Raw genomic sequence first — 72,089 nt, 5'->3', positions numbered from 1 at the left:
GGTGTAACCTGTGTGCCAGGTTTATCTCAGTTGGCAGTTGAGTGACGTAATTTTTTGAGGGCGTTCACAGGAACATTTCAGGAGGTCATGGTCTATCATACCAAATCGGGATAGAAGAAATCCAAAGGGTCTGGTCCTCTGTGAAAACAAAAGAAGACTCTCTCCAAAGCATCATATCCTTAGACCCAAATTCTGATATCATACCCTCATGATATCCGTTCTGGTTCCACTGGGCAGCCCATATAATGAAATGTCTCTCTGTCCTTAGCTCCTTCACAGTCAAAAATTTTAAAGAAAACACAATAATACAAAGAATCCAGACTCTCTGTGAATTTTTCATCTTTACGCGGCTTATTTTTACTCTATCACTTTACTTTATTCTGTCTCTTTAAAGACTTTACCTTTTTTTTTTAAACCATTAACTTTATTCTCTATATTCTTTTTCTTCTCTCTCCCAAGCCTACGTATATTTATCCAACAGTCTGACTCGTTTAGTGGTCTGAATCTGTCCTATTGTGAATCTGCAATTTTTTACTATCCAGGAGCACTTTTGATTTGCGCCTTTAAATCACTAGGCGCTTAAGAATCTAAGCTGTGACATTCCTACGTTAACTTTTTGCTTTTTGAGCGCACATCTGTAAACCAGGCTGTCTTTGAACTCTCAGAGATCCGCCTGTCTCTGCCTCCCAGGCATTGGGATTAAAGGTGTTTGCTACTACACCTTGAACTCACAGAGATCTGTTTGTCTCTGCCTTCTAGGCACTGGGATTAAAGGCGTGTGCTACCACACCTTGAAGTCACAGAGGTCTATCTCCCTCTGCCTCCCAAGTGTTGGGATTAAAGGTGTGTACACACAACAACTCTCTTCCTTTTTTTTTTGTTTTTTGCTTTAAGAACTTCAACTTTCAGCTTGCATATATTTTAACACACTTTAAACCATTCAGAAATTTTCTCTGTCTTTGAATCTCTCTTTAACTGTATATCTCTCTTTTTCTGACCACGTGAGTCTTTAATTTGCCAAGCAATCTCAGTAGGACTAAAGGCATGGCTTTGCCAGCTAGATCCAGTCCATTCCTTAGCTTTCCAGCCTCATGGCAGATATACAGGCTGCAGCCATGTTTATAGCCACACCTCTATGGCGGTTCAAGGTCCCTGCCAGCCAGCAAGCTACAACAGACAACACTCAAATCCTCTCTCGGTAGCTGGCCCTCCTGCCTCAAACAGTCAGAGTTTGCCCTGGCAGGATGGCCCAGAAAGCCGGCATTTTTAAATAGCGCAGCTTTTTTCCTGCTACGGCTGAAAACCGAAAAACATGCGTTCAGCTTTTCGTCAACACTGTTTAAGTGTTTCGTGGCAGGACCTCTTAATGAGCTGCAGGCTTTGCAGCTGAAGCTGAGTCAGGAAGCCTCTCTTAGATGAGGCGCTTGCTTGCCTCTAGCAAGTAGAGCAGACCCAAGAAATTGCCGTAAGAAACATGCTTTACTCTATTCTTTTCTAAGCTTTCTCAGGCTTTCTGTGGACTCAGTTAGCCACACGTCTGGGCGTCATTTGTAGTAATATGGACGGCGTCAGGGTTGCGTCCCCAAATCCCCAGCCGCCTGGCCCGGCTAGCTCAGTCGGTAGAGCATGGGACTCTTAATCCCAGGGTCGTGGGTTCGAGCCCCACGTTGGGCGCCATTTGTAGTAATATGGACGGCGGCAGGGTTGCGTCCCCAAATCCCCAGCCGCCTGGCTCGGCTAGCTTATGCCCCAAATAATTACACGGACACTGTATTCTTTTAAACACTGCTCTGGCCCATTTCTAATCATCTGTGTAGCGCCCCTAGGTGCGCTTACCGGGAAGATTCTAGCCTAAGTCCATCCTGGGTTGGAGCTTCATAGCGTGCGTCTTCCCTGGAGCAGGTAGCATGGCGTCTCTCCTGCGTCTGCTCCGGAGAGCAGAGCTGCGGAGTCTGCCCTCACTTCCTCTTCCTCCTGGCATTCTGTTCTGTCTACTCCCCCCACCTATATTCTAACCAATGAAATGGGCCGAGGCAGTTCCTTTATTGCTTAGCCAATGAAATCAACAGATTGATATACGACACTCCCACATCACCTTACAAAAGCCCTCTGCAGAATCAGAAAAGGAGCCTAGTAGCTGGAAGGGAAGCTCAAGCAAGAGATCAAGCTGAAGGTAGAAGTTGCTTTTTAAAAGAGAGAGAGACCACAACTCAATGGGCTGGTATCTCAGTGGCTATTCAGGAAACATCACAGAGAAAGGATCTGCTTCATGCATGAGAGTCAACGATGATTTCCCTTTAAGAAAAAAAACCATCAAAACTCCCAATAACATCATCAGCATTCAACAACATGTCTATGATTTCTTTGCCTTGCCTTTGATTGTGCAGTAAATGATGCTGATAGTTAATCTGTGCAATTAATGCAAATTTCCTTGTAACTGACTAGACAGAATTGACAGGTTATCTTAAACACAGCAGGGAGTCACTCTACGATGGAACTGGTTCATCATCACCTGTGTGACAGTGACATAATTAAGATCTTTCCTTTGTCTATAAATCTCATTATGTTCAACACGATATGTTGTCATACAGATTTCTTAGGGTTTTGTCCCACTGGTGGTTTCCTTGGTATGCTTACATAATTTTTGCCAGATCCAATCAGTTTTGCCATGCACTCTCAGCTCCACGTCATTGTGTTCCCCTTATGTTCCAGTCCAGGCATTTTAGACCTCTTGTAACTGTTGTAAGAGTATCTCATGTTCCACCTAAATGATTTAGGGTTTTATTTAGGCTGGGTTTTATCTTCCATCACTGAGTTCATTGACTTTCCTTGGGCGTAATTCCTGGGACACTGAGCCCAACTCCTGGGGGATTCCTCCCGTTATTTCTTCTTTCTTAGATAGTTTACACTCTCACTATTACTGTGAGAGTGTTTCTGTAGCAAATATTCTTCTCAAGATGAGAAGAAACTTCAATATTACAATCCATTTGTTATTGTGATTTAAATACACACACACAAACACACACAAGTTAATGCACATACACTGATGATATCTCAATTAATGGGGCCATTCTGGGGATGTCAAGATCGATATCTCTCGAGTGGTTCTCAGAAGGCCATAGGGTGACCCTCTCTAGGTACTTAATCAGGGAGGAGAGGTTGACTGCACTGTGAAATGTCCCTAGGAACTGTGTGTGCCTTGTCCCATAGTCAGACTGATGATTGACTATCTTGAAAACCACCATGGAACTTTTGTTTGGCAAATGATGGAGATCAAGTCAGGGTCAAAATCAGAAAACTAGATGGAGCTTCCAAGCTCCAGTGGAAGAGCAGATGGATGGAGGAAAAGAGCAAGGATGTCAGGAATATAAGGGCTTGGTCCACACTATGAGACACTGTGCCTGAACTAAGGGGATTTCAACTAATCCAGTGACCTGGGAATGAAAGAACATGGGATCAAACTGGAAGCTCTGAATGTGGCTGACAATTGGGGCAGACGGAGAAGCCAAAGATAATGGCACTTGCAATTGTCTGCATATCATACACTGGCTTTTTGTGATCATATTTTTTGTGGATGCATACCTTGCTAAATCTGGATGGATGAAGGGTGGGCTTGGACTTCCCACAGCTCCAAGTACCCTGCCCTCTATTTGGACTGGTGTTTGAGTGGAGAGGTTTATTTGCGGAGCAAGAAGAATGTGGGAGGAGGAAGAGAAGTGGAAAGTTTGATAATTATTATTATGAAGTAATGGAAAAATCAATAGAAAATAACCAATGAGGACATTGGAGCTAGGAAAAAAAAACATTCATGTGAGTTGTTGACTCAGACCAAAAATTATTTTACAGAAAAAAAAAACACATAAAGGGGTTGAGTTGCTTGTTAAATATGACTCAAGTAATTGGGAAGAAGATTGGGGTTTTTATTTTGGGTCTTCATGGGGCTGTATGAGCAGCATTTGAGGACCTGTATGCTGGATATTTCTGGGGGTTAGTAGGGAAGAAACCTGGCTAGGAGGAGTTTTATGACATAAGTAGAGCCTTGATGATGTCACAAAGCTTTGGTTGGGGGTGGCAACTCTGTTCCACATGAAGCACTAGTCTTCTGTGAAGGTGGGCTTACTATCTTCACGGTGGCTGAGGAGGTCAGTTCAGCTCTTGGGCTCCACAACTGTTCAACCGAATTTCCAGAAGTTGGAATCTAGAGAGCCAAGATATTTTCTTTTGGTAAATATGTTTAGGAAGCAACTAGGACCTCTGTAGTCAAAGAAAGGATTCTTTCAAATCTGCTCTGGGTCCAAAATTTATGTCGTTAACAGCTCCTATATTTGATAGCTGGGGGACGGTTAATGTCAGGTATTCACCCCACTCTATCTTTGCTAAAAATGTCCAATTCCTCAGTCCACTTAAATGGCAAAGATCCTCTTTGTCCATATGTGTTTTAAAAGATAATTATTTCTAATAGGTGCTGTTGCACAGATTAATGTTTTTTTCTTTTGGCAGTTTGACTCACAGTACTCACTTCTCTAATGAAGATACAGAATATCATTATGTAATCAACCTGGATCTAGATCAGCAGACACAATAGAGAGAGCCAGTGGACTGGAGTGCCATGACCTTGGGCAGGTGGTTATAGATCAGCCAACTAACCAGTAGCTTGAGTGATAAGGAGAGAAGTGGCTGTTCTTTGAATTCTTTGCCATCTGTTCAGATATTTCTTTCTCACTTTAGGTATAGGCATAGCTTCCTCTCTCATTGATATAGTAAGTCAGGAAGTAGGTTTCTCAGTAGAGGTCAATTGCATTTTGTAGCAGGAATATGTCTCTGATACACATATACTGAGCTGTAGACAAGAGTTTGATAATTTTCCTATTAATTTCTTAAGAACATATTCCATTTAGGTATCCAAATCTATTCAGCCCTGCCTTTATCACCTGCTCCAAAGTTATTCCTAAAAAGAGCCTTGACTTCACATCCTCACCTTCTTATCCTCGCAGGCACTTATGGTGGAGGAAACCACTTTGTGTCTGATTTAAACTGAAGAGTTCTTCCTATGCAGAGATTGGCAGCTATGAAGCCCAAGCACAGAAACAGAGCCAAGAGACAGTGGAATAGGAGTGCTATGGCCTATCTCAGAAAGTCTCCCGCCATGATGAAGATGCCTCTTAGTATGAGTTGCATACCACATCTCCAGAAGAAGAATGGGCCATCGCTCCAGAAGCAAAAACTTAGTAAGCCTTTTGAGGCCCTGGAGAATATTGTTGGCCGCAGAATTTCTCATGGCTGGAAGGAAGCCAATGAACCAGTCACCCATTGGAAAGCCATCATTCTAGATCAACTGCCAACATATCCCTCTCTCTATTTGTTGAAATATGATGGGATTGATTGTGTCTATGGCTTGGAGCTTCATAGTGATGAAAAGATTTTACCCTGAAGATCCTGCCTAATAATGTGCCATTTCCTCAGTTGACAGACACTCATCTCTCAAACACCATAGTTGGCAGAGCAGTGAAACATACATTCATGGGCACAAATGGCTCTAAGAATGACTGGAACGGGATGGTCCTAGAAGAGGATCCAATCATGAAGACCTGGTTTTATATTACTTCAAGAAAGATCCAGTCTTGTACATTTACCACCTCCTGGATGACTACCTGGAAGGCAACCTCCACATCATGCCAGGCTCTAAGGAAGAGTGGAGTGGCGTGGTCCCAGATGAGGTCCAGACCATAACGACCTGTTTCTACATTGTCAACGAGAATGATCCGGTCCTGTACCTTTACCACCATCATGATGATTCCATTGAAGGCAACCTCCACATCACGCCTGAATGTCCTCCAGTAGAGGTGACTTTGGAATTAGTCAGGGATTCCTTGCAGGGCAAAAGAGTGCAGTACAACAAAAAAGATGGAACCCAAGAGATAGGTAAAATTATTTGCCAAGTTCCCAACAAACCTTCTGTGTATTTCATCAAGTTTGATAATGGCTTCCATATCTATGTCTATGATTTGGTGAAGATCTGTTAAAGTGTAATTCTCAAATTTTGAGGGGCCGACTTAATTCTCTCTTTGGGAATGTGTTTTTTTCAGAAATACCTCAGGTCTTCTATGAATCCTGGTATCTTTTCCAATGGATTATTCTTTCTCAAAGAATAAAAATTTGTTAACATGTTGTGTTATTTGGTCAATGATGGTTTGTGTTTGGTGGATGGGGCATCACAGAAATACATGGCTCAAAACAAAGCAGGATTTATGGTCTTTTCCCCTTGGAGAGTAAAGGACTGGGGATGCGTGGTGTGGTAAAGGACAAGATGGCTGTCAAGGAAGCAGTGGAGAGGGGACAAAAAGTTGTATGATCTCGGGGCGGTACGAAGCTTGAGGGAAAACCATGTCAAATGGAAAGATGTGACCGATATCAGCGTGAGGTATTGGGACTTAAGAGGATAAAGAGTAGATTAATCAGGAAGGGACACAAATCTATACTCAAAATCAGAGAAAATTAGGTTTCATTTGATGAATGGTTTAATTCGTACTGGCTGTAAGTCAAAGGATGTTTGATCTCCACTAGAGCATGTTGCTTAGTGAAAAGTGTCTCCGCCAGTTGCTCTTCTCCAGTAAGTTGGACATCAAGCTACCAACTTAGTTTTGCCAGAATTCTGTCTGCCACCTACTTTGTCATGCCTGGATTCGGTATGCCTTGAACTCTCATAGGTCTTATCCATGCCATCCAACCCTTGTCAGTTCATTTAAATAATTGCTCTGCCATATCTGGAAAACAGTGTTCCCTTTCATTGATCATGTTCTGTAGTACTTGGGCTATAAAACTCATGAACACACTCACCCACACACAGGATAAATATGTACATATGATGCCCACTAGTGTGTGACATGCATACATAGAATGAATGCACCGAACTCCATAATATCAGTAAAGTAGGGAATCCATGATGCTAGGTGGAGTCTGGCAAAGACCCCACACACCCATCAAACTGCCAAATACCAGTATGGTACTGATGTCTGACTCCCATCCTGTAAGGAACCTGCCATCCTGTAACTGGGCTATTTCTGGTTCCTTCATCTTCACAAACTTGGTTAAAATGTTAGAGTTGTCAAACTGGGAGTTAGGGTCCATCATGTAGATTTGCTGTCCCAGGTCAGGTGATTTGGCTACAATTTGGGTGAGAAATTGTACCAGGGAATTCTGGTACACCCACTCCTCTTCTTCTCCCTGTCCTCATCATCACTCTTGTGGGTGGGCCTGGAGCACAAAGAAGGTAAAATGGAATGAGCCTCCTCCTTAGTGGAAAACCTTGTCAATCCTTAATTTGACCTGACTCTCTGAGGGAATGCAGCACATTTTTTCCTACTAGGTCTCCTCATTCATTGGTTCACTCATTTTTCCAATGAATGATTAAATTCATCCATTCTTCCTTGTCTCTCTCTCTTCTTTCTTCCCTTCTTCCATTTCCCCTTGATTGTAGAAATTTGAGCAGCAGGGCTGCATCCCCATGGGGCCGCCTTGTAAGGTTATGCTCCGAAATAACAACACAAAACTATTCATTTCAACACTGCCTGCCCCATTATTTTCAGCCTCTTAACCCATGTCTAATAATGTATGTTGCAGCATGAGGTGCGCTTAGAAGGAAAGATTTAGCATGTCTGACCTGGTGGCTGGCTGTATCGCCATCTGCCTCAGAGTGCAGAGCTACCATTTCTGCCCATGGGAGAGGTGCATGGCATCTCTAAGCTCAATTCCTATTCCTCCCAGAATTTTCTTATGTTTATTCCACCCACCTATGTTCTAACCTTTCAGGCCAAACAGTTTCTTTATTTAATTAACCAATGACCTATACTCCATCATTACTCCTTTTTCTGTTTAAACAAGAACGGAATCTTTAACTTTAACATAGCAAAATTACATATAACAAAACAGTTATCAAGCAAGAATTACAGTTACAATATTTATATCTATTTTATCTTTTATCATAACAATGTAAAACTATAACTATCTATCTCTTCTTCAATTCCATCAGAGACTCCAGAATAATACAGTATTACTTAAGCAAACAAAAAGTAAGCCATTTTCAAACTCTAGAAATGACAGGGACATCTCGCTGCCTGGACAGTCACCCAAAGTTCCTCTGTACCGTTGGTGTTTCCATTCTCAGCCTACAGGCCCATAGTTTCCAGCAGACATTTCCATGAAGCAGGAAATTTCAAAGGCAGTCACTATCTGCTTGTCTGGAAGAATGTTTTGCTGACCCTTTCCTGAATCAGGAACAGGAAAAGATCATCTCACCTTTAGGCAAGTTCAGTAGTCCTCTCTCTGAGTGTTTTCTGTGTACAGTTTATGCATCTATCCAGGCAAGAGCAGTTTCTTCCCCAAATGGCTATCAAACTCCATAAGGATCCTCTGTGATGCCCATCTTCTTCCTGAAGTAGATATGTGCTGCCAAGAGTAGAGTTTCTCACTGTCATGAAAAACCCTAAGGTACTAAAACATTAAATAGCTTATTTTGTAGTCTAGAGAGTTATGAATAATGCCTATCTGACTGAAATTAATATATATATATGTAGCTAGAAAATCTAACTAACATGACTACAAATTTGATCATGTTCTGTAGTACTTGGGCTATAAAACTCATGAACACACTCACCCACACACAGGATAAACATGTACATATGATGCCCACTAGTGTGTGACATGCACACATATGATGAATGCACCGAACTCCATAATATCAGTAAAGTAGGGAATCCATGATGCTAGGTGGAGTCTGGCAAAGACCCCACACACCCATCAAACCGCCAAATACCAGTATGGTACTGATGTCTGACTCCCATCCTGTAAGAAACCGGCTTTGCCCTATGTACATAACACACATCCGATCCCATACGGGTCTGCCAGGTCCTCTAGCACAAGGTAATGCAGAAATTGATCAATTATTGATTGGTAGTGTGCTTCAAGCCTCTGAATTTCATAAAAATACATCATGTTAATAGCAAAGTTTTGAAGAAAGAGTTTTCTATTACATGGCAACAAGCTAAGGAGATTGTGAAGAAATGCCCTACCTGCTCTTTCTATAACCAAACGCCACTGCCAGCAGGAGTTAATCCAAAGGGCACTCATAGAAATGAAATCTGGCAGATGGATGTGTTCCACTTTGCAGAATTTGGCAAATTGAAGTATGTTCATCACACCATCGACACTTATTCAGGCTTTCAGTGGGCAACTGCTTTAAGTTCAGAAAAAGCTGATTCAGTAATCACTCATTTATTAGAAGTCATGGCTATCATGGGTATACCTACACAAATAAAGAAAAATAATGGTCCTGCTTATGTCTCTAGGAAGATGAAACGGTTTTTTGATCATTACAATATCAAGCATGTTACAGGTATACCATACAAACCTACAGGTCAAGCAGTCATAGAAAGATCAAATCGAACTATAAAGGATATGTTGAACAAACAGAAAGGAGTGGAAAACACCCCTAGAAATAGGTTACATAATGCTTTGTTAACCTTGAATTTTCTCAACGCTAATCAGAAGGGAACGACGGCTGCAGAAAGACATTGGATAATGGAAAAGTCTGCTGAACTAAATCAACCAGTTTATTTCAAGGATGTACTGACCTCACAATGGAAGCCAGGAGATGTGCTGCGTTGGGGAAGAGGTTTTGCTCTTATCTCCACAGGTGAGGAAAAATTATGGATACCGTCAAAATTAATAAAGGTTCGGTTTGAGGAAGGGAAGTCACTTGGAAAAGATAAATAACAATTCATTCACAAGGATGACTGACGTACAGATGGTAAGGATTACTAATAGGATGGGGGCAGGGTTCTTTTCTTATCTCCACAGGAAAATATTCATCTCCAAAGAATTTGAGGGACCCTGAATATTTAATTACTGATGGATGGAAAATAGTTACGACCCATTAAACATCAACAATAAAATTCTATACATATCGTAAGTATTGATTTCATATATATATATATATATATATATATATATATATATATATATATATATATATATATATATATATATATATATATATATATTTATATGTTTTATTGAACACTTCTTTATAAATGTGTAGAGCTGGTTTTGGAGTTGGACTATGGCTCAGTCCTTCTTCAATTCCAAGCCTGTTGATAAGAGGTATTTCAAATTTTCTGTCTCAGGTCAGGAGCCATGAAATGGGACAGAATAAGAATAATTTTATACTTGATAAACTTTCTTTGCCTTCCCTCACATCTGTGTCTTTCTTTATATGTCAGTATAAGTCCTTGTTGTTAATGTTTAAATTTCCCATAACAAGCAACATATTTTCCTACAGTAATTTTTGAAGTTTCCAGGATGAAGATGGGGCCCCACAACATCAACTCAATCTGGTTTTTATGACGTCATGAATTTTTTTTTTAAGCACTAATTTTAGACCTGTTTTTTGGTACCAACTGCAAGAGACAATTTCATATGATGCACATTTTTGACAACACTCTGGCCGGACCTTCTCGAAACACACAGAGACTAGTTATAATTTTCTTAAGTCAAAGGTTAATTTGGGAATTTTACCATCGTTTGCTTTCACAGGGGCCCCTAAGAAGAACGTCGCCCCCATGTCAGCTAGAAGCAATCTAAGAGGACGACGTCCCCTCTCCCAACAGAGTTTGCCCACAGGGTTAGGGACATCTTTTAGTGGTTGGTTTAGGAGTGAGGGGATGGGGAGATATTGTATGTAATTAGGGATAAAAAAAAAGGGGGATTAACTGGGTTGATGGGATGATTGGTATTTGTGACTTACTGTTTTTAGAAAATTATGTTGGTACTGTTTCTTGTATATTGATATATTGAATATTGAATGTGAGTGTTCCTACCTCTATTTTGGTATAAGAGTATGCTTATATTGTATGGATACATCTATCATATCACAATGTACATTTCTACCTCTGGTACTATTTATGTAATAACATTGTTTACATTTGATAAGTAATGACATTGTTTACAGGTGAAGATCATTGTCTTCATACATTGCACAATTGTTTATTCCCTTAGTTTTCAAATTAGATAGGTATTGAGAATTACATGTTTGTCATATTATTTTTAGGTTAATCAGGTCTTTTAGATACATAGAGATTATTTTCAGTATAGATAGTATAATCTTCAGCCTCTTTGAAGAGCTGTAGAAAATGGCCTTTAATCTAACCTAGAATTCTGTGCCATCGAGACACAATTTACTCCTGGCAACACCACTCTACTCCCGAGAGAACGTTGAGCACCAAAGACACTCCACTGGGAGCTTGTCTTCCTGGCAGAACTGGCCTTTGGGTTAAGAAAAACCCATACCTCAACTACTGACTAAGATATAAACAGGATTGTCTTATCTTGCCAAGACAGGGTAGGATAATCCTAAGAAAGTTCCTTGCATTTGAGAATGGTATGTCAGTTATGTTAGGCCTTAGCCAAAGTTGGTTGACTCAACATTGCAAACGAGATTTTGGGTGATTGCCCAGGCAGTCAGTTGTCTCTGTCATTTGTTGCACATTTTGGATATCTCTTTTTTGTTAAGTAATATTTACTCCCTTCTCAGATCTTTGATGGAGTTGAAGATTATTTAATTGTAGTTACTCTTTAGCAAAACTTTTGCTCTCAATATTGTTTGTTATATTTATCATTTGTTATTATTGTTATAGTTATATTTGGTTTAGTTGTGTCTTATTTAGACAAAAGGGGGAGATGAAGGGGTTAAATCAGCTCCCTTTAGAGGGCGGGGTTTGCCTCAGGCGAATCCCTGCCAATAAAGGGTGCGCGGAGAGGCGGCTCGCCCCTTTTTTGTTCCTCGCTACCTGTGCTACGCTGGAACTTTGGTTCAGTAAGTTTAACAATAAACTGGTAAATATTCTTTGATATCTGCATTGCCTTTATTTTGTCAGTTCCTTTTCTGCTTCAGCTGTTAATTCTCTGGGACTGTTTAAATCTTTATCACCATCCAAGGTCTTGTTCAAATGAATTATTAGATCAGGTGTTATCCCAATAGTTGGTCGTAAACTGGAAATGTCTCCTAACAGTCTTTGAAAGTCATTAAGAGTCCGTAAGCGATCTCTCCAAATTTGTGCCTTCTGTGTCTTAATTTTTTGCAAACCTATTCTATAACCTAAATAATTAACAGAATCTCCCTTCTGAATCTTTTCAGGAGCAATTTGCAATCCCCATTTAGGTAACAGTATCTGTATTTCTTCAAACAGTCTGTTCAAGGTATCTATGTTTGAATCAGATAACAATATGTCGTCCATGTAATGGTATACAATAGATTTGGGAAATTTCTTGCGTATTATTTGCAATGGTTGGTTCACAAAATATTGGCACAGGGAGGGGCTATTTAACATACCCTGGGGGAGGACGGTCCAGTGGTACCTCCTCGAAGGTTGAGAATTATTATAAGTAGGCACTGTGAAGGCAAATTTTTCTCTATCTTCTTTTTGCAAAGGTATAGTGAAAAAACAATCCTTTAAATCAATAACTATGAGAGGCCATCCTTTTGGTAATAAAGAGGGCAATGGAATTCCAGATTGCAGAGGGCCCATAGCTTGAATAACCTTGTTGATGGCCCTGAGATCTGTCACCATTCTCCATTTACCTGATTTTTTCTTAACCACAAATACAGGAGAATTCCAAGGGCTGGTAGATTCTTCTATATGTCCAGCATCTAGTTGCTCTTGTACCAGCTGTTCTAAAGCCTGTAGCTTTTCCTCAGCTAAAGGCCATTGCTTTGTCCATATTGGTTTCTCAGTCAACCATTTTAGAGGCAAGGCTGTTGGTATTTCTGAAGGGACATCAATTGCTTGTTCCTGCACAGCCCTAATGGCCGGTTTTGTCCTTTTGTAATAACTTTTAATATTCCTTTCAGAAATATGGGCTCTAGAAGTAGCAGGAATGTTAATTTGAGTATTCCATTGTTGTAATAGGTCACGACCCCATAAATTCATTGCAATATTGGCTACATAAGGCCTTAATTTTCCTATTTGTCCCTCAGGCCCTATACATTCAACCCATCTCGTGCTCTGCCTTACTCGACATAGGGTTCCAATTCCCAGGAGCTGAACATTTACATTCTGAAGAGGCCAATATGGATGCCAAGATTCTGGGGGTAATGATACTTACATCAGCACCTGTGTCCAGTAGGCCAGTAATAAAAATGCCATTTACACACACTCTCAGCTTAGGTCTTTGATCATTTATAGAAGTTTGCCAAAACACACGTAACTCATCTTTCTGATTACTATTGCTTGTAACAGCAGGCATGTGGCTTTCTAATTGTCCTGACGAGGCATGTTCTCTGCAGAAACTGGGAATGTCTGAACCATGTTTGCCATGGGGGCCTGAGAGGCCCCCCCTCTCACGTTTCCCATCTGTATCAGGTTGCCTTGTCTATCTCTTGTAGACCTGCATTCATTCGTCCAGTGTCTGCCCTTCCCACATCTTCTACATAAACCTGAAGGCTGATTCCTTCTATTCCTGTTATTTCTAGAAGACACATTATTATTATTTCTGAAAACCCGTTGTTTACAATTCCTTTTCATATGACCCATTTTGCCACAATTAAAACATTTGGTATTCTGGTGTCTCCTTTTACCATTGGAAATTGCTTCTTCTACCCATGCTTCAGTGCCATAGTCAAATGTGTCAACATCTAGTGTATGCAAGACCCATTCTTCCAAGGACGCTGATCTGAACATTAAAGGCCTCAAGATCCTTTTGCATTCCACATTAGCATTTTCGTAAGCCAAAGACTCAATTATTATACGTCTTGCTTCTGGGTCAGGTATCCCCATTTGTACAGCCTTAGTTAATCTTTGTAAAAAGTCACTAAAGGGTTCTCTCTGACCCTGTTTAACTGTGACAAATGATTCCATTCTCTGTCCTGGGTCTTGTACTCTGTCCCAAGCCCTTAAGGCTGCTGTAGTACACATGGAGAGTATGTTTTCATCCAAATTAGCTTGTTCCTGAGGGTCTGAAAAGAGCCCTTCACCTAGAATTTTATCTAGGGAAACGTCAATTCCCTTCGCCTTTTCCTGCTGTTCTAAAAGTCTAGCCTCTTGCCTGAATAAGCATTTCCATTTTAATTGCGGTCCACTCTCAAGGACCGCGGAGCTCAGCTGGAGCCAGTCCAAGGGGGTTGCTTTGCTTGTTGTGGCCCAAGATTTTAGCATCTCTTTAACAAAAGGGGAGTGCATCCCAAAAGACATGATGGCCTGTTTAATTTCTTTGAGATCATTCATACGGACAGGCTCCCATGTATCTTCCTTGATGACCCTAGGGTTTCTGGAACCAACCACCTTTTCTGTTGTTATTACAGGAAAGGCATGTAGAGCTGTAGGTAGAGCTTTGTGAAAATTTTCCCGGAGGGATTTATCCACAGATGTAGTTAAAATTTGCCTTTCTACCCTTTGCTCTTCTTCATCAGAATTTAGAAATTCCTCAATCTTTTCAATTCTATTCACCATTGCTTTTTGTAATGTCTGAATCTCCTGCCCAGAATTATGTTCTAAAGCCTTCATTGAGGATTCTAGAGTATGAAATTTGTCCAGTAGAGATAACTTGTCATCTTTGGACATAATTTTTATGGCATAAACCGTGCCTTCTTGTATTGACAATCTTTCCGCCAATCTGTCATAAGCTTTAGACAAAATTCGATTGTCACATTCAGCAGTTTTGATTCTCTCAGTTAACGTTTCAGTTCCTACAGAAAGGGACTGCTGAAACTTACGATCTAATTCAGCTGTTCCTTCTTCCATAGTAATGAATTTCTCCTTAACATCAGAAAGGGACTGCTGAAACTTACGATCTAATTCAGCTGTTCCTTCTTCCATAGTAATGAATTTCTCCTTAACATCAGAAAGGGACTGCTGAAACTTACGATCTAATTCAGCTGTTCCTTCTTCCATAGTAATGAATTTCTCCTTAACATCAACCTGTACTTTTTCTAGATTTTGCTCAGTTAACCAAGTCATGTTAAACAAAGATTTGTTTTCTTCCTGGAGAACTTCAAACTGATTCTTGAGAAGATTGTTGTCGCTCTCAATAGTTTTCAAACGTTCAACCTCTGCCTTAAGAGATTTGATCATTTTCCTATTATCAAACCAAATAGTGCTAAGGAAAATTAAGAATCCCAGGAATATCCATATATGTGGTGTGGTAGACACCTCTTGTAAGATCTCCCAAATGGTGCACTCAAAAGAACTATTGAAATAGGCTGCGGTCACGTTCTCAGACATTATTTAGAAAAGAAAAAGTTCTCTTACCTGTAATAACTGGTTCCTGCCAGTGGTGGCAAAAGAGTCCAGTTGAATCCACGTGTCCTAAATCTGAAATAAAACGACTCAAAAACAAAATTGAAACAGACACCAGGCTGATAAGAATTTTTTGCCGGGGCTCTCAGGCCGCTGTCACGTGACCTGAGCGCTGGCGGCGGTCGGAGGGGGAGCAGCAGACAAAGGCAGCACGCGCGCCGGCGGGCGGGCACGGGAAATCTGGCCGGGGCGGCTCGGAACAGAGGCTTAGGCGCTGTTAAAAAGGCTCTGTCGATATCAAACTCACTGCTTGATACTCTAACAAACAGCAGGGAAAATCGAGTTGCGCAGAATCTCAGCTGTTTCAGCGTGCGCCCAGAGAGACTGCTCAGAATCTCAACTTCTTCCGCGAGCGCCCAGAGAGACGGCCGCTGCGACCAGGGGTGCAAGAGACTCCGATTCGGGGCCGGTTCTCGGCAAAGCCACACGGGGCAGGCGCCAGATGTTCCCGCACAAAATAAAGGCAATGCAGATATCAAAGAATATTTACCAGTTTATTGTTAAACTTACTGAACCAAAGTTCCAGCGTAGCACAGGTAGCGAGGAACAAAAAAGGGGCGAGCCGCCTCTCCGCGCACCCTTTATTGGCAGGGATTCGCCTGAGGCAAACCCCGCCCTCTAAAGGGAGCTGATTTAACCCCTTCACTTGGGCTATAAAACTCATGAACACACTCACCCACACACAGGATAAACATGTACATATGATGCCCACTAGTGTGTGACATGCACACATAGAATGAATGCACCGAACTCCATAATATCAGTAAAGTAGGGAATCCATGATGCTAGGTGGAGTCTGGCAAAGACCCCACACACCCATCAAACCGCCAAACACCAGTATGGTACTGATGTCTGACTCCCATCCTGTAAGGAACCTGCCATCCTGTAACTGGGCTATTTTTGGTTCCTTCATCTTCACAAACTTGGTTAAAATGTTAGAGTTGTCAAACTGGGAGTTAGGGTCCAGCATGTAGATCAGCTGTCCCAGGTCAGGTGATTTGGCTACAATTTGGGTGAGAAATTGTACCAGGGAATTCTGGTACACCAGAATTCTCCTCTTCTTCTCCCTGTCCTCATCATCACTCTTGTGGGTGGGCCTGGAGCACAAAGAAGGTAAAATGGAATAAGCCTCCTCCTTAGTGGAAAACCTTGTCAATCCTTAATTTGACCTGACTCTCTGAGGGAATGCAGCACATTTTTTCCTACTAGGTCTCCTCATTCATTGGTTCACTCATTTTTCCAATGAATGATTGAATTCATCCATTCTTCCTTGTCTCTCTCTCTTCTTTCTTCCCTTCTTCCATTTCCCCCTTGATTGTAGAAATTTGAGCAGCAGGGCTGCATCCCCATGGGGCCGCCTTGTAAGGTTATGCTCCGAAATAACAACACAAAACTATTCATTTCAACACTGCCTGCCCCATTATTTTCAGCCTCTTAACCCATGTCTAATAATGTATGTTGCAGCACGAGGTGCGCTTAGAAGGAAAGATTTAGCATGTCTGACCTGGTGGCTGGCTGTATCGCCATCTGCCTCAGAGTGCAGAGCTACCATTTCTGCCCATGGGAGAGGTGCATGGCATCTCTAAGCTCAATTCCTATTCCTCCCAGCATTCTCTTATGTTTATTCCACCCACCTATGTTCTAACCTTTCAGGCCAAACAGTTTCTTTATTTAATTAACCAATGACCTATACTCCATCATTACTCCTATTTCTGTTTAAACAAGAACGGAATCTTTAAATTTAACAAAGCAAAATTACATATAACAAAACAGTTATCAAGCAAGAATTACAGTTACAATATTTATATCTATTTTATCTTTTATCATAACAATGGAAAACTATAACTATCTATCTATTCTTCAACTCCATCAGAGACTCCAGAATAATACAGTATTACCTAAGCAAACAAAAAGTAAGCCATTTTCAAACTCTAGAAATGACAGAGACATCTCGCTGCCTGAGCAGTCACCCAAAGTTCCTCTGTACCGTTGGTGTTTCCATCCTCAGCCTACAGGCCCATAGTTTCCAGCAGACATTTCCATGAAGCAGGAAATTTCAAAGGCAGTCACTATCTGCTTGTCTGGAAGAATGTTTTGCTGACCCTTTCCTGAATCAGGAACACGAAAAGATCATCTAACCTTTAGGCAATTCAGTAGACCTCTCTCTGAGTGTTTTCTGTGTACAGTTTATGCAACAATCCAGGCAAGAGCAGTTTCTTCCCCAAATGGCTATCAAACTCCATAAGGATCCTCTTTGATGCCCATCTTCTTCCTGAAGTAGATATGTGCTGCCAAGAGTAGAGTGTCTCACTGTCATGAAAAACCCTAAGGTACTAAAACATTAAATACCCTATTTTGTAGTCTAGAGAGTTATGAATAATGCCTATCTAACTGAAATATATATATCTATGTAGCTAGAAAATCTAACTAACATGACTACAAACTTGACTATTATTAATGATTATCCATTAATAACCTATATACATTATATTTTTAAATGAACTACACAATCACAATACCTTAATTAAGATCAAAAATGCATATACATATTACAAAATTGACCTAAAATCTCTATCAGTAAAGCAAAAGCTATACTAATGCAAATATTCATATCTATATCACATCCCACTTTAAATGTAAAAGAACATTTATAAGCCATATTGGGAACGTGGGTGCAGTTTTTTCTCTCCAAAATGCTTCCTGCTGAATGGTGGCATCATTATTGATTTATCTCAGTTGGCAGTTGAGCGAAGCAATTTTTTAAAGGTGTTCACAGCAACCTTTAAGTAGGGCGTGGTCCATCCTGCCATATTAGTATAGAGGCATCCACAGACTATCACCCTCTGTGAAAACAAAATAGAAACTCCTTTCCAAAGCATCATGTCCTTAGATCCAAATTTCAAAGTCAAGGCATTTTCAAAATATCTATGTTGGATTATTTCAGCAGCTTTTATAAAGAAACATCTTTTAGCAGCAATTGCTACTGCCTCAAAATTCAAATGATTCAAAAAGAGCATAATAGCATACCATATCAAAATTCGCTGTGAATTTTCCATCTTTGTGCGCTTCAATTTAACCTCTATTTTGTTTATTTTTCCTTTTTTATTTTTTGCCTTTTGAGACAGGTTCTCTGTATCTTTGACCTGGAATAACTCTGTATACCGGTCTGTCCTTGAAGTCTCAGAGATCTGCCTCTCTCTGCCTTTCAGGCATTGGGATTAAAGGTGTATGCTACTACACATTGAACTCACAAAGATCTGTTTGTCTCTGCCTTCAAGGCACTGGGATTAAAGGCGTGTGCTACCTCACCTTGAAGGTACAGAGGTCAATCTCCCTCTGCCTCCCATGTGTTGGGTTTACAGGTGTGTACTACCACACCCAACAACTCTCTTCCGTTTTTTAACTTTAAGAACTTCAAATTTTAGCCTGCACATATTTTTAACACACTGTAAATCATTTAAAAATTTTCTTTGTTTTTGAATCTCTCTTTACTCTATTTCTCTCTGTGTTTTTCTGACCACATGAGTCTTTCATTTACCAAGCAATCTCAGTAGGACTAAAGCCATGGCTTTGCTGGCCAGATGTAGCACATTCCTTAGATTTCTACCATTCCAAGCTTGTGGCTGAGGTACCGAACAGAGCCGCATTCAGTACCACAAGTCTGCTGTGCTTCAAGGTCCTTGCCATCAAAGAGGCTGCAACAGACAACACTCAAGCCCTCTTTCTGTAGCTGGCCCTCCTTCCTCAAACAGTCAGAGTTTGCCCAGGCAGGATGGCCCAGAATCCCGGCATTTTAAAACAACACAGTTTTTTTTTTCTGCTACTGCTGAAAACATACAAGCATTCAGTTGGCTTTTATCAAAACCATTTCAATATTTTGTGGCAGGACCTCTTATGAGCTGCAGGGTTTTGCAGCTGAAGCTGAGTCTGCAAGCCTCTTTTAGATGAGAGCCCTTGCTTTCTTCTAGCAAGCAGAGCAGACCGAGAAATCGCTGCTACCAAGAAAACATGCTTCACTCTTTCCCAAGCTTTCGCAGGCTTTCAGTGGGTTCAGTTGTCCACAAGGCTGCAAGCCATTCTGTAGTTATTTGAGCAGCGAGGCTGTGTCCCCAGCACCACGGCCGCATGAAAGTTATGCCTGAAATAAATACACAAAAACTGTATTCTTTTAAACACTGCTGGCCCATTAGATTCAGCATTTTAACCCATTTCTAATAATCAGTGTAGTATAATGAGGTGCACTTACCAGGAAAAATTCAGCATGTCTGACATGCTGGCTGGCTGCATTGACATCTGCCTCAGAGAGCAGAGCTATGGCATCTGCTGGGGAGAGGGGAGCATGGCTTCTCTGAGCTCACTACCTCTTCCTCCCGGCATTCTATTTTGTTTACTCCACCTACCTATGTTCTAACCTATCAGCTGAAGCGGATTCTTTCTTTAATTAATCAATAAACTTCTTCTGTCACTTTGTCCTTTCAACAGCTTGCCCATATAAATCTCCCATGTGTCTTCTGTTGTATAATCTTTCATTTGTAAAGAACTTGCACTCTCAGGGGAGGATTTTTCTGACATCTCTGTGGATGGAGATCATATGAGGAAGATCAGATGAGCAACCATGACAACTCTAATGCTGTAGAGTTAGGTGGACCAGAGATTGATGGCTGACATTCCTGTGCTATGCATCAGATGCCCCTGAACTCTGGCCCTGTTGACAGACAGGCAGACATCAAGTTGGTCACACATACTTAACTCATTCGGGTTCGCAGATACTGTAAATGGAGTTTTAATTCTTCTCCTAAACTAATCAAAAAACCAAGATTAGGAGAGAAGAGCCTGAAGTAAGGCCTCAAAATGGGTCATTTTGCAAAGGAAAGGTTACCTGCCTCCATGTATGCTGTCTCCCTTTCTTAGTCAAATCCATCCTTCCAGTGTCTAGCTAACAGCTAACCATAGGATTGAACCCAACTGCCTTTGATTTCTGAAATAAGTGCTGTCCCCTTAAGGTCTCATAACAGCACAGGAAGGTTTGTAAGACTGTCCCAGCAACAATTTAAAGCAATTCTAGGACACCAAAGATGCAGCAAATTTGGTTAATTGGTAATATAGATCGTTCTGATGGGACAAAATAATTTAATTAAAAAAAAAATTGGTGTACTCCCGATGAATTTATTTGATATGGCACACACAGGCTTCTGGTTCTGAATACTTCATGCTCGGTGGGTTTTGGAAATAGTCGTGACCCTGAACGTAGCTGGAGACTTTGGGGCCTTGAAAGGACTAGACTTAATATTTCAGGACATCCTTGTACTTGGTTCCCACTGTTTACTGATTTCCTTACAGAGAATGAGCAGCCATCTACTCCTGCTGCCATGCCTTCCCCACATGAACAGAGAGAAGACCCGATACACACAGGTCGCTTGTATCACATGTGAAGGCATAAGTCACAAACAAACTCCCACAGCAGTTTAGAATTGTGATTAATAGAATGATTAGTTCTTGAAAGGGGAAAAACTTAGAGATCACAATCCCTTACAAAAGCCCTCTGCAGGATCAGAAAAGGAGCCTAGTAGCCGGAAGGGAAGCTCAAGAAAGAGATCAAGCTGAAGGTAGAAGTTGATTTTTAAAAGAGAGAGACCACAACTCAATGGGCTGGTATCTCAGTGGCTATTCAGGAAACATCACAGAGAAAGGATCTGCTTCATGCATGAGAGTCACCGATGATTTCGCTTTAAGAAGAAAACCCATCAAAACTCCCAATAACATCATCAGCATTCAACAACATGTCTATGATTTCTTTGCCTTGCCTTTGATTGTGCAGTAAATGATGCTGATAGTTAATCTGTGCAATTAATGCAAATTTCCTTGTAACTGACTAGACAGAATTGACAGGTTATCTTAAACACAGCAGGGAGTCACTCTACGATGGAACTGGTTCATCATCACCTGTGTGACAGTGACATAATTAAGATCTTTCCTTTGTCTATAAATCTCATTATGTTCAACATGATATGTTGTCATACAGATTTCTTAGGGTTTTGTCCCACTGGTGGTTTCCTTGGTATGTTACATAATTTTTGCCAGATCCAATCAGTTTTCCCATGCACTCTCAGCTCCATGTCATTGTGTTCCCCTCATGTTCCAGTCCAGGCATTTTAGACCTCTTGTAACTGTTGTAAGAGTATCTCATGTTCCACATAAATGATTTAGGGATTTATTTAGGCTGGGTTTTATCTTCCATCACTGAGTTCATTGACTTTCCTTGGGCGTAATTCCTGGGACACTGAGCCTAACTCCTGGGGGATTCCTCCAGTTATTTCTCCTTGCTGAAACAGTTTACACTCTCATTATTACTGTGAGAGTGTTTCTGTAGCAAATATTCTTCTCAAGATGAGAAGAAACTTCAATATTACAATCCATTTGTTATTGTGATTTAAATACACAGACAGAAAACACACAAGTTAATGCACATACACTGATGATATCTCAATTCATGGGGCCATTCTGGGGATGTCAAGATCGATATCTCTCGAGTGGTTCTCAGAAGGCCATAGGGTGACTGTCTCTAGGTACTTAAGCAGAGAGGAGAAGTTGACCGGACTGTGACATGTCCCTAGGAACTATGTGTGCCTTGTCCCATAGTCAGACTGATGACTGACTATCTTGAAAACCACCATGGAACTTTTGTTTGGCAAATGATGGAGATCAAGTCAGGGTCAAAATCAGAAAACTAGATGGAGCTTCCAAGCTCCAGTGGAAGAGCAGATGGATGGAGAAAAAGAGCAAGGATGTCAGGAATATAAGGGCTTGGTCCACACTATGAGACACTGTGCCTGAACTAAGGGGATTTCAACTAATCCAGTGACCTGGGAATGAAAGAACATGGGATCAAACTGTAAGCTCTGAATGTGGCTGACAATTGGGGCAGACGGAGAAGCCAAAGATAATGGCACTTGCAATTGTCTGCATATCATACACTGGCTTTTTGTGATCATATTATTTGTGGATGCATACCTTGCTAAATCTAGATGGATAAAGGGGGGCTTGGACTTCCCACAGCTCAAAGTACCCTGCCCTCTATTTGGACTGGTGTTTGAGTGGAGAGGTTTATTTGCAGAGCAAGAAGAATGTGGGAGGAGGAAGAGAAGTGGAAAGTTTGATAATTATTATTATGAAGTAATGGAAAAATCAATAGAAAATAACCAATGAGGACATTGGAGCTAGGAAAAAAAAACATTCATGTGAGTTGTTGACTCAAACCAAAAATTATTTTACAGAAAAAAAAAAACACATAAAGGCGTTGAGTTACTTGGAAAATATGACTCAAGTAATTGGGAAGAAGATTGGGGTTTTTATTTTGGGTCTTCATGGGGCTGTATGAGCAGCATTTTAGGACCTGTATGCTGGATATTTCTGGGGGTTAGTAGGGAAGAAACCTGGCTAGGAGGAGTTTTATGACATAAGTAGAGCCTTGATGATGTCACAAAGCTTTGGTTGGGGGTGGCAACATGTTCCACATGAAGCACTAGTCTTCTGTGAAGGTGGGCTTACTATCTTCACGGTGGCTGAGGAGGTCAGTTCAGCTCTTGGGTTCCACAACTGTTCAACCGAATTTCCAGAAGATGGAATCTAGAGAGCCAAGATATTTTCTTTTGGTAAATATGTTTAGGAAGCAACTAGGACCTCTGTAGTCATAGAAAGGTTTCTTTCAAATCTGCTCTGGGTCCAAAATTTATGTCGTTAACAGCTCCTATATTTGATAGCTGGGGGACGGTTAATGTCGGGTATTCTCCCCACTCTATCTTTGCTAAAAATGTCCAATTCCTCAGTCCACTTAAATGGCAAAGATCCTCTTTGTCCATATGTGTTTTAAAAGATAATTATTTCTAATAGGTGCTGTTGCACAGATTAAGGTTTCTTTCTTTTGGCAGTTTGACTCACAGTACTCACTTCTCTAATGAAGATACAGAATATCTTTATGTAATCAACCTGGATCTGGATCAGGAGACACAATAGAGAGAGCCAGTGGACTGGAGTGCCATGACCTTGGGCAGGTGGTTATAGATCAGCCAACTAACCAGTAGCTTGAGTGGTAAGGAGAGGAGTGGCTGTTCTTTGAATTCTTTGCCATCTGTTCAGATATTTCTTTCTCACTTTAGGTATAGGCATAGCTTCCTCTCTCATTGATATAGTAAGTCAGGAAGTAGGTTTCTCAGTAGAGGTCAATTGCATTTTGCAGCAGGAATATGTCTCTGATACACATATACTGAGCTGTAGACAAGAGTTTGATAATTTTCCTATTAATTTCTTAAGAACATATTACATTTAGGTATCCAAATCTATTCAGCCCTGCCTTTTTCACCTGCTCCAAAGTTATTCCTAAAAAGAGCCTTGACCTCACATGCTCACCTTCTTATCCTTGCAGGCACTTATGGTGGAGGAAACCACTTTGTGTCTGATTTAAGCTGAAGAGTTCTTCCTATGCAGAGATTGGCAGCTATGAAGCCCAAGCACAGAAACAGAGCCAAGAGACAGAGGAACAGGAGTGCTGTGGCCTATCTCAGAAAGTCTCCCGCCATGATGAAGATGCCTCTTAGTATGAGTTGCATGCCACCTCTCCAGAAGAAGAATGGGCCATCGCTCCAGAAGCAAAAACTTAGTAAGCCTTTTGAGGCCCTGGAGAATATTGTTGGCCGCAGAATTTCTCATGGCTGGAAGGAAGCCAATGAACCAGTCACCCATTGGAAAGCCATCATTCTAGATCAACTGCCAACATATCCCTCTCTCTATTTGTTGAAATATGATGGGATTGATTGTGTCTATGGCTTGGAGCTTCATAGTGATGAAAGGATTTTAAACCTGAAGATCCTGCCTAATAATGTGCCATTTCCTCAGGTGACAGACACTCATCTCTCAAACACCATAGTTGGCAGAGCAGTGAAACATACATTCATGGGCACAAATGGCTCTAAGAATGACTGGAACGGGATGGTCCTAGAAGAGGTGCCAATCATGAAGACCTGGTTTTATATTACCTACAAGAAAGATCCGGTCTTGTACATTTACCACCTCCTGGATGACTACCTGGAAGGCAACCTCCACATCATGCCAGGCTCTAAGGAAGAGTGGAGTGGTGTGGTCCCAGATGAGGTGCAGACCATAACGACCTGTTTCTACATTGTCAACGAGAATGATCCGGTCCTGTACCTTTACCACCATCATGATGATTCCATTGAAGGCAACCTCCACATCACGCCTGAATGTCCTCCAGGAGAGGTGACTTTGGAATTAGGCAGGGATTCCTTGGAGGGCAAAACAGTGCAGTACAACAAAAAAGATGGAAACCAAGAGATAGGTAAAATTATTTGCCAAGTTCCCAACAAACCTTCTGTGTATTTCATCAAGTTTGATAATGACTTCCATATCTATGTCTATGATTTGGTGAAGATCTGTTAAAGTGAAATTCTCAAATTTTGAGGGGCAGACTTAATTCTCTCCTTGGGAATGTGTGTTTTCAGAGATACCTCAGGTCTTCTATGAATCCTGGTATCTTTTCCAATGGATTATTCTTTCTCAAAGAATAAAAATTTGTTAACATGTTGTGTTATTTGGTCAATGATGGATTGTGTTTGGTGGATGGGGCATCACAGAAATACATGCCTTAAAACAAAGCAGGATTTATGGTCTTTTCCCCTTGGAGAGTAAAGGACTGGGGATGCGTGGTGTGGTAAAAGACAAGATGGCTGTCAAGGAAGCAGTGGAGAGGGGACAAAAAGTTTTATGATCTCGGGGCGGTATGAAGCTTGAGGGAAAACCATGTCAAATGGAAAGATGTGACCGCTATCAGCGTGAGGTATTGGGACTTAAGAGGATAAAGAGTAGATTAATCAGGAAGGGACACAAATGTATACTCAAAATCAGAGAAAATTAGGTTTCATTTGATGAATGGTTTAATTCGTACTGGCTGTAAGTCAAAGGATGTTTGATCTCCACTAGAGCATGTTGCTTAGTGAAAAGTGTCTCCGCTCAGTTGCTCTTCTCCAGTAAGTTGGACAACAAGCTACCTACTTAGTTTTGCCAGAATTCTGTCTGCCACCTACTTTGTAACGCCTGGATTAGGTATGCCTTGAACTCTCATAGGTCTTATCCATGCCATACAACCCTTGTCAGTTCATTTAAATAATTGCCCTGCCATATCTGGAAAACAGTGTTCCCTTTCATTGATCATGTTCTGTAGGACTTGGGCTATAAAACTCATGAACACACTCACCCACACACAGGATAAACATGTACATATGATGCCCACTAGTGTGTGACATGCACACATATGATGAATGCACAGAACTCCATAATATCAGTAAAGTAGGGAATCCATGATGCCAGGTGGAGTCTGGCAAAGACCCCACACACCCATCAAACCGCCAAATACCAGTATGGTACTGATGTCTGACTCCCATCCTGTAAGGAACCTGCCGTCCTGTAACTGGGCTATTTTTGGTTCCTTCATCTTCACAAACTTGGTTAAAATGTTAGGGTTGTCAAACTGGGAGTTAGGGTCCAGCATGTAGATCAGCTGTCCCAGGTCAGGTGATTTGGCTACAATTTGGGTGAGAAATTGTACCAGGGAATTCTGGTACACCCTCTCCTCTTCTTCTCCCTGTCCTCATCATCACTCTTGTGGGTGGGCCTGGAGCACAAAGAAGGTAAAATGGAATAAGCCTCCTCCTTAGTGGAAAACCTTGTCAATCCTTAATTTGACCTGTCTCTCTGAGGGAATGCGGCACATTTTTTCCTACTAGGTCTCCTCATTCATTGGTTCACTCATTTTTCCAATGAATGATTGAATTCATCCATTCTTCCTTGTCTCTCTCTCTTCTTTCTTCCCTTCTTCCATTTCCCCCTTGATTGTAGAAATTTGAGCAGCAGGGCTGCATCCCCATGGGGCCGCCTTGTAAGGTTATGATCCGAAATAACAACACAAAACTATTCATTTCAACACTGCCTGCCCCATTATTTTCAGCCTCTTAACCCATGTCTAATAATGTATGTTGCAGCACGAGGTGCGCTTAGAGGAAAGATTTAGCATGTCTGACCTGGTGGCTGGCTGTATCGCCATCTGCCTCAGAGTGCAGAGCTACCATTTCTGCCCATGGGAGAGGTGCATGGCATCTCTAAGCTCAATTCCTATTCCTCCCAGCATTCTCTTATGTTTGTTCCACCCACCTATGTTCTAACCTTTCAGGCCAAACACTTTCTTTATTTAATTAACCAATGACCTATACTCCATCATTACTCCTATTTCTGTTTAAACAAGAACGGAATCTTTAACTTTCACATAGCAAAATTACATATAACAAAACAGTTATCAAGCAAGAATTACAGTTACAATATTTATATCTATTTTATCTTTTATCATAACAATGGAAAACTATAACTATCTCTCTCTTCTTCAACTCCATCAGAGACTCCAGAATAATACAGTATTACCTAAGCAAACAAAAAGTAAGCCATTTTCAAACTCTAGAAATGACAGAGACATCTCGCTGCCTGGACAGTCACCCAAAGTTCCTCTGTACCGTTGGTGTTACCATCCTCAGCCTACAGGCCCATAGTTTCCAGCAGACATTTCCATGAAGCAGGAAATTTCAAAGGCAGTCACTATCTGCTTGTCTTGAAGAATGTTTTGCTGACCCTTTCCTGAATCAGGAATACGAAAAGATCATCTCACCTTTAGGCAAGTTCAGTAGTCCTCTCTCTGAGTGTTTTCTGTGTACAGTTTATGCAACAACCCAGGCAAGAACAGTTTCTTCCCCAAATGGCTATCAAACTCCATAAGGATCCTCTTTGATGCCCATCTTCTTCCTGAAGTAGATATGTGCTGCCAAGAGTAGAGTGTCCTACTGTCATGAAAAACCCTAAGGTGCTAAAACATTAAATACCCTATTTTGTAGTCTAGAGAGATATGAATAATGCCTATCTAACTGAAATATATATATATATATATATATATATATATATATATATATATATGTAGCTAGAAAATCTAACTAACATGACTACAAACTTGACTATTATTAATGATTATCCATTAATAACCTATATACATTATATTTTTAAATGAACTACACAATCACAATACCTTAATTAAGATCAAAAATGCATATACATATAACAAAATTGACGTAAAATCTCTATCAGTAAAGCAAAATCTATACTAATGCAAATATTCATATCTATATCACATCCCACTTTAAATATAAAAGAACATTTATAAGCCATATTTGAGAACGTGGGTGCAGTTTTTTCTCTCCAAAATGCTTCCTGCTGAATGGTGGCATCATTATTGATTTATCTCAGTTGGCAGTTGAGCGAAGCAATTTTTTAAAGGTGTTCACAGCAACCTTTAAGTAGGGCGTGGTCCATCCTACCATATTAGTATAGAGGCATCCACAGACTATCACCCTCTGTGAAAACAAAATAGAAACTCCTTTCCAAAGCATCATGTCCTTAGATCCAAATTTCAAAGTCAAGGCATTTTCAAAATATCTATGTTGGATTATTTCAGCAGCTTTTATAAAGAAACATCTTTTAGCAGCCATTGCTACTGCCTCAAAATTCACATGATTCAAAAAGAGCATAATAGCATACAATATCAAAATTCGCTGTGAATTTTCCATCTTTGTGCGCTTCAATTTAACCTCTTTTGTTTATATTCTTTTTTATTTTTTGCCTTTTGAGACAGGTTCTCTGAATCTTTGACCTGGAATAACTCTGTATACCTGTCTGTCCTTGAAGTCTCAGAGATCTGCCTCTCTCTGCCTTTCAGGCATTGTGATTAAAGGTGTATGCTACTACACATTGAACTCACAAAGATCTGTTTGTCTCTGCCTTCAAGGCACTGGGATTAAAGGCGTGTGCTACCTCACCTTGAAGGTACAGAGGTCAATCTCCCTCTGCCTCCCATGTGTTGGGTTTACAGGTGTGTACTACCACACCCAACAACTCTCTTCCTTTTTTTAACTTTAAGAACTTCAAATTTTAGCCTGCACATATTTTTAACACACTGTAAATCATTTAAAAATTTTCTTTGTCTTTGAATCTCTCTTTACTCTATATCTCTCTCTGTTTTTCTGACCACATGAGTCTTTCATTTACCAAGCAATCTCAGTAGGACTAAAGCCGTGGCTTTGCTGGCCAGATGTAACCCATTCCTTAGCTTGTGGCTGAGGTACCGAACAGAGCCTCATTCAGTGCCACAAGTCTACAGTGTTTCAAGGTCCTTGCTTCAGAGACTGCAACAGACAACACTCAAGCCCTCTTTCTGTAGCTGGCCCTCCTTCCTCAAACAGTCAGAGTTTGCCCAGGCAGGATGGCCCAGAAAGCCGGCATTTTAAAACAACACAGTTTTTTTTCCTGCTACTGTTGAAAACATACAAGCATTCAGTTGGCTTTTATCAACACCATTTAAATGTTTTGTTGCAGGACCTCTTAAGGGCTGCAGGGTTTGCAGCTGAAGCTGAGTCAGCAAGCCTCTTTTAGATGAGAGCCCTTGCTTTCTTCTAGCAAGCAGAGCAGACCGAGAAATCGCTGCTACCAAGAAAACATGCTTCACTCTTTCCCAAGCTTTCTCAGGCTTTCATTGGATTCAGTTGTCCACAAGGCTGCAAGCCATTCTGTAGTTATTTGAGCAGCGAGGCTGTGTCCCCAGCACCATGGCCGCATGAAGGTTATGCCTGAAATAAATACACAAACACTGTATTCTTTTAAACACTGCTGGCCCATTAGATTCAGCATTTTAACCCATTTCTAATAATCAGTGTAGTATAACGAGGTGCACTCACCAGGAAAAATTCAGCATGTCTGACATGGTGGCGGGCTGCATCGACATCTGCCTCAGAGAGCAGAGCTATGGCATCTGCCGGGGAGAGGGGAGCATGGCTTCTCTGAGCTCACTACCTCTTCCTCCCGGCATTCTATTTTGTTTACTCCACCTACCTATGTTCTAACCTATCAGCTGAAGCGGATTCTTTCTTTAATTAATCAATAAACTTCTTCTGTCACTTTATCCTTTCAACAGCTTGCCCATATAAATCTCCCATGTTTCTTTTGTTGTATAATCTTTCATTTGTAAAGAACTTGCACTCTCAGGGGAGGATTTTTCTGACATCTCTGTGGATGGAGATCATATGAGGAAGATCAGATGAGCAACCATGACAACTCTAATGCTGTAGAGTTAGGTGGACCAGAGATTGATGGCTGACATTCCTGTGCTATGCATCAGATGCCCCTGAACTCTGGCCCTGTTGACAGACAGGCAGACATCAAATTGGTCACACATACTTAACTCATTCGTGTTCACAGATACTGTAAATGGAGTTTTAATTCTTATCCTAAACTAATAAAAAAACCAAGATTAGGAGAAGAGAAGAGCCTGAAGTAAGGCCTCAAAATGGGTTATTTTGCAAAGGAAAGGTTACCTGCCTCCATGTATGCTGTCTCCCCTTCTTAGTCAAATCCATCCTTCCAGTGTCTAGCTAACAGCTAACCATAGGATTGAACCCAACTGCCTTTGATTTCTGAAATAAGTGCTGTCCCCTTAAGGTCTCATAACAGCACAGGAAGGTTTGTAAGACTGTCCCAGCAACAATTTAAAGCAATTCTAGGACACCAAAGATGCAGCAAATTTGGTTTATTGGTAATATAGATCGTTCCGATGGGACAAAATAATGTAGCATTAAAAAAAAAAAAACAGATTGGTGTACTCACGATGAATTTATGTGATATGGCACACACAGGCTTCTAGTTCTAAACACTTCATGCTCGGTGGGGTTTGGAGATTGTCTTGACCCTGAAACTAGCTGGAGGCTATGGGGCCTTGAAAGGACAAGACTTAATATTTCAGGACATCCTTGTACTTGGTCCCCACTGTTTACTGATTTCCTTACAGAGAATGAGCAGCCATCTACTCCTGCTGCCATGCCTTCCCCACATGAACAGAGAGAAGACCCTATACACACAGGTCGCTTGTATCACATGTGAAGGCATAAGTCACAAACAAACTCCCACAGCAGTTTAGAATTGTGATTAATAGAATGATTAGTTCTTGAAAGGGGAAAAACTTAGAGATCACAATCCCTTACTGTAGTAATATGGACGGTGGCAGGGTTGCGTCCCCAAATCCCCAGCCGCCTGGCTCGGCTAGCTTATGCCCCAAATAATTACACGGACACTGTATTCTTTTAAACACTGCTCTGGCCCATTTCTAATCATCTGTGTAGTGCCCCTAGGTGCGCTTACCGGGAAGATTCTAGCCTAAGTCCATCCTGGGTTGGAGCTTCATAGCGTGCGTCTTCCCTGGAGCAGGTAGCATGGCGTCTCTCCTGTGTCTGCTCCGGAGAGCAGAGCTGCGGAGTCTGACCTCACTTCCTCTTCCTCCTGGCATTCTGTTCTGTCTACTCCTCCCACCTATCTTCTAAACAATGAAATGGGCTGAGGCAGTTCCTTTATTGCTTAGCCAATGAAATCAACAGATTGATATATGACACTCCCACATCACTTCCACTTTTTCTGTTTAAACAAAAAAAGGAAGGCTTTAACCTTAACATAGCAAAATTACATATAACAAAACAGTTATCAAGTAAAAATTACATCAGAAACATTCATACATATAACAAAATTAACCGTAAATCTCTATCAATAAAGCAAAATCTATACTAATGCAAATTATTCATGTCTATATCATATCCCCCTTTAAATGTAAAAGAACATTTATAAACTATATTTGGGAACATGGGTGCAGTTTTTTCTCTCCAAACTGCTTCCTGCTGAATGGGGGCGCTGTTAATCAGATCATTTAGGGTGTAACCTGTGTGCCAGGTTTATCTCAGTTGGCAGTTGAGTGACGTAATTTTTTGAGGGCGTTCACAGGAACATTTCAGGAGGTCGTGGTCTATCATACCAAATCGGGATAGAAGAAATCCAAAGGGTCTGGTCCTCTGTGAAAACAAAAGAAGACTCTCTCCAAAGCATCATATCCTTAGACCCAAATTCTGATATCATACCCTCATGATATCCGTTCTGGTTCCACTGGGCAGCCCATATAATGAAATGTCTCTCTGTACTTAGCTCCTTCACAGTCAAAAATTTTAAAGAAAACACAATAATACAAAGAATCCAGACTCTCTGTGAATTTTTCATCTTTACGCGGCTTATTTTTACTCTATCACTTTACTTTATTCTGTCTCTTTAAAGACTTTATCTTTTTTTTTTAAAACCATTAACTTTATTCTCTATATTCTTTTTCTTCTCTCTCCCAAGCCTACGTAAATTCATCCAACAGTGTGACTCGTTTAGTGGTCTGAATCTGTCCTATTGTGAATCTGCAATTTTTTACTATCCAGGAGCACTTTTGATTTGCGCCTTTAAATCACTAGGCGCTTAAGAATCTAAGCTGTGACATTCCTACGTTAACTTTTTGCTTTTTGAGCGCACATCTGTAGACCAGGCTGTCTTTGAACTCTCAGAGATCCGCCTGTCTCTGCCTCCCAGGCATTGGGATTAAAGGTGTTTGCTACTACACCTTGAACTCACAGAGATCTGTTTGTCCCTGCCTTCTAGGCACTGGGATTAAAGGCGTGTGCTACCACACCTTGAAGTCACAGAGGTCTATCTCCCTCTGCCTCCCAAGTGTTGGGATTAAAGGTGTGTACACACAACAACTCTCTTCCTTTTTTTTTCTTTTTTGCTTTAAGAACTTCAACTTTCAGCTTGCATATATTTTAACACACTTTAAACCACTCAGAAATTTTCTCTGTCTTTGAATCTCTCTTTAACTGTATATCTCTTTTTTTCTGACCACGTGAGTCTTTAATTTGCCAAGCAATCTCAGTAGGACTAAAGGCATGGCTTTGCCAGCTAGATCCAGTCCATTCCTTAGCTTTCCAGCCTCATGGCAGATATACAGGCTGCAGCCATGTTTATAGCCACACCTCTATGGCGGTTCAAGGTCCCTGCCAGCCAGCAAGCTACAACAGACAACACTCAAATCCTCTCTCGGTAGCTGGCCCTCCTGCCTCAAACAGTCAGAGTTTGCCCTGGCAGGATGGCCCAGAAAGCCGGCATTTTTAAACAGCGCAGCTTTTTTCCTGCTATGGCTGAAAACCGAAAAACATGCGTTCAGCTTTTCGTCAACACTGTTTAAGTGTTTCGTGGCAGGACCTCTTAATGAGCTGCAGGCTTTGCAGCTGAAGCTGAGTCAGGAAGCCTCTCTTAGATGAGGCGCTTGCTTGCCTCTAGCAAGTAGAGCAGACCCAAGAAATTGCCGTAAGAAACATGCTTTACTCTATTCTTTTCTAAGCTTTCTCAGGCTTTCTGTGGACTCAGTTAGCCACACGTCTGGGCGTCATTTGTAGTAATATGGACGGCGGCAGGGTTGCGTCCCCAAATCCCCAGCCGCCTGGCCCGGCTAGCTCAGTCGGTAGAGCATGGGACTCTTAATCCCAGGGTCGTGGGTTCGAGCCCCACGTTGGGCGCCATTTGTAGTAATATGGACGGCGGCAGGGTTGCGTCCCCAAATTCCCAGCCGCCTGGCTCGGCTAGCTTATGCCCCAAATAATTACACGGACACGGTATTCTTTTAAACACTGCTCTGGCCCATTTCTAATCATCTGTGTAGCGCCCCTAGGTGCGCATACCGGGAAGATTCTAGCCTAAGTCCATCCTGGGTTGGAGCTTCATAGCGTGCGTCTTCCCTGGAGCAGGTAGCATGGCGTCTCTCCTGCGTCTGCTCCGGAGAGCAGAGCTGCGGAGTCTGACCTCACTTCCTCTTCCTCCTGGCATTCTGTTCTGTCTACTCCTCCCACCTATCTTCTAACCAATGAAATGGGCCGAGGCAGTTCCGTTATTGCTTAGCCAATGAAATCAACAGATTGATATATGACACTCCCACATCACCTTACATAAGCCCTCTGCAGGATCAGAAAAGGAGCCTAGTAGCAGGAAGGGAAGCTCAAGCAAGAGATCAAGCTGAAGGTAGAAGTTGCTTTTTAAAAGAGAGAGAGACCACAACTCAATGGGCTGGTATCTCAGTGGCTATTCAGGAAACATCACAGAGAAAGGATCTGCTTCATGCATGAGAGTCACCGATGAGAGTCACCCTTTAAGAAAAAAACCCATCAAAACTCCCAATAACATCATCAGCATTCAACAACATGTCTATGATTTCTTTGCCTTGCCTTTGATTGTGCAGTAAATGATGCTGATAGTTAATCTGTGCAATTAATGCAAATTTCCTTGTAACTGACTAGACAGAATTGACAGGTTATCTTAAACACAGCAGGGAGTCACTCTACGATGGAACTGGTTCATCATCACCTGTGTGACAGTGACATAATTAAGATCTTTCCTTTGTCTATAAATCTCATTATGTTCAACATGATATGTTGTCATACAGATTTCTTAGGGTTTTGTCCCACTGGTGGTTTCCTTGGTATGTTACATAATTTTTGCCAGATCCAATCAGTTTTGCCATGCACTCTCAGCTCCATGTCATTGTGTTCCCCTCATGTTCCAGTCCAGGCATTTTAGACCTCTTGTAACTGTTGTAAGAGTATCTCATGTTCCACCTAAATGATTTAGGGTTTTATTTAGGCTGGGTTTTATCTTCCATCACTGAGTTCATTGACTTTCCTTGGGCGTAATTCCTGGGACACTGAGCCTAACTCCTGGGGGATTCCTCCAGTTATTTCTCCTTTCTTAGATAGTTTACACTCTCACTATTACTGTGAGAGTGTTTCTGTAGCAAATATTCTTCTCAAGATGAGAAGAAATTTCAATGTTACAATCCATTTGTTATTGTGATTTAAATACACACACACAAACACACACAAGTTAATGCACATACACTAATGTTATCTCAATTAATGGGGCCATTCTGGGGATGTCAAGATCGATATCTCTCGAGTGGTTCTCAGAAGGCCATAGGGTGACCCTCTCTAGGTACTTAAGCAGGGAGGAGAAGTTGACCGCTCTGTGACATGTCCCTAGGAACTATGTGTGCCTTGTCCCATAGTCAGACTGATGACTGACTATCTTGAAAACCACCATGGAACTTTTGTTTGGCAAATGATGGAGATCAAGTCAGGGTCAAAATCAAAAACTAGATGGAACTTCCAAGCTCCAGTGGAAGAGCAGATGGATGGAGAAAAAGAGCAAGGATGTCAGGAATATAAGGGCTTGGTCCACACTATGAGACACTGTGCCTGAACTAAGGGGATTTCAACTAATCCAGTGACCTGGGAATGAAAGAACATGGGATCAAACTGGAAGCTCTGAATGTGGCTGACAATTGGGGCAGACGGAGAAGCCAAAGATAATGGCACTTGCAATTGTCTGCATATCATACACTGGCTTTTTGTGATCATATTTTTTGTGGATGCATACCTTGCTAAATCTAGATGGATAAAGGGGGGCTTGGACTTCCCAAAGCTCAAAGTACCCTGCCCTCTATTTGGACTGGTGTTTGAGTGGAGAGGTTTATTTGCGGAGCAAGAAGAATGTGGGAGGAGGAAGAGAAGTGGAAAGTTTGATAATTATTATTATGAAGTAATGGAAAAATCAATAGAAAATAACCAATCAGGACATTGGAGCTAGGAAAAAAAAACATTCATGTGAGTTGTTGACTCAAACCAAAAATTATTTTACAGAAAAAAAAACACATAAAGGCGTTGCGTTTTTGGAAAATATGACTCAAGTAATTGGGAAGAAGATTGGGGTTTTTATTTTGGGTCTTCATGGGGCTGTATGAGCAGCATTTTAGGACCTGTATGCTGGATATTTCTGGGGGTTAGTAGGGAAGAAACCTGGCTAGGAGGAGTTTTATGACATAAGTAGAGCCTTGATGATGTCACAAAGCTTTGGTTGGGGGTGGCAACTCTGTTCCACATGAAGCACTAGTCTTCTGTGAAGGTGGGCTTACTATCTTCACGGTGGCTGAGGAGGTCAGTTCAGCTCTTGGGCTCCACAACTGTTCAACCGAATTTCCAGAAGTTGGAATCTAGAGAGCCAAGATATTTTCTTTTGGTAAATATGTTTAGGAAGCAACTAGGACCACTGTAGTGAAAGAAAGGTTTCTTTCAAATCTGCTCTGGGTCCAAAATTTATGTCGTTAACAGCTCCTATATTTGATAGCTGGGGGACGATTAATGTCAGGTATTCTCCCCACTCTATCTTTGCTAAAAATGTCCAATTCCTCAGTCCACTTAAATGGCAAAGATCCTCTTTGTCCATATGTGTTTTAAAAGATAATTATTTCTAATAGGTGCTGTTGCACAGATTAAGGTTTCTTTCTTTTGGCAGTTTGACTCACAGTACTCACTTCTCTAATGAAGATACAGAATATCTTTATGTAATCAACCTGCATCTGGATCAGGAGACACAATAGAGAGAGCCAGTGGACTGGAGTGCCATGACCTTGGGCAGGTGGTTATAGATCAGCCAACTAACCAGTAGCTTGAGTGGTAAGGAGAGGAGTGGCTGTTCTTTGAATTCTTTGCCATCTGTTCAGATATTTCTTTCTCACTTTAGGTATAGGCATAGCTTCCTCTCTCATTGATATAGTAAGTCAGGAAGTAGGTTTCTCAGTAGAGGTCAATTGCATTTTGCAGCAGGAATATGTCTCTGATACACATATACTGAGCTGTAGACAAGAGTTTGATAATTTTCCTATTAATTTCTTAAGAACATATTACATTTAGGTATCCAAATCTATTCATCCCTGCCTTTTTCACCTGCTCCAAAGTTATTCCTAAAAAGAGCCTTGACCTCACATCCTCACCTTCTTATCCTTGCAGGCACTTATGGTGGAGGAAACCACTTTGTGTCTGATTTAAACTGAAGAGTTCTTCCTATGCAGAGATTGGCAGCTATGAAGCCCAAGCACAGAAACAGAGCCAAGAGACAGAGGAACAGGAGTGCTGTGGCCTATCTCAGAAAGTCTCCCGCCATGATGAAGATGCCTCTTAGTATAAGTGGCATGCCACATCTCCAGAAGAAGAATGGGCCATCGCTCCAGAAGCAAAAACTTAGTAAGCCTTTTGAGGCCCTGGAGAATATTGTTGGCCGCAGAATTTCTCATGGCTGGAAGGAAGCCAATGAACCAGTCACCCATTGGAAAGCCATCATTCTAGATCAACTGCCAACATATCCCTCTCTCTATTTGTTGAAATATGATGGGATTGATTGTGTCTATGGCTTGGAGCTTCATAGTGATGAAAGGATTTTAAACCTGAAGATCCTGCCTAATAATGTGCCATTTCCTCAGGTGACAGACACTCATCTCTCAAACACCATAGTTGGCAGAGCAGTGAAACATACATTCATGGGCACAAATGGCTCTAAGAATGACTGGAACGGGATGGTCCTAGAAGAGGTGCCAATCATGAAGACCTGGTTTTATATTACCTACAAGAAAGATCCGGTCTTGTACATTTACCACCTCCTGGATGACTACCTGGAAGGCAACCTCCACATCATGCCAGGCTCTAAGGAAGAGTGGAGTGGTGTGGTCCCAGATGAGGTGCAGACCATAACGACCTGTTTCTACATTGTCAACGAGAATGATCCGGTCCTGTACCTTTACCACCATCATGATGATTCCATTGAAGGCAACCTCCACATCACGCCTGAATGTCCTCCAGGAGAGGTGACTTTGGAATTAGGCAGGGATTCCTTGGAGGGCAAAAGAGTGCAGTACAACAAAAAAGATGGAACCCAAGAGATAGGTAAAATTATTTGCCACGTTCCCAACAAACCTTCTGTGTATTTCATCAAGTTTGATAATGACTTCCATATCTATGTCTATGATTTGGTGAAGATCTGTTAAAGTGAAATTCTCAAATTTTGAGGGGCAGATTTAATTCTCTCCTTGGGAATGTGTGTTTTCAGAGATACCTCAGGTCTTCTATGAATCCTGGTATCTTTTCCAATGGATTATTCTTTCTCAAAGAATAAAAATTTGTTAACATGTTGTGTTATTTGGTCAATGATGGATTGTGTTTGGTGGATGGGGCATCACAGAAATACATGCCTTAAAACAAAGCAGGATTTATGGTCTTTTCCCCTTGGAGAGTAAAGGACTGGGGATGCGTGGTGTGGTAAAAGACAAGATGGCTGTCAAGGAAGCAGTGGAGAGGGGACAAAAAGTTGTATGATCTCGGGGCGGTATGAAGCTTGAGGGAAAACCATGTCAAAAGGAAAGATGTGACTGATATCAGCGTGAGGTATTGGGACTTAAGAGGATAAAGAGTAGATTAATCAGGAAGGGACACAAATGTATACTCAAAATCAGAGAAAATTAGGTTTCATTTGATGAATGGTTTAATTCGTACTGGCTGGTAGTCAAAGGATGTTTGATCTCCACTAGAGCATGTTGCTTAGTGAAAAGTGTCTCTGCTCAGTTGCTCTTCTCCAGTAAGTTGGACAACAAGCTACCTACTTAGTTTTGCCAGAATTCTGTCTGCCACCTACTTTGTAACGCCTGGATTCGGTATGCCTTGAACTCTCATAGGTCTTATCCATGCCATACAACCCTTGTCAGTTCATTTAAATAATTGCCCTGCCATATCTGGAAAACAGTGTTCCCTTTCATTGATCATGTTCTGTAGGACTTGGGCTATAAAACTCATGAACACACTCACCCACACACAGGATAAACATGTACATATGATGCCCACTAGTGTGTGACATGCACACATATGATGAATGCACAGAACTCCATAATATCAGTAAAGTAGGGAATCCATGATGCCAGGTGGAGTCTGGCAAAGACCCCACACACCCATCAAACCGCCAAATACCAGTATGGTACTGATGTCTGACTCCCATCCTGTAAGGAACCTGCCGTCCTGTAACTGGGCTATTTTTGGTTCCTTCATCTTCACAAACTTGGTTAAAATGTTAGGGTTGTCAAACTGGGAGTTAGGGTCCAGCATGTAGATCAGCTGTCCCAGGTCAGGTGATTTGGCTACAATTTGGGTGAGAAATTGTACCAGGGAATTCTGGTACACCCTCTCCTCTTCTTCTCCCTGTCCTCATCATCACTCTTGTGGGTGGGCCTGGAGCACAAAGAAGGTAAAATGGAATAAGCCTCCTCCTTAGTGGAAAACCTTGTCAATCCTTAATTTGACCTGTCTCTCTGAGGGAATGCAGCACATTTTTTCCTACTAGGTCTCCTCATTCATTGGTTCACTCATTTTTCCAATGAATGATTGAATTCATCCATTCTTCCTTTTCTCTATCTCTTCTTTCTTCCCTTCTTCCATTTCCCCCTTGATTGTAGAAATTTGAGCAGCAGGGCTGCATCCCCATGGGGCCGCCTTGTAAGGTTATGATCCGAAATAACAACACAAAACTATTCATTTCAACACTGCCTGCCCCATTATTTTCAGCCTCTTAACCCATGTCTAATAATGTATGTTGCAGCACGAGGTGCGCTTAGAGGAATGATTTAGCATGTCTGACCTGGTGGCTGGCTGTATCGCCATCTGCCTCAGAGTGCAGAGCTACCATTTCTGCCCATGGGAGAGGTGCATGGCATCTCTAAGCTCAATTCCTATTCCTCCCAGCATTCTCTTATGTTTGTTCCACCCACCTATGTTCTAACCTTTCAGGCCAAACACTTTCTTTATTTAATTAACCAATGACCTATACTCCATCATTACTCCTATTTCTGTTTAAACAAGAACGGAATCTTTAACTTTCACATAGCAAAATTACATATAACAAAACAGTTATCAAGCAAGAATTACAGTTACAATATTTATATCTATTTTATCTTTTATCATAACAATGGAAAACTATAACTATCTCTCTCTTCTTCAACTCCATCAGAGACTCCAGAATAATACAGTATTACCTAAGCAAACAAAAAGTAAGCCATTTTCAAACTCTAGAAATGACAGAGACATCTCGCTGCCTGGACAGTCACCCAAAGTTCCTCTGTACCGTTGGTGTTACCATCCTCAGCCTACAGGCCCATAGTTTCCAGCAGACATTTCCATGAAGCAGGAAATTTCAAAGGCAGTCACTATCTGCTTGTCTTGAAGAATGTTTTGCTGACCCTTTCCTGAATCAGGAATACGAAAAGATCATCTCACCTTTAGGCAAGTTCAGTAGTCCTCTCTCTGAGTGTTTTCTGTGTACAGTTTATGCAACAACCCAGGCAAGAACAGTTTCTTCCCCAAATGGCTATCAAACTCCATAAGGATCCTCTGTGATGCCCATCTTCTTCCTGAAGTAGATATGTGCTGCCAAGAGTAGAGTGTCCTACTGTCATGAAAAACCCTAAGGTGCTAAAACATTAAATACCCTATTTTGTAGTCTAGAGAGATATGAATAATGCCTATCTAACTGAAATATATATATATATATATATATATATATATATATATATATATATATATATATATATGTAGCTAGAAAATCTAACTAACATGACTACAAACTTGACTATTATTAATGATTATCCATTAATAACCTATATACATTATATTTTTAAATGAACTACACAATCACAATACCTTAATTAAGATCAAAAATGCATATACATATAACAAAATTGACGTAAAATCTCTATCAGTAAAGCAAAATCTATACTAATGCAAATATTCATATCTATATCACATCCCACTTTAAATATAAAAGAACATTTATAAGCCATATTTGAGAACGTGGGTGCAGTTTTTTCTCTCCAAAATGCTTCCTGCTGAATGGTGGCATCATTATTGATTTATCTCAGTTGGCAGTTGAGCGAAGCAATTTTTTAAAGGTGTTCACAGCAACCTTTAAGTAGGGCGTGGTCCATCCTACCATATTAGTATAGAGGCATCCACAGACTATCACCCTCTGTGAAAACAAAATAGAAACTCCTTTCCAAAGCATCATGTCCTTAGATCCAAATTTCAAAGTCAAGGCATTTTCAAAATATCTATGTTGGATTATTTCAGCAGCTTTTATAAAGAAACATCTTTTAGCAGCCATTGCTACTGCCTCAAAATTCACATGATTCAAAAAGAGCATAATAGCATACAATATCAAAATTCGCTGTGAATTTTCCATCTTTGTGCGCTTCAATTTAACCTCTTTTGTTTATATTCTTTTTTATTTTTTGCCTTTTGAGACAGGTTCTCTGAATCTTTGACCTGGAATAACTCTGTATACCTGTCTGTCCTTGAAGTCTCAGAGATCTGCCTCTCTCTGCCTTTCAGGCATTGGGATTAAAGGTGTATGCTACTACACATTGAACTCACAAAGATCTGTTTGTCTCTGCCTTCAAGGCACTGGGATTAAAGGCGTGTGCTACCTCACCTTGAAGGTACAGAGGTCAATCTCCCTCTGCCTCCCATGTGTTGGGTTTACAGGTGTGTACTACCACACCCAACAACTCTCTTCCTTTTTTTAACTTTAAGAACTTCAAATTTTAGCCTGCACATATTTTTAACACACTGTAAATCATTTAAAAATTTTCTTTGTCTTTGAATCTCTCTTTACTCTATATCTCTCTCTGTTTTTCTGACCACATGAGTCTTTCATTTACCAAGCAATCTCAGTAGGACTAAAGCCGTGGCTTTGCTGGCCAGATGTAACCCATTCCTTAGCTTGTGGCTGAGGTACCGAACAGAGCCTCATTCAGTGCCACAAGTCTACAGTGTTTCAAGGTCCTTGCTTCAGAGACTGCAACAGACAACACTCAAGCCCTCTTTCTGTAGCTGGCCCTCCTTCCTCAAACAGTCAGAGTTTGCCCAGGCAGGATGGCCCAGAAAGCCGGCATTTTAAAACAACACAGTTTTTTTTCCTGCTACTGTTGAAAACATACAAGCATTCAGTTGGCTTTTATCAACACCATTTAAATGTTTTGTTGCAGGACCTCTTAAGGGCTGCAGGGTTTGCAGCTGAAGCTGAGTCAGCAAGCCTCTTTTAGATGAGAGCCCTTGCTTTCTTCTAGCAAGCAGAGCAGACCGAGAAATCGCTGCTACCAAGAAAACATGCTTTACTCTTTCCCAAGCTTTCTCAGGCTTTCATTGGATTCAGTTGTCCACAAGGCTGCAAGCCATTCTGTAGTTATTTGAGCAGCGAGGCTGTGTCCGCAGCACCATGGCCGCATGAAGGTTATGCCTGAAATAAATACACAAACACTGTATTCTTTTAAACACTGCTGGCCCATTAGATTCAGCATTTTAACCCATTTCTAATAATCAGTGTAGTATAACGAGGTGCACTTACCAGGAAAAATTCAGCATGTCTGACATGGTGGCGGGCTGCATCGACATCTGCCTCAGAGAGCAGAGCTATGGCATCTGCCGGGGAGAGGGGAGCATGGCTTCTCTGAGCTCACTACCTCTTCCTCCCGGCATTCTATTTTGTTTACTCCACCTACCTATGTTCTAACCTATCAGCTGAAGCGGATTCTTTCTTTAATTAATCAATAAACTTCTTCTGTCACTTTATCCTTTCAACAGCTTGCCCATATAAATCTCCCATGTTTCTTCTGTTGTATAATCTTTCATTTGTAAAGAACTTGCACTCTCAGGGGAGGATTTTTCTGACATCTCTGTGGATGGAGATCATATGAGGAAGATCAGATGAGCAACCATGACAACTCTAATGCTGTAGAGTTAGGTGGACCAGAGATTGATGGCTGACATTCCTGTGCTATGCATCAGATGCCCCTGAACTCTGGCCCTGTTGACAGACAGGCAGACATCAAATTGGTCACACATACTTAACTCATTCGGGTTCACAGATACTGTAAATGGAGTTTTAATTCTTATCCTAAACTAATAAAAAAACCAAGATTAGGAGAAGAGAAGAGCCTGAAGTAAGGCCTCAAAATGGGTTATTTTGCAAAGGAAAGGTTACCTGCCTCCATGTATGCTGTCTCCCCTTCTTAGTCAAATCCATCCTTCCAGTGTCTAGCTAACAGCTAACCATAGGATTGAACCCAACTGCCTTTGATTTCTGAAATAAGTGCTGTCCCCTTAAGGTCTCATAACAGCACAGGAAGGTTTGTAAGACTGTCCCAGCAACAATTTAAAGCAATTCTAGGACACCAAAGATGCAGCAAATTTGGTTTATTGGTAATATAGATCGTTCCGATGGGACAAAATAATGTAGCATTAAAAAAAAAAAAAAAAGATTGGTGTACTCACGATGAATTTATGTGATATGGCACACACAGGCTTCTAGTTCTAAACACTTCATGCTCGGTGGGGTTTGGAGATTGTCTTGACCCTGAAACTAGCTGGAGGCTATGGGGCCTTGAAGAGACAAGACTTAATATTTCAGGACATCCTTGTACTTGGTCCCCACTGTTTACTGATTTCCTTACAGAGAATGAGCAGCCATCTACTCCTGCTGCCATGCCTTCCCCACATGAACAGAGAGAAGACCCTATACACACAGGTCGCTTGTATCACATGTGAAGGCATAAGTCACAAACAAACTCCCACAGCAGTTTAGAATTGTGATTAATAGAATGATTAGTTCTTGAAAGGGGAAAAACTTAGAGATCACAATCCCTTACTGTAGTAATATGGACGGTGGCAGGGTTGCGTCCCCAAATCCCCAGCCGCCTGGCTCGGCTAGCTTATGCCCCAAATAATTACACGGACACTGTATTCTTTTAAACACTGCTCTGGCCCATTTCTAATCATCTGTGTAGCGCCCCTAGGTGCGCTTACCGGGAAGATTCTAGCCTAAGTCCATCCTGGGTTGGAGCTTCATAGCGTGCGTCTTCCCTGGAGCAGGTAGCATGGCGTCTCTCCTGTGTCTGCTCCGGAGAGCAGAGCTGCGGAGTCTGACCTCACTTCCTCTTCCTCCTGGCATTCTGTTCTGTCTACTCCTCCCACCTATCTTCTAAACAATGAAATGGGCTGAGGCAGTTCCTTTATTGCTTAGCCAATGAAATCAACAGATTGATATATGACACTCCCACATCACTTCCACTTTTTCTGTTTAAACAAAAAAAGGAAGGCTTTAACCTTAACATAGCAAAATTACATATAACAAAACAGTTATCAAGTAAAAATTACATCAGAAACATTCATACATATAACAAAATTAACCGTAAATCTCTATCAATAAAGCAAAATCTATACTAATGCAAATTATTCATGTCTATATCATATCCCCCTTTAAATGTAAAAGAACATTTATAAACTATATTTGGGAACATGGGTGCAGTTTTTTCTCTCCAAACTGCTTCCTGCTGAATGGGGGCGCTGTTAATCAGATCATTTAGGGTGTAACCTGTGTGCCAGGTTTATCTCAGTTGGCAGTTGAGTGACGTAATTTTTTGAGGGCGTTCACAGGAACATTTCAGGAGGTCGTGGTCTATCATACCAAATCGGGATAGAAGAAATCCAAAGGGTCTGGTCCTCTGTGAAAACAAAAGAAGACTCTCTCCAAAGCATCATATCCTTAGACCCAAATTCTGATATCATACCCTCATGATATCCGTTCTGGTTCCACTGGGCAGCCCATATAATGAAATGTCTCTCTGTACTTAGCTCCTTCACAGTCAAAAATTTTAAAGAAAACACAATAATACAAAGAATCCAGACTCTCTGTGAATTTTTCATCTTTACGCGGCTTATTTTTACTCTATCACTTTACTTTATTCTGTCTCTTTAAAGACTTTATCTTTTTTTTTTAAAAACCATTAACTTTATTCTCTATATTCTTTTTCTTCTCTCTCCCAAGCCTACATACATTCATCCAACAGTGTGACTCGTTTAGTGGTCTGAATCTGTCCTATTGTGAATCTGCAATTTTTTACTATCCAGGAGCACTTTTGATTTGCGCCTTTAAATCACTAGGCGCTTAAGAATCTAAGCTGTGACATTCCTACGTTAACTTTTTGCTTTTTGAGCGCACATCTGTAGACCAGGCTGTCTTTGAACTCTCAGAGATCCGCCTGTCTCTGCCTCCCAGGCATTGGGATTAAAGGTGTTTGCTACTACACCTTGAACTCACAGAGATCTGTTTGTCTCTGCCTTCTAGGCACTGGGATTAAAGGCGTGTGCTACCACACCTTGAAGTCACAGAGGTCTATCTCCCTCTGCCTCCCAAGTGTTGGGATTAAAGGTGTGTACACACAACAACTCTCTTCCTTTTTTTTTCTTTTTTGCTTTAAGAACTTCAACTTTCAGCTTGCATATATTTTAACACACTTTAAACCACTCAGAAATTTTCTCTGTCTTTGAATCTCTCTTTAACTGTATATCTCTTTTTTTCTGACCACGTGAGTCTTTAATTTGCCAAGCAATCTCAGTAGGACTAAAGGCATGGCTTTGCCAGCTAGATCCAGTCCATTCCTTAGCTTTCCAGCCTCATGGCAGATATACAGGCTGCAGCCATGTTTATAGCCACACCTCTATGGCGGTTCAAGGTCCCTGCCAGCCAGCAAGCTACAACAGACAACACTCAAATCCTCTCTCGGTAGCTGGCCCTCCTGCCTCAAACAGTCAGAGTTTGCCCTGGCAGGATGGCCCAGAAAGCCGGCATTTTTAAACAGCGCAGCTTTTTTCCTGCTACGGCTGAAAACCGAAAAACATGCGTTCAGCTTTTCGTCAACACTGTTTAAGTGTTTCGTGGCAGGACCTCTTAATGAGCTGCAGGCTTTGCAGCTGAAGCTGAGTCAGGAAGCCTCTCTTAGATGAGGTGCTTGCTTGCCTCTAGCAAGTAGAGCAGACCCAAGAAATTGCCGTAAGAAACATGCTTTACTCTATTCTTTTCTAAGCTTTCTCAGGCTTTCTGTGGACTCAGTTAGCCACACGTCTGGGCGTCATTTGTAGTAATATGGACGGCGTCAGGGTTGCGTCCCCAAATCCCCAGCCGCCTGGCCCGGCTAGCTCAGTCGGTAGAGCATGGGACTCTTAATCCCAGGGTCGTGGGTTCGAGCCCCACGTTGGGCGCCATTTGTAGTAATATGGACGGCGGCAGGGTTGCGTCCCCAAATTCCCAGCCGCCTGGCTCGGCTAGCTTATGCCCCAAATAATTACACGGACACGGTATTCTTTTAAACACTGCTCTGGCCCATTTCTAATCATCTGTGTAGCGCCCCTAGGTGCGCATACTGGGAAGATTCTAGCCTAAGTCCATCCTGGGTTGGAGCTTCATAGCGTGCGTCTTCCCTGGAGCAGGTAGCATGGCGTCTCTCCTGCGTCTGCTCCGGAGAGCAGAGCTGCGGAGTCTGACCTCACTTCCTCTTCCTCCTGGCATTCTGTTCTGTCTACTCCTCCCACCTATCTTCTAACCAATGAAATGGGCCGAGGCAGTTCCGTTATTGCTTAGCCAATGAAATCAACAGATTGATATATGACACTCCCACATCACCTTACATAAGCCCTCTGCAGGATCAGAAAAGGAGCCTAGTAGCAGGAAGGGAAGCTCAAGCAAGAGATCAAGCTGAAGGTAGAAGTTGCTTTTTAAAAGAGAGAGAGACCACAACTCAATGGGCTGGTATCTCAGTGGCTATTCAGGAAACATCACAGAGAAAGGATCTGCTTCATGCATGAGAGTCACCGATGAGAGTCACCCTTTAAGAAAAAAACCCATCAAAACTCCCAATAACATCATCAGCATTCAACAACATGTCTATGATTTCTTTGCCTTGCCTTTGATTGTGCAGTAAATGATGCTGATAGTTAATCTGTGCAATTAATGCAAATTTCCTTGTAACTGACTAGACAGAATTGACAGGTTATCTTAAACACAGCAGGGAGTCACTCTACGATGGAACTGGTTCATCATCACCTGTGTGACAGTGACATAATTAAGATCTTTCCTTTGTCTATAAATCTCATTATGTTCAACATGATATGTTGTCATACAGATTTCTTAGGGTTTTGTCCCACTGGTGGTTTCCTTGGTATGTTACATAATTTTTGCAAGATCCAATCAGTTTTGCCATGCACTCTCAGCTCCATGTCATTGTGTTCCCCTCATGTTCCAGTCCAGGCATTTTAGACCTCTTGTAACTGTTGTAAGAGTATCTCATGTTCCACCTAAATGATTTAGGGTTTTATTTAGGCTGGGTTTTATCTTCCATCACTGAGTTCATTGACTTTCCTTGGGCGTAATTCCTGGGACACTGAGCCTAACTCCTGGGGGATTCCTCCAGTTATTTCTCCTTTCTTAGATAGTTTACACTCTCACTATTACTGTGAGAGTGTTTCTGTAGCAAATATTCTTCTCAAGATGAGAAGAAATTTCAATGTTACAATCCATTTGTTATTGTGATTTAAATACACACACACAAACACACACAAGTTAATGCACATACACTAATGTTATCTCAATTAATGGGGCCATTCTGGGGATGTCAAGATCGATATCTCTCGAGTGGTTCTCAGAAGGCCATAGGGTGACCCTCTCTAGGTACTTAAGCAGGGAGGAGAAGTTGACCGCTCTGTGACATGTCCCTAGGAACTATGTGTGCCTTGTCCCATAGTCAGACTGATGACTGACTATCTTGAAAACCACCATGGAACTTTTGTTTGGCAAATGATGGAGATCAAGTCAGGGTCAAAATCAGAAAACTAGATGGAGCTTCCAAGCTCCAGTGGAAGAGCAGATGGATGGAGAAAAAGAGCAAGGATGTCAGGAATATAAGGGCTTGGTCCACACTATGAGACACTGTGCCTGAACTAAGGGGATTTCAACTAATCCAGTGACCTGGGAATGAAAGAACATGGGATCAAACTGGAAGCTCTGAATGTGGCTGACAATTGGGGCAGACGGAGAAGCCAAAGATAATGGCACTTGCAATTGTCTGCATACCATACACTGGCTTTTTGTGATCATATTATTTGTGGATGCATACCTTGCTAAATCTAGATGGATAAAGGGGGGCTTGGACTTCCCACAGCTCAAAGTACCCTGCCCTCTATTTGGACTGGTGTTTGAGTGGAGAGGTTTATTTGCAGAGCAAGAAGAATGTGGGAGGAGGAAGAGAAGTGGAAAGTTTGATAATTATTATTATGAAGTAATGGAAAAATCAATAGAAAATAACCAATGAGGACATTGGAGCTAGGAAAAAAAAAAACATTCATGTGAGTTGTTGACTCAGACCAAAAATTATTTTACAGAAAAAAAAACACATAAAGGCGTTGAGTTACTTGGAAAATATGACTCAAGTAATTGGGAAGAAGATTGGGGTTTTTATTTTGGGTCTTCATGGGGCTGTATGAGCAGCATTTTAGGACCTGTATGCTGCATATCTGGGGGTTAGTATGGAAGAAACTTGGCTAGGAGGAGTTTTATGACATAAGTCGGGCCTTGATGATGTCACAAAGCTTTGGTTGGGGGTGGCAACTCTGTTCCACATGAAGCACTAGTCTTCTGTGAAGGTGGGCTTACTATGTTCACGGTGGTTGAGGAGGTCAGTTCAGCTCTTGGGCTCCACAACTGTTCAACCGAATTTCCAGAAGTTGGAATCTAGAGAGCCAAGATATTTTCTTTTGGTAAATATGTTTAGGAAGCAACTAGGACCACTGTAGTGAAAGAAAGGTTTCTTTCAAATCTGCTCTGGGTCCAAAATTTATGTCGTTACCAGCTCCTATATTTGATAGCTGGGGGACGGTTAATGCCGGGTCTTCTCCCCACTCTATCTTTGCTAAAAATGTCCAATTCCTCAGTCCACTTAAATGGCAAAGATCCTCTTTGTCCATATGTGTTTTAAAAGATAATTATTTTAATAGGTGCTGTTGCACAGATTAATGTTTCTTTCTTTTGGCAGTTTGACTCACAGTACTCACTTCTCTAATGAAGATACAGAATATCTTTATGTAATCAACCTGGATCTGGATCAGGAGACACAATAGAGAGAGCCAGTGGACTGGAGTGCCATGACCTTGGGCAGGTGGTTATAGATCAGCCAACTAACCAGTAGCTTGAGTGGTAAGGAGAGGAGTGGCTGTTCTTTGAATTCTTTGCCATCTGTTCAGATATTTCTTTCTCACTTTAGGTATAGGCATAGCTTCCTCTCTCATTGATATAGTAAGTCAGGAAGTAGGTTTCTCAGTAGAGGTCAATTGCATTTTGCAGCAGGAATATGTCTCTGATACACATATACTGAGCTGTAGACAAGAGTTTGATAATTTTCCTATTAATTTCTTAAGAACATATTCCATTTAGGTATCCAAATCTATTCAGCCCTGCCTTTTTCACCTGCTCCAAAGTTATTCCTAAAAAGAGCCTTGACCTCACATGCTCACCTTCTTATCCTTGCAGGCACTTATGGTGGAGGAAACCACTTTGTGTCTGATTTAAACTGAAGAGTTCTTCCTATGCAGAGATTGGCAGCTATGAAGCCCAAGCACAGAAACAGAGCCAAGAGACAGAGGAACAGGAGTGCTGTGGCCTATCTCAGAAAGTCTCCCGCCATGATGAAGATGCCTCTTAGTATGAGTTGCATGCCACATCTCCAGAAGAAGAATGGGCCATCGCTCCAGAAGCAAAAACTTAGTAAGCCTTTTGAGGCCCTGGAGAATATTGTTGGCCGCAGAATTTCTCATGGCTGGAAGGAAGCCAATGAACCAGTCACCCATTGGAAAGCCATCATTCTAGATCAACTGCCAACATATCCCTCTCTCTATTTGTTGAAATATGATGGGATTGATTGTGTCTATGGCTTGGAGCTTCATAGTGATGAAAGGATTTTAAACCTGAAGATCCTGCCTAACAATGTGCCATTTCCTCAGGTGACAGACACTCATCTCTCAAACACCATAGTTGGCAGAGCAGTGAAACATACATTCATGGGCACAAATGGCTCTAAGAATGACTGGAACGGGATGGTCCTAGAAGAGGTGCCAATCATGAAGACCTGGTTTTATATTACCTACAAGAAAGATCCGGTCTTGTACATTTACCACCTCCTGGATGACTACCTGGAAGGCAACCTCCACATCATGCCAGGCTCTAAGGAAGAGTGGAGTGGCGTGGTCCCAGATGAGGTGCAGACCATAACGACCTGTTTCTACATTGTCAACGAGAATGATCCGGTCCTGTACCTTTACCACCATCATGATGATTCCATTGAAGGCAACCTCCACATCACGCCTGAATTTTGTCCAGTAGAGGTGACTTTGGAATTAGGCAGGGATTCCTTGGAGGGCAAAAGAGTGCAGTACAACAAAAAAGATGGAAACCAAGAGATAGGTAAAATTATTTGCCAAGTTCCCAACAAACCTTCTGTGTATTTCATCAAGTTTGATAATGACTTCCATATCTATGTCTATGATTTGGTGAAGATCTGTTAAAGTGAAATTCTCAAATTTTGAGGGGCAGACTTAATTCTCTCCTTGGGAATGTGTGTTTTCAGAGATACCTCAGGTCTTCTATGAATCCTCGTATCTTTTCCAATGGATTATTCTTTCTCAAAGAATAAAAATTTGTTAACATGTTGTGTTATTTGGTCAATGATGGATTGTGTTTGGTGGATGGGGCATCACAGAAATACATGCCTTAAAACAAAGCAGGGTTTATGGTCTTTTCCCCTTGGAGAGTAAAGGACTGGGGATGCGTGGTGTGGTAAAAGACAAGATGGCTGTCAAGGAAGCAGTGGAGAGGGGACAAAAAGTTGTATGATCTCGGGGCGGTATGAAGCTTGAGGGAAAACCATGTCAAATGGAAAGATGTGACCGATATCAGCGTGAGGTATTGGGACTTAAGAGGATAAAGAGTAGATTAATCAGGAAGGGACACAAATGTATACTCAAAATCAGAGAAAATTAGGTTTCATTTGATGAATGGTTTAATTCGTACTGGCTGTAAGTCAAAGGATGTTTGATCTCCACTAGAGCATGTTGCTTAGTGAAAAGTGTCTCCGCTCAGTTGCTCTTCTCCAGTAAGTTGGACATCAAGCTACCTACTTAGTTTTGCCAGAATTCTGTCTGCCATCTCCTTTGTCATGCCTGGATTCAGTATGCCTTGAACTCTCATAGGTCTTATCCATGCCATCCAACCCATGTCAGTTCATTTAAATAATTGCCCTGCCATATCTGGAAAACAGTGTTCCCTTTCATTGATCATGTTCTGTAGGACTTGGGCTATAAAACTCATGAACACACTCACCCACACACAGGATAAACATGTACATATGATGCCCACTAGTGTGTGACATGCACACATATGATGAATGCACCGAACTCCATAATATCAGTAAAGTAGGGAATCCATGATGCTAGGTGGAGTCTGGCAAAGACCCCACACACCCATCAAACCGCCAAATACCAGTATGGTACTGATGTCTGACTCCCATCCTGTAAGGAACCTGCCGTCCTGTAACTGGGCTATTTTTGGTTCCTTCATCTTCACAAACTTGGTTAAAATGTTAGAGTTGTCAAACTGGGAGTTAGGGTCCAGCATGTAGATCAGCTGTCCCAGGTCAGGTGATTTGTCTACAATTTGGGTGAGAAATTGTACCAGGGAATTCTGGTACACCCTCTACTCCTCCCTGTCCTCATCATCACTCTTGTGGGTGGGCCTGGAGCACAAAGAAGGTAAAATGGAATAAGCCTCCTCCTTAGTGGAAAACCTTGTCAATCCTTAATTTGACCTGACTCTCTGAGGGAATGCAGAACATTATTTCCTACTAGGTCTCCTCATTCATTGGTTCACTCATTTTTCCAATGAATGATTGAATTCATCCATTCTTCCTTGTCTCTCTCTCTTCATTCTCCCCTTCTTCCATTTCCCCCTTGATTGTAGAAATTTGAGCAGCAGGGCTGCATCCCCATGGGGCCGCCTTGTAAGGTTGTGCTTCGAAATAACAACACAAAACTATTCATTTCAACACTGCCTGCCCCATTATTTTCAGCCTCTTAACCCATGTCTAATAATGTATGTTGCAGCACGAGGTGCGCTTAGAAGGAAAGATTTAGCATGTCTGACCTGGTGGCTGGCTGTATCGCCATCTGCCTCAGAGTGCAGAGCTACCATTTCTGCCAAATGGGAGAGGTGCATGGCATCTCTAAGCTCAATTCCTATTCCTCCCAGCATTCTCTTATGTTTATTCCACCCACCTATGTTCTAACCTTTCAGGCCAAACAGTTTCTTTATTTAATTAACCAATGACCTATACTCCATCGTTACTCCTATTTCTGTTTAAACAAGAACGGAATCTTTAATTTTAACATAGCAAAATTACATATAACAAAACAGTTATCAAGCAAGAATTACAGTTACAATATTTATATCTATTTTATCTTTTATCATAACAATGGAAAACTATAACTATCTATCTATTCTTCAACTCCATCAGAGACTCCAGGATAATACAGTATTACCTAAGCAAACAGAAAGTAAGCCATTTTCAAACTCTAGAAATGACAGAGACATCTCGCTGCCTGGATAGTCACCCAAAGTTCCTCTGTACCGTTGGTGTTTCCATCCTCAGCCTACAGGCCCATAGTTTCCAGCAGACATTTCCATGAAGCAGGAAATTTCAAAGGCAGTCACTATCTGCTTGTCTTGAAGAATGTTTTGCTGACCCTTTCCTGAATCAGGAACACGAAAAGATCATCTCGCCTTTAGGCAAGTTCAGTAGTCCTCTCTCTGAGTGTTTTCTGTGTACAGTTTATGCAACAATCCAGGCAAGAGCAGTTTCTTCCCCAAATGGCTATCAAAATCCATAAGGATCCTCTTTGATGCCCATCTTCTTCCTGAAGTAGACATGTGCTGCCAAGAGTAGAGTGTCTCACTGTCATGAAAAACCCTAAGGTACTAAAACATTAAATAGCCTTTTTTGTAGTCTAGAGAGATATGAATATTGCCTATCTAACTGAAATATGTATATCTATGTAGCTAGAAAATCTAACTAACATGACTACAAACTTGATTATTATTAATGATTATCCATTAATAACCTATATACATTATATTTTTAAATGAACTACACAATCACAATACCTTAATTAAGATCAAAAATGCATATACATATAACAAAATTGACCTAAAATCTCTATCAGAAAAGCAAAATCTATACTAATGCAAATATTCATATCTATATCACATCCCACTTTAAATACAAAAGAACGTTTATAAGCCATATTTGGGAATGTGGGTGCAGTTTTTTCTCTCCAAAATGCTTCCTGCTGAATGGTGGCATCATTATTGACTTATCTCAGTTGGCAGTTGAGCGAAGCAATTTTTTAAAGGTGTTCACAGCAACCTTTAAGTAGGGCGTGGTCCATCCTACCATATTAGTATAGAGGCATCCACAGACTATCACCCTCTGTGAAAACAAAATAGAAACTCCTTTCCCAAGCATCATGTCCTTAGATCCAAATTTCAAAGTCAAGGCATTTTCAAAATATCTATGTTGGATTATTTCAGCAGCTTTTATAAAGAAACATCTTTTAGCAGCTATTGCTACTGCCTCAAAATTCAAATGATTCAAAAAGAGCATAATAGCATACAATATCAAAATTCGCTGTGAATTTTCCATCTTTGTGCGCTTCAATTTAACCTCTATTTTGATTATTTTCCTTTTTATTTTTTTGCCTTTTGAGACAGGTTCTCTGTATCTTTGACCTGGAATAACTCTGTATACCTGTCTGTCCTTGATGTCTCAGAGATCTGCCTCTCTCTGCCTCCCAGGCATTGGGATTAAAGGTGTTTGCTACTACACCTTGAACTCACAGAGATCTGTTTGTCTCTGCCTTCAAGGCACTGGGATTAAAGGCGTGTGCTACCTCACCCTGAAGGTACAGAGGTCAATCTCCCTCTGCCTCCCATGTGTTGGGTTTACAGGTGTGTACTACCACACCCAAGAACTCTCTTCCTTTTTTTTAACTTTAAGAACTTCAAATTTTAGCCTGCACATATTTTTAACACACTGTAAATCATTTAAAATTTTTCTTTGTCTTTGAATCTCTCTTTACTCTATTTCTCTCTCTGTTTTTCTGACCACATGAGTCTTTCATTTACCAAGCAATCTCAGTAGGACTAAAGCCGGGGCTTTTCTGGCCAGATGTAGCCCATTCCTTAGCTTTCTGCCATTCCAACCTTGTGGCTGAGGTACCGAACAGAGCTGCATTCATTGCCACAAGTCTACAGTGTTTCAGGTTCCTTGCCATCAAAGAGGCTGCAACAGACAACACTCAAGCCCTCTTTCTGTAGCTGGCCCTCCTTCCTCAAACAGTCAGAGTTTGCCCAGGCAGGATGGCCCAGAAATCTGGCATTTTAAAACAACACAGCTTTTTTCCCTGCTACTGCTGAAAACATACAATCATTCAGTTGGCTTTTATCAACACCATTTAAATGTTTTGTGGCAGGACCTCTTAAGGGCTGCAGGGTTTTGCAGCTGAAGCTGAGTCAGCAAGCCTCTTTTAGATGAGAGCCCTTGCTTTCTTCTAGCAAGCAGAGCAGACCGAGAAATCGCTGCTACCAAGAAAACATGCTTTACTCTTTCCCAAGCTTTCTCAGGCTTTCAGTGGATTCAGTTGTCCACAAGGCTGCAAGCCATTCTGTAGTTATTTGAGCAGCGAGGCTGTGTCCCCAGCACCATGGCCGCATGAAGGTTATGCCTGAAATAAATACACAAAAACTGTATTCTTTTAAACACTGCTGGCCCATTAGATTCAGCATTTTAACCCAATTCTAATTATCAGTGTAGTATTATGAGGTGCGCTTACCAGGAAAAATTCAGCATGTCTGACATGGTGGCTGGCTGCATCGACATCTGCCTCAGAGAGCAGAGCTATGGCATCTGCCGGAGAGAGGGGAGCATGGCTTCTCTGAGCTCACTACCTCTTCTTCCCGGCATTCTATTTTGTTTACTCCACCTACCTATGTTCTAACCTATCAGCTGAAGCGGATTCTTTCTTTAATTAATCAATAAACTTCTTCTGTCACTTTATCCTTTCAACAGCTTGCCCATATAAATCTCCGATGTGTCTTCTGTTGTATAATCTTTCATTTGTAAAGAACTTGCACTCTCAGGGGAGGATTTTTCTGACATCTCTGTGGATGGAGATCATATGAGGAAGATCAGATGAGCAACCATGACAACTCTAATGCTGTAGAGTTAGGTGGACCAGAGATTGATGGCTGACATTCCTATGCTATGCATCAGATGCCCCTGAACTCTGGCCCTGTTGACAGACAGGCAGACATCAAGTTGGTCACACATACTTAACTCATTCAGGTTCACAGATACTGTGAATGGAGTTTTAATTCTTCTCCTAAACTAATAAAACAACCAAGATTAAGAGAAGAGAAGAGCCTGAAGTAAGGCCTCAAAATGGGTCATTTTGCAAAGGAAAGGTTACCTGCCTCCATGTATGCTGTCTCCCTTTCTTAGTCAAATCCATCCTTCCAGTGTCTAGCTAACAGCTAACCATAGGATTGAAACCAACTGCCTTTGATTTCTGAAATAAGTGCTGTCCCCTTAAGGTCTCATAACAGCACAGGAAGGTTTGTAAGACTGTCCCAGCAACAATTTAAAGCAATTCTAGGACACCAAAGATGCAGCAAATTTGGTTAATTGGTAATATAGATCGTTCCGATGGGACAAAATAATTTAGAATTAAAAAAAAAAACAGATTGGTGTACTGTGAATTTATGTGATATGGCACACACAAGCTTCTGGTTCTGAATACTTCATGCTCGGTGGGTTTTGGAGATTGTCGTGACCCTGAAACTAGCTGGAGGCTTTGGGGCCTTGAAAGGACAAGGCTTAATATTTCAGGACATCCTTGTACTTGGTCCCCACTGTTTACTGATTTCCTTACAGAGAATGAGCAGCCATCTACTCCTGCTGCCATGCCTTCCCCACATGAACAGAGAGAAGACCCTATACACACAGGTCGCTTGTATCACATGTGAAGGCATAAGTCACAAACAAACTCCCACAGCAGTTTAGAATTGTGATTAATAGAATGATTAGTTCTTGAAAGGGGAAAAACTTAGAGATCACAATCCCTTACTGTAGTAATATGGACGGTGGCAGGGTTGCGTCCCCAAATCCCCAGCCGCCTGGCTCGGCTAGCTTATGCCCCAAATAATTACACGGACACTGTATTCTTTTAAACACTGCTCTGGCCCATTTCTAATCATCTGTGTAGCGCCCCTAGGTGCGCTTACTGGGAAGATTCTAGCCTAAGTCCATCCTGGGTTGGAGCTTCATAGCGTGCGTCTTCCCTGGAGCAGGTAGCATGGCGTCTCTCCTGTGTCTGCTCCGGAGAGCAGAGCTGCGGAGTCTGACCTCACTTCCTCTTCCTCCTGGCATTCTGTTCTGTCTACTCCTCCCACCTATCTTCTAACCAATGAAATGGGCCGAGGCACTTCCTTTATTGCTTAGCCAATGAAATCAACAGATTGATATATGACACTCCCACATCACTTCCACTTTTTCTGTTTAAACAAAAAAAGGAAGGCTTCAACCTTAACATAGCAAAATTACATATAACAAAATAGTTATCAAGTAAAAATTACATCAGAAACATTCATACATATAACAAAATTAACCGTAAATCTCTATCAATAAAGCAAAATCTATACTAATGCAAATTATTCATGTCTATATCATATCCCCCTTTAAATGTAAAAGAACATTTATAAACTATATTTGGGAACATGGGTGCAGTTTTTTCTCTCCAAACTGCTTCCTGCTGAATGGGGGCGCTGTTAATCAGATCATTTAGGGTGTAACCTGTGTGCCAGGTTTATCTCAGTTGGCAGTTGAGTGACGTAATTTTTTGAGGGCGTTCACAGGAACATTTCAGGAGGTCGTGGTCTATCATACCAAATCGGGATAGAAGAAATCCAAAGGGTCTGGTCCTCTGTGAAAACAAAAGAAGACTCTCTCCAAAGCATCATATCCTTAGACCCAAATTCTGATATCATACCCTCATGATATCCGTTCTGGTTCCACTGGGCAGCCCATATAATGAAATGTCTCTCTGTACTTAGCTCCTTCACAGTCAAAAATTTTAAAGAAAACACAATAATACAAAGAATCCAGACTCTCTGTGAATTTTTCATCTTTACGCGGCTTATTTTTACTCTATCACTTTACTTTATTCTGTCTCTTTAAAGACTTTACCTTTTTTTTTAAAACCATTAACTTTATTCTCTATATTCTTTTTCTTCTCTCTCCCAAGCCTACGTATATTCATCCAACAGTCTGACTCGTTTAGTGGTCTGAATCTGTCCTATTGTGAATCTGCAATTTTTTACTATCCAGGAGCACTTTTGATTTGCGCCTTTAAATCACTAGGCGCTTAAGAATCTAAGCTGTGACATTCCTACGTTAACTTTTTGCTTTTTGAGCGCACATCTGTAGACCAGGCTGTCTTTGAACTCTCAGAGATCCGCCTGTCTCTGCCTCCCAGGCATTGGGATTAAAGGTGTTTGCTACTACACCTTGAACTCACAGAGATCTGTTTGTCTCTGCCTTCTAGGCACTGGGATTAAAGGCGTGTGCTACCACACCTTGAAGTCACAGAGGTCTATCTCCCTCTGCCTCCCAAGTGTTGGGATTAAAGGTGTGTACACACAACAACTCTCTTCCTTTTTTTTTGTTTTTTGCTTTAAGAACTTCAACTTTCAGCTTGCATATATTTTAACACACTTTAAACCATTCAGAAATTTTCTCTGTCTTTGAATCTCTCTTTAACTGTATATCTCTCTTTTTCTGACCACGTGAGTCTTTAATTTGCCAAGCAATCTCAGTAGGACTAAAGGCATGGCTTTGCCAGCTAGATCCAGTCCATTCCTTAGCTTTCCAGCCTCATGGCGGATATACAGGCTGCAGCCATGTTTATAGCCACACCTCTATGGCGGTTCAAGGTCCCTGCCAGCCAGCAAGCTACAACAGACAACACTCAAATCCTCTCTCGGTAGCTGGCCCTCCTGCCTCAAACAGTCAGAGTTTGCCCTGGCAGGATGGCCCAGAAAGCCGGCATTTTTAAACAGCGCAGCTTTTTTCCTGCTACGGCTGAAAACCGAAAAACATGCGTTCAGCTTTTCGTCAACACTGTTTAAGTGTTTCGTGGCAGGACCTCTTAATGAGCTGCAGGCTTTGCAGCTGAAGCTGAGTCAGGAAGCCTCTCTTAGATGAGGCGCTAGCTTGCCTCTAGCAAGTAGAGCAGACCCAAGAAATTGCCGTAAGAAACATGCTTTACTCTATTCTTTTCTAAGCTTTCTCAGGCTTTCTGTGGACTCAGTTAGCCACACGTCTGGGCGTCATTTGTAGTAATATGGACGGCGTCAAGGTTGCGTCCCCAAATCCCCAGCCGCCTGGCCCGGCTAGCTCAGTCGGTAGAGCATGGGACTCTTAATCCCAGGGTCGTGGGTTCGAGCCCCACGTTGGGCGCCATTTGTAGTAATATGGACAGCGGCAGGGTTGCGTCCCCAAATCCCCAGCCGCCTGGCTCGGCTAGCTTATGCCCCAAATAATTACACGGACACTGTATTCTTTTAAACACTGCTCTGGCCCATTTCTAATCATCTGTGTAGCGCCCCTAGGTGCGCATACCGGGAAGATTCTAGCCTAAGTCCATCCTGGGTTGGAGCTTCATAGCGTGCGTCTTCCCTGGAGCAGGTAGCATGGCGTCTCTCCTGCATCTGCTCCGGAGAGCAGAGCTGCGGAGTCTGCCCTCACTTCCTCTTCCTCCTGGCATTCTGTTCTGTCTACTCCTCCCACCTATCTTCTAACCAATGAAATGGGCCGAGGCAGTTCCTTTATTGCTTAGCCAATGAAATCAACAGATTGATATATGACACTCCCACATCACCTTACAAAAGCCCTCTGCAGGATCAGAAAAGGAGCCTAGTAGCTGGAAGGGAAGCTCAAGCAAGAGATCAAGCTGAAGGTAGAAGTTGCTTTTTAAAAGAGAGAGAGACCACAACTCAATGGGCTGGTATCTCAGTGGCTATTCAGGAAACATCACAGAGAAAGGATCTGCTTCATGCATGAGAGTCAACAATGATTTCCCTTTAAGAAAAAAAAACCATCAAAACTCCCAATAACATCATCAGCATTCAACAACATGTCTATGATTTCTTTGCCTTGCCTTTGATTGTGCAGTAAATGATGCTGATAGTTAATCTGTGCAATTAATGCAAATTTCCTTGTAACTGACTAGACAGAATTGACAGGTTATCTTAAACACAGCAGGGAGTCACTCTACGATGAAACTGGTTCATCATCACCTGTGTGACAGTGACATAATTAAGATCTTTCCTTTGTCTATAAATCTCATTATGTTCAACATGATATGTTGTCATACAGATTTCTTAGGGTTTTGTCCCACTGGTGGTTTCCTTGGTATGCTTACATAATTTTTGCCAGATCCAATCAGTTTTGCCATGCACTCTCAGCTCCACGTCATTGTGTTCCCCTTATGTTCCAGTCCAGGCATTTTAGACCTCTTGTAACTGTTGTAAGAGGATCTCATGTTCCATCTAAATGATTTAGGGTTTTATTTAGGCTGGGTTTTATCTTCCATCACTGAGTTCATTGACTTTCCTTGGGCGTAATTCCTGGGACACTGAGCCTAACTCCTGGGGGATTCCTCCCGTTATTTCTTCTTTCTTAGATAGTTTACACTCTCACTATTACTGTGAGAGTGTTTCTGTAGCAAATATTCTTCTCAAGATGAGAAGAAACTTCAATATTACAATCCATTTGTTATTGTGATTTAAATACACACACACAAACACACACAAGTTAATGCACATACACTGATGATATCTCAATTTATGGGGCCATTCTGGGGATGTCAAGATCGATATCTCTCGAGTGGTTCTCAGAAGGCCATAGGGTGACCCTCTCTAGGTACTTAAGCAGGGAAGAGAGGTTGACCGCACTGTGAAATGTCCCTAGGAACTGTGTGTGCCTTGTCCCATAGTCAGACTGATGATTGACTATCTTGAAAACCACCATGGAACTTTTGTTTGGCAAATGATGGAGATCAAGTCAGGGTCAAAATCAGAAAACTAGATGGAGCTTCCAAGCTCCAGTGGAAGAGCAGATGGATGGAGAAAAAGAGCAAGGATGTCAGGAATATAAGGGCTTGGTCCACACTATGAGACACTGTGCCTGAACTAAGGGGATTTCAACTAATCCAGTGACCTGGGAATGAAAGAACATGGGATCAAACTGGAAGCTCTGAATGTGGCTGACAATTGGGGCAGACGGAGAAGCCAAAGATAATGGCACTTGCAATTGTCTGCATATCATACACTGGCTTTTTGTGATCATATTTTTTGTGGATGCATACCTTGCTAAATCTGGATGGATGAAGGGTGGGCTTGGACTTCCCACAGCTCAAAGTACCCTGCCCTCTATTTGGACTGGTGTTTGAGTGGAGAGGTTTATTTGCGGAGCAAGAAGAATGTGGGAGGAGGAAGAGAAGTGGAAAGTTTGATAATTATTATTATGAAGTAATGGAAAAATCAATAGAAAATAACCAATGAGGACATTGGAGCTAGGAAAAAAAAAACATTCATGTGAGTTGTTGACTCAGACCAAAAATTATTTTACAGAAAAAAAAACACATAAAGGGGTTGAGTTGCTTGTTAAATATGACTCAAGTAATTGGGAAGAAGATTGGGGTTTTTATTTTGGGTCTTCATGGGGCTGTATGAGCAGCATTTGAGGATCTGTATGCTGGATATTTCTGGGGGTTAGTAGGGAAGAAACCTGGCTAGGAGGAGTTTTATGACATAAGTAGAGCCTTGATGATGTCACAAAGCTTTGGTTGGGGGTGGCAACTCTGTTCCACATGAAGCACTAGTCTTCTGTGAAGGTGGGCTTACTATCTTCACGGTGGCTGAGGAGGTCAGTTCAGCTCTTGGGCTCCACAACTGTTCAACCGAATTTCCAGAAGTTGGAATCTAGAGAGCCAAGATATTTTCTTTTGGTAAATATGTTTAGGAAGCAACTAGGACCTCTGTAGTCAAAGAAAGGTTTCTTTCAAATCTGCTCTGGGTCCAAAGTTTATGTTGTTAACAGCTCCTATATTTGATAGCTGGGGGACGGTTAATGTCAGGTATTCTCCCCACTCTATCTTTGCTAAAAATGTCCAATTTCTCAGTCCACTTAAATGGCAAAGATCCTCTTTGTCCATATGTGTTTTAAAAGATAATTATTTCTAATAGGTGCTGTTGCACAGATTAATGTTTCTTTCTTTTGGCAGTTTGACTCACAGTACTCACTTCTCTAATGAAGATACAGAATATCTTTATGTAATCAACCTGGATCTGGATCAGGAGACACATTAGAGAGAGCCAGTGGACTGGAGTGCCATGACCTTGGGCAGGTGGTTATAGATCAGCCAACTAACCAGTAGCTTGAGTGGTAAGGAGAGGAGTGGCTGCTCTTTGAATTCTTTGCCATCTGTTCAGATATTTCTTTCTCACTTTAGGTATAGGCATAGCTTCCTCTCTCATTGATATAGTAAGTCAGGAAGTAGGTTTCTCAGTAAAGGTCAATTGCATTTTGCAGCAGGAATATGTCTCTGATACACATATACTGAGCTGTAGACAAGAGTTTGATAATTTTCCTATTAATTTCTTAAGAACATATTCCATTTAGGTATCCAAATCTATTCAGCCCTGCCTTTTTCATCTGCTCCAAAGTTATTCCTAAAAAGAGCCTTGACCTCACATGCTCACCTTCTTATCCTTGCAGGCACTTATGGTGGAGGAAACCACTTTGTGTCTGATTTAAACTGAAGAGTTCTTCCTATGCAGAGATTGGCAGCTATGAAGCCCAAGCACAGAAACAGAGCCAAGAGACAGTGGAACAAGAGTGCTGTGGCCTATCTCAGAAAGTCTCCCGCCATGATGAAGATGCCTCTTAGTATGAGTTGCATGCCACATCTCCAGAAGAAGAATGGGCCATCGCTCCAGAAGCAAAAACTTAGTAAGCCTTTTGAGGCCCTGGAGAATATTGTTGGCCGCAGAATTTCTCATGGCTGGAAGGAAGCCAATGAACCAGTCACCCATTGGAAAGCCATCATTCTAGATCAACTGCCAACATATCCCTCTCTCTATTTGTTGAAATATGATGGGATTGATTGTGTCTATGGCTTGGAGCTTCATAGTGATGAAAGGATTTTAAACCTGAAGATCCTGCCTAATAATGTGCCATTTCCTCAGGTGACAGACACTCATCTCTCAAACACCATAGTCGGCAGAGCAGTGAAACATACATTCATGGGCACAAATGGCTCTAAGAATGACTGGAACGGGATGGTCCTAGAAGAGGTGCCAATCATGAAGACCTGGTTTATATTACCTACAAGAAAGATCCAGTCTTGTACATTTACCACCTCCTGGATGACTACCTGGAAGGCAACCTCCACATCATGCCAGGCTCTAAGGAAGAGTGGAGTGGCGTGGTCCCAGATGAGGTGCAGAGCATAACGACCTGTTCCTACATTGTCAACGAGAATGATCCGGTCCTGTAACTTTACCACCATCATGATGATTCCATTGAAGGCAACCTCCACATCTCGCCTGAATGTCCTCCAGTAGAGGTGACTTTGGAATTAGGCAGGGATTCCTTGGAGGGAAAAAGAGTGCAGTACAACAAAAAAGATGGAACCCAAGAGATAGGTAAAATTATTTGCCAAGTTCCCAACAAACCTTCTGTGTATTTCATCAAGTTTGATAATGACTTCCATATCTATGTCTATGATATGGTGAAGATCTGTTAAAGTGAAATTCTCAAATTTTGAGGGGCAGACGTAATTCTCTCTTTGGGAATGTGTTTTTTCAGAAATACCTCAGGTCTTCTATGAATCCTGGTATCTTTTCCAATGGATTATTCTTTCTCAAAGAATAAAAATTTGTTAACATGTTGTGTTATTTGGTCAATGATGGATTGTGTTTGGTGGATGGGGCATCACAGAAATACATGCTTCAAAACAAAGCAGGATTTATGGTCTTTTCCCCTTGGAGAGTAAAGGACTGGGGATGCGTGGTGTGGTAAAGGACAAGATGGATGTCAAGGAAGCAGTGGAGAGGGGACAAAAAGTTGTATGATCTCGGGGAGGTATGACGCTTGAGGGAAAACCATGTCAAATGGAAAGATGTGACCGATATCAGCGTGAGGTATTGGGACTTAAGAGGATAAAGAGTAGATTAATGAGGAAGGGACACAAATGTATACTCCAAATCAGAGAAAATTAGGTTTCATATGATGAATCGTTTAATTCGTACTGGCTGTAAGTCAAAGGATGTTTGATCTCCACTAGAGCATGTTGCTTAGTGAAAAGTGTCTCCGCTCAGTTGCTCTTCTCCAGTAAGTTGGACATCAAGCTACCTACTTAGTTTTGCCAGGATTCTGTCTGCCACCTACTTTGTCATGCCTGGATTCGGTATGCCTTGAACTCTCATAGGTCTTATCCATGCCATCCAACCCTTGTCAGTTCATTTAAATAATTGCCCTGCCATATCTGGAAAACAGTGTTCCCTTTCATTGATCATGTTCTGTAGTACTTGGGCTATAAAACTCATGAACACACTCACCCACACACAGGTAAGCATGTACATATGATGCCCACTAGTGTGTGACATGCACACATATGATGAATGCACCGAACTCCATAAAATCAGTAAAGTAGGGAATCCATGATGCTAGGTGGAGTCTGGCAAAGACCCCACACACCCATCAAACCGCCAAATACCAGTATGGTACTGATGTCTGACTCCCATCCTGTAAGGAACCTGCCATCCTGTAACTGGGCTATTTTTGGTTCCTTCATCTTCACAAACTTGGTTCAAATGTTAGAGTTGTCAAACTGGGAGTTAGGGTCCAGCATGTATATCAGCTGTCCCAGGTCAGGTGATTTGGCTACAATTTGGGTGAGAAATTGTACCAGGGAATTCTGGTACACCCTCTCCTCTTCTTCTCCCTGTCCTCATCATCACTCTTGTGGGTGGGCCTGGAGCACAAAGAAGGTAAAATGGAATAAGCCTCCTCCTTAGTGGAAAACCTTGTCAATCCTTAATTTGACCTGACTCTCTGAGGGAATGCAGCACATTTTTTCCTACTAGGTCTCCTCATTCATTGGTTCACTCATTTTTCCAATGAATGATTGAATTCATCCATTCTTCCCTGTATCTCTCTCTTCTTTCTTCCCTTCTTCCATGTCCCCCTTGATTGTAGAAATTTGAGCAGCAGGGCTGCATCCCCATGGGGCCGCTTTGTAAGGTTATGCTCCGAAATAACAACACAAAACTATTCATTTAAACACTGCCTGCCCCATTATTTTCAGCCTCTTAACCCATGTCTAATAATGTATGTTGCAGCACGAGGTGCGCTTAGAAGGAAAGATTTAGAATGTCTGACTTGGTGGCTGGCTGTATCGCCATCTGCCTCAGAGTTCAGAGCTACCATTTCTGCCCATGGGAGAGGTGCATGGCATCTCTAAGCTCAATTCCTATTCCTCCCAGCATTCTCTTATGTTTATTCCACCCACCTATGTTCTAACCTTTCAGGCCAACAGTTTCTTTATTTAATTAACCAATGACCTATACTCCATCATTACTCCTATTTCTGTTTAAACAAGAACGGAATCTTTAACTTTAACATAGCAAATTTACATATAACAAAACAGTTATCAAGCAAGAATTACAGTTACAATATTTATATCTATTTTATCTTTTATCATAACAATGGAAAACTATAACTATCAACTCATCAGAGACTCCAGAATAATACAGTGTTACCTAAGCAAACAAAAAGTAAGCCATTTTCAAACTCTAGAAATGACAGAGACATCTCGCTGCCTGGACAGTCACCCAAAGTTCCTCTGTACCATTGGTGTTTCCATCCTCAGCATACTGGCCCATAGTTTCCAGCAGACATTTCCATGAAGCAGGAAATTTCAAAGGCAGTCACTATCTGCTTGTCTTGAAGAATGTTTTGCTGACCCTTTCCTGAATCAGGAACAGGAAAAGATCATCTCACCTTTAGGCAAGTTCAGTAGTCCTCTCTCTGAGTGTTTTCTGTGTACAGTTTATGCAACAATCCAGGCAACAGCAGTTTCTTCCCCAAATGGCTATCAAACTCCATAAGGATCCTCTTTGATGCCCATCTTCTTCCTGAAGTAGACACGTGCTGCCAAGAGTAGAGTGTCTCACTGTCATGAAAAACCCTAAGGTACTAAAACATTAAATAACCTATTTTGTAGTCTAGAGAGATATGAATAATGGCTATCTAACTGAAATATATATATCTATGTAGCTAGAAAATCTAACTAACATGACTACAAACTTGACTATTATTAATGATTATCCATTAATAACCTATATACATTATATTTTTAAATGAACTACACAATCACAATACCTTAATTGAGATCAAAAATGCATATACATATAACAAAATTGACCTAAAATCTCTATCAGTAAAGCAAAATCTATACTAATGCAAATATTCATATCTATATCACATCCCACTTTAAATGTAAAAGAACATTTATAAGCCATATTTGGGAATGTGGGTGCAGTTTTTTTCTCTCCAAAATGCTTCCTGCTTAATGGTGGTATCGTTATTGATTTATCTCAGTTGGCAGTTGAGCGAAACAATTTTTTAAAGGTGTTCACAGCAACCTTTAAGTAGGGCGTGGTCCATCCTACCATATTAGGATAGAGGCATCCACAGACTATCACCCTCTTTGAAAACAAAATAGAAACTCCTTTCCAAAGCATCATGTCCTTAGATCCAAATTTCAAAGTCAAGGCATTTTCAAAATATCTATGTTGGATTATTTCAGCAGCTTTTATAAAGAAACATCTTTTAGCAGCTATTGCTACTGCCTCAAAATTCAAATGATTCAAAAAGAGCATAATAGCATACAATATCAAAATTCGCTGTGAATTTTCCATCTTTGTGTGCTTCAATTTAACCTCTATTTTGTTTATTTTTCCTTTGTATTTTTTGCCTTTTGAGACAGGTTCTCTGTATCTTTGACCTGGAATAACTCTGTATACCTGTCTGTCCTTGAAGTCTCAGAGATCTGCCTCTCTCTGCCTTTCAGGCATTGGGATTAAAGGTGTATGCTACTACACATTGAACTCACAAAGATCTGTTTGTCTCTGCCTTCAAGGCACTGGGATTAAAGGCGTGTGCTACCTCACCTTGAAGGTACAGAGGTCAATCTCCCTCTGCCTCCCATGTGTTGGGTTTACAGGTGTGTACTACCACACCCAACAACTCTCTTCCTTTTTTTAACTTTAAGAACATCAAATTTTAGCCTGCACATATTTTTAACACACTGTAAATAATTTCAAATTTTTCTTTGTCTTTGAATCTCTCTTTACTCTATTTCTCTCTGTTTTTCTGACCACATGAGTCTTTCATTTACCAAGCAATCTCAGTAGGACTAAAGCCGGGGCTTTGCTGGCCAGATGTAGCCCATTCCTTAGCTTTCTGCCATTCCAACCTTGTGGCTGAGGTACCGAACAGAGCCGCATTCAGTGCCACAAGTCTACAGTGTTTCAAGGTCCTTGCCATCAAAGAGGCTGCAACAGACAACACTCAAGCCCTCTTTCTGTAGCTGGCCCTCCTTCCTCAAACAGTCAGAGTTTGCCCAGGCAGGATGGCCCAGAAACCCGGCATTTTAAAACAACACAGTTTGTTTTCATGCTACTGCTGAAAACATACAAGCATTGAGTTGGCTTTTATCAACACCATTTAACTGTTTTGTGGCAGGACCTCTTAAGGGCTGCAGGGTTTTGCAGCTGAAGCTGAGTCAGCAAGCCTCTTTTAGATGAGAGCCCTTGCTTTCTTCTAGCAAGCAGAGCAGACCGAGTAATCGCTGCTACCAAGAAAACATGCTTTACTCTTTCCCAAGCTTTCTCAGGCTTTCAGTGGATTCAGTTGTTTACAAGGTTGCAAGCCATTCTGTAGTTATTTGAGCAGCGAGGCTGTGTCCCCAGCACCACGGCCGCATGAAGGTTATGCCTGAAATAAATACACAAAGACTGTATTCTTTTAAACACTGCTGGCCTATTAGATTCAGCATTTTAACCCATTTCTAATAATCAGTGTAGTATAACGAGGTGCACTTACCAGGAAAAATTCAGCATGTCTGACATGGTGGCTGGCTGCATCGACATCTGCCTCAGAGAGCAGAGCTTTGGCATCTGGCGGGGAGAGGGGAGCATGGCTTCTCTGAGCTCACTACCTCTTCCTCCCGGCATTCTATTTTGTTTACTCCACCTACCTATGTTCTAACCTTTCAGCTGAATAGGATTCTTTCTTTAATTAATCAATAAACTTCTTCTGTCACTTTATCCTTTCAACAGCTTGCCCATATAAATCTCCCATGTGTCTTCTGCTGTATAATCTTTCATTTGTAAAGAACTTGCACTCTCAGGGGAGGATTTTTCTGACATCTCTGTGGATGGAGATCATATGAGGAAGATCAGATGAGCAACCATGACAACTCTAATGCTGTAGAGTTAGGTGGACCAGAGATTGATGGCTGACATTCCTGTGCTATGCATCAGATGCCCCTGAAATCTGGCCCTGTTGACAGACAGGCAGACATCAAGTTGGTCACACATACTTAACTCATTCGGGTTCACAGATACTGTAAATGGAGTTTTAATTCTTCTCCTAAACTAATCAAAAAACCAAGATTAGGAGAAGAGAAGAGCCTGAAGTAAGGCCTCAAAATGGGTCATTTTGCAAAGGAAAGGTTACCTGCCTCCATGTATGCTGTCTCCCTTTCTTAGTCAAATCCATCCTTCCAGTGTCTAGCTAACAGCTAACCATAGGATTGAACCCAACTGCCTTTGATTTCTGAAATAAGTGCTGTCCCCTTAAGGTCTCATAACAGCACAGGAAGGTTTGTAAGACTGTCCCAGCAACAATTTAAAGCAATTCTAGGACACCAAAGATGCAGCAAATTTGATTAATTGGTAATATCGATCGTTCTGATGGGACAAAATAGTTTAGAATTAAAAAAAAACAGATTGGTGTACTCACGATGGATTTATGTGATATGGCACACACAGGCTTCTGGTTCTGAATACTTCATGCTCGGTGGGTTTTGGAGATTGTCGTGACCCTGAACCTAGCTGGAGGCTTTGGGGCCTTGAAAGGACAAGACTTAATATTTCAGGACATCCTTGTACTTGGTCCCCACTGTTTACTGATTTCCTTAAAGAGAATGAGCAGCCATCTACTCCTGCTGCCATGCCTTCCCCACATGAACAGAGAGAAGACCCTATACACACAGGTCGCTTGTATCACATGTGAAGGCATAAGTCACAAACAAACTCCCACAGCAGTTTAGAATTGTGATTAATAGAATGATTAGTTCTTGAAAGGGGAAAAACTTAGAGATCACAATCCCTTACAAAAGCCCTCTGCAGGATCAGAAAAGGAGCCTAGTAGCCGGAAGGGAAGCTCAAGCAAGAGATCAAGCTGAAGGTAGAAGTTGATTTTTAAAAGAGAGAGAGACCACAACTCAATGGGCTGGTATCTCAGTGGCTATTCAGGAAACATCACAGAGAAAGGATCTGCTTCATGCATGAGAGTCACCAATGATTTCCCTTTAAGAAAAAAACCCATCAAAACTCCCAATAACATCATCAGCATTCAACAACATGTCTATGATTTCTTTGCCTTGCCTTTGATTGTGCAGTAAATAATGCTGATAGTTAATCTGTGCAATTAATGCAAATTTCCTTGTAACTGACTAGACTGAATTGACAGGTTATCTTAAACACAGCAGGGAGTCACTCTACGATGGAACTGGTTCATCATCACCTGTGTGACAGTGACATAATTAAGATCTTTCCTTTGTCTATAAATCTCATTATGTTCAACATGATATGTTGTCATAAAGATTTCTTAGGGTTTTGTCCCACTGGTGGTTTCCTTGGTATGCTTACATAATTTTTGCCAGATCCAATCAGTTTTGCCATGCACTCTCAGCTCCACGTCCTTGTGTTCCCCTTATGTTCCAGTCCAGGCATTTTAGACCTCTTGTAACTGTTGTAAGAGTATCTCATGTTCCACCTAAATGATTTAGGGTTTTATTTAGGCTGGGTTTTATCTTCCATCACTGAGTTCATTGACTTTCCTTGGGCGTAATTCCTGGGACACTGAGCCTAACTCCTGGGGGATTACTCCAGTTATTTCTCCTTTCTTAGATAGTTTACACTCTCACTATTACTGTGAGAGTGTTTCTGTAGCAAATATTCTTCTCAAGATGAGAAGAAACTTCAATGTTACAATCCATTTGTTATTGTGATTTAAATACACACACACAAACACACACAAGTTAATGCACATACACTGATGATATCTCAATTTATGGGGCCATTCTGGGGATGTCAAGATCGATATCTCTCGAGTGGTTCTCAGAAGGCCATAGGGTGACCCTCTCTAGGTACTTAAGCAGGGAGGAGAAGTTGACCGCACTGTGACATATCCCTAGGAACTATGTGTGCCTTGTCCCATAGTCAGACTGATGATTGACTATCTTGAAAACCACCATGGAACTTTTGTTTGGCAAATGATGGAGATCAAGTCAGGGTCAAAATCAGAAAACTAGATGGAGCTTCCAAGCTCCAGTGGAAGAGCAGATGGATGGAGAAAAAGAGCAAGGATGTCAGGAATATAAGGGCTTGGTCCACACTATGAGACACTGTGCCTGAACTAAGGGGATTTCAACTAATCCAGTGACCTGGGAATGAAAGAACATGGGATCAAACTGGAAGCTCTGAATGTGGCTGACAATTGGGGCAGACGGAGAAGCCAAAGATAATGGCACTTGCAATTGTCTGCATATCATACACTGGCTTTTTGTGATCATATTATTTGTGGATGCATACCTTGCTAAATCTGGATGGATGAAGGGTGGGCTTGGACTTCCCACAGCTCAAAGTACCCTGCCCTCTATTTGGACTGGTGTTTGAGTGGAGAGGTTTATTTGCGGAGCAAGAAGAATGTGGGAGGAGGAAGAGAAGTGGAAAGTTTGATAATTATTATTATGAAGTAATGGAAAAATCAATAGAAAATAACCAATGAGGACATTGGAGCTAGGAAAAAAAAAACATTCATGTGAGTTGTTGACTCAGACCAAAAATTATTTTACAGAAAAAAAAACACATAAATGGGTTGAGTTGCTTGTTAAATATGACTCAAGTAATTGGGAAGAAGATTGGGGATTTTATTTTGGGTCTTCATGGGGCTGTATGAGCAGCATTTGAGGACCTGTATGCTGCATATTTCTGGGGGTTAGTAGGGAAGAAACCTGGCTAGGAGGAGTTTTATGACATAAGTAGGGCCTTGATGATGTCACAAAGCTTTGGTTGGGGGTGGCAACTCTGTTCCACATGAAGCACTAGTCTTCTGTGAAGGTGGGCTTACTATCTTACTGAGGAGGTCAGTTCAGCTCTTGGGCTCCACAACTGTTCAACCGAATTTCCAGAAGTTGGAATCTAGAGAGCCAAGATATTTTTTTTTTGGTAAATATGTTTAGGAAGCAACTAGGACCTCTGTAGTCAAAGAAAGGTTTCTTTCAAATCTGCTCTGGGTCCAAAATTTATGTCGTTAACAGCTCCTATATTTGATAGCTGGGGGACTGTTAATGTCAGGTATTCTCCCCACTCTATCTTTGCTAAAAATGTCCAATTCCTCAGTCCACTTAAATGGCAAAGATCCTCTTTGTCCATATGTGTTTTAAAAGATAATTATTTCTAATACGTGCTGTGGCACAGAATAATATTTCTCTTGGCAGTTTGACTCACAGTACTCACTTATCTAATGAAGATACAAAATATCATTATGTAATCAACCTGGATCTGGATCAGGAGACACAATAGAGAGAGCCAGTGGACTGGAGTGCCATGACCTTGGGCAGGTGGTTATAGATCAGCCAACTAACCAGTAGCTTGAGTGGTAAGGAGAGGAGTGGCTGTTCTTTGAATTCTTTGCCATCTGTTCAGATATTTCTTTCTCACTTTAGGTATAGGCATAGCTTCCTCTCTCATTGATATAGTAAGTCAGGAAGTAGGTTTCTCAGTAGAGGTCAATTGCATTTTGCAGCAGGAATATGTCTCTGATACACATATACTGAGCTGTAGACAAGAGTTTGATAATTTTCCTATTAATTTCTTAAGAACATATTCCATTTAGGTATCCAAATCTATTCAGCCCTGCCTTTTTCACCTGCTCCAAAGTTATTCCTAAAAAGAGCCTTGACCTCACATTCTCACCTTCTTATCCTTGCAGGCACTTATGGTGGAGGAAACCACTTTGTGTCTGATTTAAACTGAAGAGTTCTTCCTATGCAGAGATTGGCAGCTATGAAGCCCAAGCACAGAAACAGAGCCAAGAGACAGTGGAACAGGAGTGCTGTGGCCTATCTCAGAAAGTCTCCCGCCATGATGAAGATGCCTCTTAGTATGAGTTGCATGCCACATCTCCAGAAGAAGAATGGGCCATCGCTCCAGAAGCAAAAACTTAGTAAGCCTTTTGAGGCCCTGGAGAATATTGTTGGCCGCAGAATTTCTCATGGCTGGAAGGAAGCCAATGAACCAGTCACCCATTGGAAAGCCATCATTCTAGATCAACTGCCAACATATCCCTCTCTCTATTTGTTGAAATATGATGGGATTGATTGTGTCTATGGCTTGGAGCTTCATAGTGATGAAAGGATTTTAAACCTGAAGATCCTGCCTAATAATGTGCCATTTCCTCAGGTGACAGACACTCATCTCTCAAACACCATAGTCGGCAGAGCAGTGAAACATACATTCATGGGCACAAATGGCTCTAAGAATGACTGGAACGGGATGGTCCTAGAAGAGGTGCCAATCATGAAGACCTGGTTTTATATTACCTACAAGAAAGATCCGGTCTTGTACATTTACCACCTCCTGGATGACTACCTGGAAGGCAACCTCCACATCATGCCAGGCTCTAAGGAAGAGTGGAGTGGCGTGGTCCCAGATGAGGTGCAGACCATAAAGACCTGTTTCTACACTGTCAACGAGAATGATCCGGTCCTGTACCTTTATCACCATCATGATGATTCCATTGAAGGCAACCTCCACATCACGCCTGAATGTCCTCCAGTAGAGGTGACTGTGGAATTAGACAGGGATTCCTTGGAGGGCAAAAGTGTGCAGTACAACAAAAAAGATGGAACCCAAGAGATAGGTAAAATTATTTGCCAAGTTCCCAACAAACCTTCTGTGTATTTCATCAAGTTTGATAATGACTTCCATATCTATGTCTATGATTTGGTGAAGATCTGTTAAAGTGAAATTCTCAAATTTTGAGGGGCAGACGTAATTCTCTCTTTGGGAATTTGTTTTTTCAGAGATACGTCTGGTCTTCTATGAATGCTGGTATTTTTTCCAATGGATTATTCTTTCTCAAAGAATAAAAATTTGTTAACATGTTGTGTTATTTGGTCAATGATGGATTGTGTTTGGTGGATGGGGCATCACAGAAATACATGGCTCAAAACAAAGCAGGATTTATGGTCTTTTCCCCTTGGAGAGTAAAGGACTGGGGATGCATGGTGTGGTAAAGGACAAGATGGCTGTCAAGGAAGCAGTGGAGAGGGGACAAAAAGTTGTAAGATCTCGGGGCGGTATGAAGCTTGAGGGAAAACCATGTCAAATGGAAAGATGTGACCGCTATCAGCGTGAGGTATTGGGACTTAAGAGGATAAAGAGTAGATTAATCAGGAAGGG

General features: G+C 41.5%; 4 non-coding genes across 4 annotated transcripts; all 4 read left to right on the top strand.

Annotated features, from left to right (window-relative positions):
- The first annotated feature begins 1,601 nt into the window (after positions 1-1,601).
- Trnak-cuu (transfer RNA lysine (anticodon CUU)) lies at positions 1,602-1,674 on the top strand. The gene has a single exon. It is a non-coding gene; the product is annotated as a tRNA-Lys (tRNA).
- Positions 1,675-32,802: 31,128 nt separating this feature from the next.
- On the top strand, positions 32,803-32,875 carry Trnak-cuu (transfer RNA lysine (anticodon CUU)). Its single transcript has one exon. It is a non-coding gene; the product is annotated as a tRNA-Lys (tRNA).
- Positions 32,876-45,240: 12,365 nt separating this feature from the next.
- Trnak-cuu (transfer RNA lysine (anticodon CUU)) lies at positions 45,241-45,313 on the top strand. The gene has a single exon. It is a non-coding gene; the product is annotated as a tRNA-Lys (tRNA).
- Positions 45,314-57,650: 12,337 nt separating this feature from the next.
- Positions 57,651-57,723, top strand: Trnak-cuu (transfer RNA lysine (anticodon CUU)). Its single transcript has one exon. It is a non-coding gene; the product is annotated as a tRNA-Lys (tRNA).
- The last annotated feature ends 14,366 nt before the right edge of the window (positions 57,724-72,089 follow it).

Source organism: Microtus pennsylvanicus, chromosome Y (assembly GCF_037038515.1).
Source record: "Microtus pennsylvanicus isolate mMicPen1 chromosome Y, mMicPen1.hap1, whole genome shotgun sequence".
Classification (NCBI taxonomy): domain Eukaryota; kingdom Metazoa; phylum Chordata; class Mammalia; order Rodentia; family Cricetidae; genus Microtus; species Microtus pennsylvanicus.
Note: the sequence above shows the minus strand (reverse complement) of the source record. Positions and strands in the feature narration are given on the sequence as shown.